Source organism: Gymnoscopelus braueri (genome assembly GCF_963280865.1).
Source record: "Gymnoscopelus braueri genome assembly, chromosome: 19".
NCBI lineage: Eukaryota > Metazoa > Chordata > Actinopteri > Myctophiformes > Myctophidae > Gymnoscopelus > Gymnoscopelus braueri.
The window spans coordinates 26,619,141-26,691,129 of record NC_137621.1 but is presented as its reverse complement, the minus strand read 5'-3'; the positions used below and the strand labels follow the sequence as shown (position 1 = coordinate 26,691,129).

At 41.6% G+C, this 71,989-nt stretch overlaps 2 protein-coding genes and 1 pseudogene across 3 annotated transcripts; 1 reads left to right on the top strand and 2 right to left on the bottom strand.

Moving 5' to 3' along the window:
• Positions 1–38,072: 38,072 nt before the first annotated feature.
• Positions 38,073–47,018, bottom strand: LOC308074737 (serine/threonine-protein phosphatase 2A regulatory subunit B'' subunit alpha-like; annotated as a pseudogene). Its single transcript has 6 exons — positions 46,965–47,018; positions 45,073–45,304; positions 44,566–44,614; positions 40,931–41,106; positions 38,602–38,720; positions 38,073–38,183 (listed from the first exon to the last, which is right to left on the bottom strand). The product of its transcript is annotated as a serine/threonine-protein phosphatase 2A regulatory subunit B'' subunit alpha-like (transcript).
• On the top strand, positions 46,722–51,403 carry ypel5 (yippee-like 5). The gene is made up of 3 exons (XM_080414844.1): positions 46,722–46,888; positions 47,844–48,014; positions 49,550–51,403. Exons 2-3 carry the CDS (start codon positions 47,874–47,876, stop codon positions 49,772–49,774), a joined length of 366 nt encoding a protein of 121 aa, XP_080270970.1. The 5' UTR covers positions 46,722–46,888; positions 47,844–47,873; the 3' UTR covers positions 49,775–51,403.
• Positions 51,404–55,383: 3,980 nt separating this feature from the next.
• Positions 55,384–71,097, bottom strand: lclat1 (lysocardiolipin acyltransferase 1). The gene is made up of 6 exons (XM_080414994.1): positions 70,755–71,097; positions 62,139–62,308; positions 61,410–61,608; positions 59,886–60,032; positions 57,837–57,953; positions 55,384–56,697 (listed from the first exon to the last, which is right to left on the bottom strand). The coding sequence occupies exons 2-6, from the start codon at positions 62,304–62,306 to the stop codon at positions 56,171–56,173; spliced, it is 1,158 nt and encodes a 385-aa protein (XP_080271120.1). The 5' UTR covers positions 62,307–62,308; positions 70,755–71,097; the 3' UTR covers positions 55,384–56,170.
• Between the last annotated feature and the right edge of the window lie 892 nt (positions 71,098–71,989).

The window sequence follows — 71,989 nt, the reverse complement described above, 5'->3', positions numbered from 1 at the left end:
TTTTTTGTCAACAGATAACTAATAGATAGCTGCTATTTTTCACTGTAGGGAGAAAATGAAAAACATTATGGGGTGGGGAAAAGAAAAGGCAAATAAATACATACAGTAGGCTACATAAGAGGGAAAAGGTCATCTAGAGCAGTGGTTCTCAACCTGCGGGTCGGTACCCCCAGGGGGGTCCCCACATGATTTTTGGGGGTTCCCCAGATGACAGTGAAGTGTCCATTTATGGACTTTTATGGCCCTTTTAATACAAAAAAAAGAAAGAAAAAAAAGTAGACCATTACAATCAACAAACTACTAGAAAAACAGTGTCAGATATTGGCCAAATAGTCAAATAATATAAGAAAGAGGCAAAAATTGTTCAGATCAGAGCAGATCTACAAGCTCACAACGCTTCGCATTGTGTGGCATTGTGAGCTTGTAGATCTGCTATTTTCACAATTTGTATCTGTGGAACCAAGTCAAACTAAATAATGCCTCAACTCCTACATTCCAAGTGCTTGTGCTTGTCAAATATGATTATTTTGGGGGGTCCCCAGTTCAAATTTAATTATTTTGGGGGTCCCCAGTTCAAATATGATTATTTTGGGGGGTCCCCAGTTCAAATTTGATTATTTTGGGGGTCCCCAGTTCAAATATGATTATTTTGGGGGGTCTCCAGTTCAAATTTGATTATTTTGGGGGGTCACGGCCTGAAAAAGTTGAGAACAACTGATCTAGAGTAGTGTTGATAATTCATATCTTTTATATATATTTATTTGGATTTAAATACAGTCTAAATTGATCAATTGATTTTACTTACAAAATGAGGAATATATAGGAATATTATTTGAAAATGTCAGTTTTGTTTGACATCACACATTATACATTATAATAAACAATCAAACTGAGCATTTTTTGCCTGCCTATTTGTTTGGTGGAAAGTTGTTCTTGACCATGAAGTTGATTAAAAAAGTAATAAAAAAAAGTAGTGTCGATGTAGCTAGCTACTTTTGCCATGTAGCTTGTAGTGTAGCTCACTACATTTCTCTGACGATAGCTTCCGTTGTAGTTGAGCTACATTTAATCGAGAGTAACTGGTAGTGTAGCTTGCTACATTTTCCAAGTAGCTTGTACATCACTGCTTACAATGTTATCTTCACTACTTATTATATTATTTTGGGATCGCTAAGGCGATTACAGTAATGTTATCCTCACTATTTGTGGGATCGCTAAGGCGATCACACTAATATTATCTTCACCACTTATTATTATCTATATTCGCCCGTTTTTGACCCCTGTTCCAACTCTACAATATTCGGCCTACTTGTCGGCTACCATTAGAATTTTTGAAATAATTAGTACTTTTAGAGATATTTAACTCTTAATTGCTAAAAAGAAATCTCATTCATTTGAATAATCAATATATTAGTCCATAGCAACCACCTATTAGACCCTAGCAACCGACGTTTTACCCTAGCAACCACCTGTTTTACTCTAGCAACTGCATATTAGACCATAGAAACTGCATATTAGACCTTAACAACCACAGTTTTTACCATAGCAACTACCCATTAGACCAGGGGTGCTCTTTTAAGCCACCCACGCATATTGAACATAATTCCTAATTAAATCGTTTATGAACAGAGCTAAATCAGTTTGTGTGCCTCAGCTTCTGGGCTTGTGTCTGTGTGTAGTCTTGTTGCTGCTTGAATGTTCTCGGTCGGTGTTGGAGGCGGAGCTGTGTGTGTGTGTATGAGGAGTCAAGCCAATTGTTTGTTTGGTCACGACGACCTCACTTCTTTTTTTCTTTTCTTTTTTTTGTACAGTTTCTTGATTTAAAAAAAAGAAGACTTATTTTTTGGTTGTCACTGCGCCACCCCAACGGCACCTTTCTGCGACCCCACTTTAGGTCGTGACCCACAGTTTGAGAACCGATGCATTAGACCATAGCAACCTCCTTTTAAACCTTAGCAACCGCCTGTTAGACCCTAGCAACCGCCTATTAGACCCTAGCAACCACTGTTTTACCCTAGCAACGGCCTATTAGACCCTAGCAACCGCCTATTATACCCTATAGAAACTGCCTGTTAGACCCTTGCAACCACTGTTTTACCCTAAAAAAACTACGTTTAACACTACTCAACACTGTCAACACTATTAATCCTTTTTTTTTTCTTTACATTTTTATCCCACGATTTTTGTAACCCATTTTTTCACCCAGTGCCAATTGCCTATGTAATCCTGGGCGCTACACTCCCTCCCTCTGCCAGCCTAGGGACAGCCTAGAGCCGAGCTCATGCCTCCTTCAATGCATGAGAGCTAGAAAGCCGCTTCTTTTCACTGGTTTTCCCTGGTTAGACGTAGCGCGTGGAAGGAACACGTTATTCCAACCAGTTCCTTTCCCCTCCATCAGGCGCCCCGGCTGACCAGGGGGAGGCAGTATAGAGACCAGGATTACTGCATGTTTTTGTGAGGGTACCTACCCTAGAGAACATGCAAACTCCACACAGAGTAGGCCCTTTCGCCAACCTCACCTAGCGTATGGGCACTGATGACGCGGAGGAGAGAATACGCCCCCAGCGCCCACAGCGTCCCCGTCGGGAATCGAACCCAGGACCTTCTAGCTGTGAGGCGACCGCCGTACCGACTGCGCCACCGTGCCCCTCACTATTAATACTTTAACACGTTTAAAACCTTTAACACCTTTTAAACCTTTAAAACCTTTAACACCTTCAACACCTTCAACACCTTCAACGCATTTAACACCTTTAAAACTTTTTTTTAAACCTTAGAACCATAAACCTTTAAAACCTTTAACACTACTAATACTTTAACACCTTTAAGTACTTTAACAGGTTTAACACTATTAATACTTTAACTCTTTTAAAACCATTAACACTACTAATACTTTAACACCTTTAAGTACTTTAACAGGTTTAACACTATTAATACTTTAACTCTTTTAAAACCATTAACACTACTAATACTTTAAAACCTTTAACACTACTAATACTTTCATACCTTTAACACTTATAAAACTATTTTGTTTTATTATGCACTTTATTCTGAATAGCTAACGCTAGTGTTTAGGCTAACTGGTATTACCGAAGGTAGGCTCACCTTCTTATAATTAATAATCAGCTGACACAGCTGAATGACACAGCTGTAGCCTACTGCACAGTGCGTGTTTGATGCACTGTTTACATAACGTTATCGTTGGACGCACACTGTGGACATAACGTTATCGTGTGGACGCCACATACAGTAATGAATTATCGTGTTATAGTTATAGTTTATCGTGCTCGGTGTAAATGGCGCTTTTATGCAAGACAATTCCAGCTGTCTCGCCATTATAGTTGAAACTTTCTCTGCCTTTCACTCTCCCTAAAATCTAACGGTGACTTTTATCTTTATCTTTTTTTCCCCTGGCCGGATACTGGTGGTTTTAAAAACATTTAGAAGATTAATGAAAAGGATGACAGGAAAATCTCTTCTGTGGGCCTGCTGGAGTACACAAACATGCATGGCTCGGGCTATAGTCCTACCTTGGTGCCGAAATCCATTGCGACCACGTGGGAGGTGAAGTTATAATCAACGTTGATCCTGTCAAACCTAGGCATGTACAGTAAATCAGAAATTAACTTTCTTGACATAAAGTTAGAGGGATGATAATGGCAATGTACACAAATCTATCTATACAAAAAGTAGTGACCGCAACAATATCCTGTGTTGGCTGCAAGCATGCCATGGCTGCAAGCATGGAAGCTGTCTTCCTGATGGAAGACAGCTTCCATCCCTCCAGTCTCATCTCCAACATACCCTTTGGACAGTTTCCGAGATTGAGGAGACTTTGTGACTCTGATGATGGCCAACAAGCCATTAATATGCACCAAAAGTTTACATATAGGGATACAGAAATCCCACATTGCAGCAAATTCTCAGGAAAGGAGAAGTTTCTTCCAGAAAAGTGCACGTGTTTCCAACCCTGAACAGATTTACTTTACCACTCAGTACAGTACATTCTTGCGATCTAGCGCAAGTCCCATAGGCTCAGGTTTTTAGCTGCGGTTGGCTCGCATGGAATTATGATTTTTTTTCTACTGTACCACTCGTCCTAGGATATCATAACATCATAGAAAAGGTAAGAAAACCGTCGGCCGAAATTCCCCTTTAAGGACGTAATAAAATATAATTGGTGCATTGTAGAGAGAGAGACCCTGATTTAAAGTCTGTGTTTCCTCACCCTCCATCTTTCTCTTTCAGACGTGCCCCCACCTTAAAAGATAAACTTGTGAGGAGCTATTTACTTGCGCAGACTCAGAGACAGATTGGCTGAACACAAGTATGCTATACGGACTGGGAATCTCAACTATCGCATGGCGGAACACTACAAAAAGGGTGGTCACCCCAATCCGAACTCAAACGGCTGCTCCAAAGAGAGCAACTGGATAGCAACACTTAAAGCCACAACCTTCGATATAGACTTTTCTCCTTTTCTCTAGGACTCCTCAGGTTATTTCACTTTTTTCTCTTTCACCCACTCTTATGGTATACGTGTCAAAATATAAAGTGTGCTATGGGCAACAATGCCCATTGCCCATTTTATGAGGATTGTATATTGTAGTTATCTACTCCTGTTCCTATATTTTTTATTGTCATCTGACATAATAGCTATTTCTCATATACAGTGCACCACACAGTGGGACAAGTAGTGTGGACATGTGTGTATACATTTGTATTGTGACATTGATTGTTTGTAATTAGGGGTGTAACGATACTTTAACAGCGATACGATACGCATCACGATACATGGTTTACGATACGATACATGGATGATAGGGGTGTGCCGATACACTAATTTCACCAAACGATACGATACGATATTTGGCTCACAACTTCGATACGATTTCGATACGATACGATACGCACTTTTTTTATTATGAAAAATATATGGGGGAGAAAAAAAGCAAATGCAAACAAATAATTCTGTTTTTGCATTATTCAGATATGCGAACTTGTAGCTTTTCAGCTACAATAGCCGTTTTGAATCAAAATAGGGCAATAGTGTGATACCTGACCCGAAAAAAAAACATGTTGTCACCCTTTTCACCTCGGGGCTGTTTGCATGCCTGATTATTATTATTATTTGAAAACGATATTTTTTTTTTCTCAAAACGATACATATCGTCACGAAAACGTATCGCGATATATCGCGGGACGATATATCGGCACACCCCTAATGGATGATATTGGTTCATTCATGGCGATACGATACGATTCAATGATATAAAATCAATAGAGTAACTATTTAGCAAAAATAAATAATCTGTGTGAAATGTGTGGAGAGTGCACGTTTTTTAAGGGAAAATGTACTATTATGGATATAAATAAGTAAATGCAGTGATTCTCTGGCAAATACATGGACATAATTGTATTTGAACACATATGGACAAACCCGCACCTTGACATGAACATAGAAATTACACCCATTTATCGATAAACCAAATGTAGCAATATGTCATGGAAAAGTAATTAAACCCCTCTCTCTTTTTTCTTCTTAAAATTGCTAAATACAACGCACAAGCACTTAGTATCGATAAAATCGATTCTTTGCATTGTAAAACGATTCGGTATGATACAAAGTCAAGCGATACGATATTTTGTTGATTGCATATCGACATAGTAGATCGTTGAAAATTAAAAACTGCATCGATGCAGTTACTGTATCGTTACACCTCTATTTTTAATGATGATTGACAGTCTGTGGTCGCTATATAATGACGAGTGTGTGCATATCATAACTATTGGACCCTGATGAAGGCCCCTGAGCCGAAACACGCTGGTCACCGGCGTTTTTAACTTTGCCAAGCAAGCCATGACAAAATAAAGGCTTTTTAAAAAACTCAACTGAACGGAGTGCCTTGGATCTTTCTTACCAGTGCGGTTCAGGTGGGCCTCCCCAAGCCATAGCTGTATACACGACCCTCGGGAATGTTATGGTGATACTGTCCACGGTCGTGAGCTCTGGACGCTGTTCGTCAAGGTTGAAAAAATGGTCCATTCTCGACCAAGGCAATCCTGATCCCAACATGTCGGGAGCTTGATCCAGGACGATGTCCCCATCCCCGGCTCCCACGAAGCTCCATCTTACACTGTAGCGGGCAGAAAGACCATGAGCAGGACAGACAGAGAGATTCACTGACAATAAACAACCAGGGCTTCCAGGTCTTCTGTCTGGCGGTGTGTGTGTGTGTGTGTGTGTGTGTGTGTGTGTGTGTGTGTGTGTGTGTGTGTGTGTGTGTGTGTGTGTGTGTGTGTGACTGTGTGTGCGTGCGTGTGCGTGCGTGTGTGCTTGTGCGTGTGTGCATGTGCATGTGCATGTGTAAGACTCTTATTTCCCTCACATTTCAAAGATTTATGCCTTAATTAATCCTATGAAATAAAATTCTTGTTTACAGCAGTGTCTTCTTGCCTGTAGATATGCAGCCATGGAGTCTTCAATACGCAAGAGTCACACAACATTCAGAGGTCCCCCACATTCCTAATTCTCAACATATCTCTGTGATTCTAATTTTCCAAGATTCCCTTTTGAATTTGCCTTTGGGGGCACCGCCTAATTCCCTGTGTAGAGACCGGATGTCGGCCCATTCACTCTCCTTCAGCCCCCCCTCTTCCGGTGGTGCTCCTTTGTATCCATTCCTAATAACAACAGTTCTACGGTGTTTTCAGTGAATAAACATCACTTGCGATGAATGGGCGGCACAGTAGAACACTACACTGCGTTGGTGAAGGCTCCAAGATGTGGACAGAACGGCTGGCTAAAGAAGTTACTGCATGTTGTGAATGAGGAGCTACCGTTTGGACTGGTTCAGTGTTGTAGTGCTAATTTTGGAAGTGGGGGAGCGCACCTCTTTGACACATGCACGCGCACGCAGCGTGCGTGCATGCGTCAAAAATTTTCGGGTCTTGCGCGGATTGGAGGTCTTTTTTTGTTACTTTATTTCGGTTTTAGGGTTAACCTCTGATCCACCCTTAGCTCTTGAGTCTGACTCTTGCCAAGTCTGCTTATTTGGCCTGTGGACCACCCCACAGGGTTTTCTAAATCTCACCTGCACAACCCAATATTATGCTGTTGTTACAAATTTGTTGCTTTTAAATGTGCAAATGATTTTTTTTAAATGATTTTTAAAATAATGTATCGATAGCTTTAAAGCACAGCTCAAGACCTATTTCTTCACTCTTGCTTTCAGCAGATTTTTTGGTTGATTTTTAAAACTCTGTGTTGTTACCCATGTCCTCACTGTATTGCCTGATTCACTGCCTTTTGCTATTATTTTAATGTTGTTTTATGCTTTTGCTTTTTTTTATTTTATTCATTGTTAAATTGGTTGTAACTGTAATTGTATTCTTGCTCTGTAAAGCACTTTGAGCTGCATTTCATGTCATGAAAGGTGCTATACAAATAAAGTTTATTATTATTATTATTATTATTATTATTATTATTGTAGGCTATAAGAATGCAAGTGTCGAGCAAAAATATTAGTTGGTGGTGAGTCATCGTATCATCACAAAGAAAGTTATGCCAGTTAACAAGCACCACTTTTACCACAAAGGAGATGGTAAAGTCCTCCCTAAAGAAGAAAAGCAGTTTAAGGTGGATCGGCTACAGAAGTCTTCAGTTTGGAAGAAAGTAAAGGCCACAGCAAGGCACAAAAGTCAAGCAAAGCAAGCAAAAGGCATGAAAACAAGATCCAAGGAAGCTGAAGAAAGAAAAGATGCTGCAATCCATGTAGTTCAACAAGAAGTGTTAAGTAAAAAAAAGTAAAGAAAAGGTCTGAAGACTTGTTTACAACTGTTTGCTTCAATGTGCTAAGTTTATTGAGTTTATTGTCACACAAAGAGTGACTTGGGAGTGTAACTTCTGTCATCAAGTCATTGTTTTATTTTGTGTATTTGTCCTTTTAGTGACTAACTCATGTCTCTTGGGGGCGCTCTAAGTGTGTTCTATGTAAGTTTCAATTATGTGTCATTTGTTACCTGTGTTTTTGTAATTCAAACAAACTTTTGTAAAACGTTTGTTTGATAAAGGCTGTGGGCAGAGTGCCTCTATCTGCTTTAGTTTTTGAGTTGGTTGATCCCCATCAAGGAACTGGCAAATGTTTTAGTATTGTGTAGATTAATTGTTTATGAACATCAAATGTTTCAAGTTGCGCCAGAATAATAAAACTTAGATATAATATCACTGACTAAACATTACCTATTTTCAAAAACCTGGCAAACCCGATGCCAAGTACAAATCAATCAAAGCTCACCTACTGTATTGTGCAATTCAGTTGGCCAATCACGTTCTTCGTACCACTTGCAAGAGCAGAACCCGGAAATTGAGCTCAGACTGACGGAATATTGTAAACAAGAAAACAACAGAGGTAATATTTGTTTTTTGATGATCGTTGTTGGACTTATTCTTATGAAAATGTATACAATGGATGCAGACAATAGAATGAGCCCTGCTGATTACGGCACATTATATTAAGCATCAATATTATATCATTATAAGGTTAGTGTTGCCTACAGGCAACAGGATGGTTTGCAGATGCAAATTTTGCGTTTTAATAACAGCTGCAAATGCTTAAGATACTATTAAGCAGTGACAAATCAACATGTACCCCTTTATAAATGTCTCGCTATCATTAATTGGCTCTGCTACACGTTGCCTTGTTATTTTATTGATTCTCATCTCGTATAATTTCTGTTCAGATCTCCAGTCACTGTGCCTCCGTTGCCAAAGTTGGTGTTTAGATTGTTTAGTTATGGTTGGTGCTTTGTTCTTTCTCTCTTGACAAGTTCTAAGCTAAAGTTACCAGTTGTTAATGACTTTAGTTAGGCGAGTTGGGTTAAATTACGTTTGTCTGTCAAGTAAGTGTGTGTGCACTAGCATGCTGCATTCATTATTTTGTACAGTACTGTTCAGAGCCCGTTTATATCTTTTGGTTAAATGCACAGTGTTAAAATACTCATTTGTAAGGTTTATTGTATGGTTTAAATGGTGTTTGTTATCTCTATCTTATGTTTGTGTGAAATCACCACAAACAGAAGCAAATCCTGCTTCATACCATTTCATAAGACCTTCAAAACAGTAGACAAAAAATATACATAATCAGATGCTATTTAATGAATCAACACCAGTGTTATGACCCTGAGGTCATAATGTATTTAACTAGAAGTTCTGCCCGCTACGCGGGCAGAATTCTAGTACCCCCCCCCCTACCCCCCCCCAAAGAAAATGTCGTTTGGGGGTACAAAATCATGGGATAAAAAAAATAAATAAATAAACCCAGAGGGTCTCCCCCCCCCCCCTTAGGGGTCCCTGGAGACCCTGGGGTCTCCAGGCCGTGACCTACAGACACTGCGAAGGAAAACTGTGAAGCCACAGCCACGCATGCAAGATGTTGCACATGAATTCTGCAGCCGCACTGAGGCGCTCCAACACAAACACTCTGACATTAAGCTTCACACAACAAACATCAGCAGCACACACAAACATTCACCACAATGACAAACAAATTACGTCCGCGCAAAAATGAGCAAGGGCTCGCTTATTTTGGGGTTCAAAAATCGTGGGCTAAAAATTTCCCCCAAAAAAGTTTTTAAATTTTTAACAGCGCATCGCCTCCTGCCGTCCTTTCTCTCTCTCCATCTCCGTGTCTCTCTCTCTCTCTCTCCCCTCTGGCCCTCTCTCTCTCCCTGTCTTCCTCTCTCTCCCTCCCTCGTTCCCTCTCTCTCTCTTTCCCTCCCTCCCTCTTCCTCTCTCTCTCTCTCCCTCTATGTCTCTCTGTCTCTCTCTGTCCGTCAGCGAATAAATGAAGGCACTCGCACCCTGACTCGCACAAAACAATGGCTGCCGTTCGTTTTTTGTCGGCTGCACTCGGAGCCATTCGGGCTCACTCGAACTCGCCACCTGATTGGCCAGCTTTTGCTGTCAATCACAGAACGATGAGCGACGTTGCCATGTCCAGGTTTTGTAAGCGTGAAGTGGGTGTAAATTGGTTAGAGAAAGTGCGTCGACGCATGCGCAGTGGGCAGCTTTGTGTGTTAGGTTGCTTGTTGCTCGCTTAGGTTGCTTGTTGCTCGCGCACGATCTGGCAACAGCGGGTTTTTTGGTCGTGTATGACCCTGAGGTCATAATGTATTTAACTAGAAGTTCTGCCCGCTACGCGGGCAGAATTCTAGTACCCCCCCCCCTACCCCCCCCAAAGAAAATGTCGTTTGGGGGTACAAAATCATGGGATAAAAAAAAAAAAAAAAAAAACCCAGAGGGTCTCCCCCCCCCCCTTAGGGGTCCCTGGAGACCCTGGGGTCTCCAGGCCGTGACCTACAGACACTGCGAAGGAAAACTGTGAAGCCACAGCCACGCATGCAAGATGTTGCACATGAATTCTGCAGCCGCACTGAGGCGCTCCAACACAAACACTCTGACATTAAGCTTCACACAACAAACATCAGCAGCACACACAAACATTCACCACAATGACAAACAAATTACGTCCGCGCAAAAATGAGCAAGGGCTCGCTTATTTTGGGGTTCAAAAATCGTGGGCTAAAAATTTCCCCCAAAAAAGTTTTTTAATTTTTAACAGCGCATCGCCTCCTGCCGTCCTTTCTCTCTCTCCATCTCCGTGTCTCTCTCTCTCTCTCTCCCCTCTGGCCCTCTCTCTCTCCCTGTCTTCCTCTCTCTCCCTCCCTCGTTCCCTCTCTCTCTCTTTCCCTCTATGTCTCTCTGTCTCTCTCTGTCCGTCAGCGAATAAATGAAGGCACTCGCACCCTGACTCGCACAAAACAATGGCTGCCGTTCGTTTTTTGTCGGCTGCACTCGGAGCCATTCGGGCTCACTCGAACTCGCCACCTGATTGGCCAGCTTTTGCTGTCAATCACAGAACGATGAGCGACGTTGCCATGTCCAGGTTTTGTAAGCGTGAAGTGGGTGTAAATTGGTTAGAGAAAGTGCGTCGACGCATGCGCAGTGGGCAGCTTTGTGTGTTAGGTTGCTTGTTGCTCGCTTAGGTTGCTTGTTGCTCGCGCACGATCTGGCAACAGCGGGTTTTTTGGTCGTGGCTTTCAGCCAACAATCGGATTGTAAGGTAGATGCCTATATGTTTTAATCTTCTGTGTATAGGTTTGTGTATGCCTGATTAAAACATATAGGCATTAAATACATTATGACCTCAGGGTCATAACAAACAAAATCACTTGAATAATATGAATCAGTGTTGTGAAGCTACATTTAGGCAGAATTATGCTCATCAGAGAATCTGACTGGTTCTTCTAAACATGTTAATGGGACACAATGTATTCATACAGTTCAGATTTTAATCTAGATAACACAGTTTTGATTTAAAATAATCTACACAGCCCAAGTATGTGTACAGAACAGCTGAGATGAAATTCTATAAACCTAATTAGAATAGATGTATTCTAATTCTAATAGGTGATGTAATGTTTCCTCTTTAGTGACCTTTGATGTTTGTGTGTTGCAGGCTCTATGGAGTGGCTCAATTGCAGAGGTGCAGGAGGTGACAAACAACTGGATCTGGAAAATTATTGTGACATGTTTGAAGAAGAGTGGATTGTGTGTCACGTAATGCAGTCTATGAGAGATGGGTCGACATGATTATGAAGATCTATGTTTTAATGCTTGTGCCCTTTTTTAAATTATTGGTTAAGGAAACTAAAGTTATAGTGTGCACATCGAAAAACAAGAGATCACAAAGCATGTGATGTGTTATTTGCGTGACAGCTGAAGGTAGAAATTATAAAAATATATATAATATATAAGCTGATAGAAACTGAAGTCGATGAGCTTCAATGCATTCCAGTGAACTTCAGGTGCCAGTTTTCTTTGCAGTGCGTCTATGACACATGCTATGTTATAGAACATCTGTCCTAGTGGTTATAGGGGAAGTTCAAGGCTGATCTGACATCAACGGAACCATGTCCTCATCCCTCCCGGTGAGCTGCGGGGTTCCTCAAGGCAGCATTCTAGGGCCGTTACTGTTCCTTCTATACATTAACGACATGAATGCTGCCTGTAACTGCAAACTGTTCCTGTTCGCTGATGACTCGGCACTCCTGATCTCGGGTGAGGACAAGTTGCAAGTTGAGGAAGCTCTCAGCTCTGAACTCTCAAAAATCCGTACCTGGCTTACCGATAACAAACTGTCACTACACCTTGGGAAAACTGAATCCATTCTCTTTGGGACCAAACATTCCCTCAGTAAAATGAAGGTAAATGACTTCAAGGTCAAAGTCGATGACACAATCATCACTAGCAAAGAAGAGATTACCTATTTGGGATGTATTCTTGACAAATACCTGACAGGTGAAAGCATGGCAACAAAGGTGGTCAAAAGAGTAAACCAGAGGCACGGTGGCGCAGTCGGTAGCGCTGTCGCCTCACAGCTAGAAGGTCCTGGGTTCGATTCCCGCCGGGGACGCTGTGGGTGCTGGGGGCGTGTCTTCTCCTCCGCGTCATCAGCGCCCATACCCTAGGTGGGGTTGGCGAAAGGGCCTACTCTGTGTGGAGTTTGCATGTTCTCCCCGTGTCTCCTAGGGTAGTTAATACCCTCACAAAAACATGTAGTAATCCTGGTCACTATACCGCCTCCCCCATGACAGCCGGGGCGCCTGATGGAGGGGAAGGGAACTGGTTGGAATAACGTGTTCCTTCCACGCGCTACGTCCTACCAGGGAAACTCCCCCCTATCAGGTGACAAGAAGGTCAGTTGGCTCTCATGCAATGAAGGAAGCATGAGCTCGGCCCTGGCCTCCCTACTGTGGGGGACTGGTGTAGCGCTGGTGTAGGGCTGGTGTAAATTTAAAGTAAAAATAGTAAACCAGAGAACCAGATTTAAGGGCAGAGTTTCCTCTTTTGTCAACCCCCAGGCCCTCAGGACCCTCTCAGGGGCCCTGATTCAGCCCCTTTTTGACTATGCTTGCTCCTCTTGGTACTCCAACACCTCAGTGTTACTGAAGACTAAGCTTCAAACCTCCCAAAACAAACTGATTCGACTACTTCTCGGACTGGGGCCCATGACCCACCTCTCTCCCTAGGCTGGCTCAGGGTGGAAGACAGGGTTAAACAACAAAAAATGGCTGGTCTTCAAAATTGTAAATGCAGATTTGCCCGAAATGCCCCCTATACCCGCATATCTGTATACAATACATACCTCGAAAAAGTTAGTGACACCCACAGTCACGAAACTAGAGGGAGCGTAAACAACAATCTGGTACCACCCACCCATAAAACAAACATGGGCAAATTCTCCTTCTACAGCACAGCCACCAAGGTATGGAATTAGTCTTACCCCATCCCTCAAAAAATGCAGTTCGCTGGGCTCATTCAAAACAGCCCTAAAAACTCATCTTTCTGGAGGCCAAAAGAGGAGCTAGTACCAGTTTCCCTGTAGACAGACGACCCCCCGCCCCCTCCCCTTTTTTTGTATATATTTTTTATTTTTCATGCTTTTTTTGTACATAGTGGTATTTTTTCTCTGTATTTTTATGCTGATGAAATTAATTCAAGGACCCCAACGGAAAGTCCGCAAGGACTTTTTTGGTCGGACCTTATAGACAAAAGTATTATAAATGTAACTGTGATGTTTTACATTCTTTTGCCTAATAAAAATTTCAATCAATCAATCAAAAACTCAAATGCAGAACATTTACGTATGAAGTAATGTAGCTGGGCCACAGACAAGTACCCCATGGCATGTCATCCATCAATGCCACAGTTTGCTGCTGCAATGTGATACTATGTAATATTTTAACTTTGAATAAATCACTCTAAAAAAGTAACTTTTTGTACTACTTCTACTGGTTACCATACCCTACTGAATCTATGCTTTTTGATGCAGTTCAAGTGCCACTTTTTAGTTTTTTTTTCTAGTGTTCAGAATATATCCATGAAATTCACAATGTTGAATTCAGAGTTACTGGTAGTAGGTTTATTTAACCTCAGTGTAATAGACTGCATTTGATACAAACCATTTATTTGGCTACCTTTTCTAGTCTTATATGCTCTTGAAATTTGCTCTTTATTGGTCAAGAGAATGTAACTGTAATTCTCAATCTAAAATATTCCCATTGGTTAGCACATCTTGGTCTCAGTTTCATTTATTAAATGCAACTATTTGCGGTGTGGACACTGTCTGGACAGATGACAGGAAGAAGCTGAGAGGTCAGTTGCCACCATTGAAAAAGATGCAACAAAGAAACAAAATAGTATATTATGTTTTGGGGTTATTTAATTGAATTATGTACACGTCACCTATAGTATGTTGTGTAAAGTAACTAAGTACATTTACTCAAGTACTGTACTTAAGTACATACAGTTTTGAGGTATTTTTACTCTACTGGAGTATTTACAAGTTTTAGTTATTTTACTTCTACTCCACCATATCTCAGAGAAAAATATTGTACTTTTACTCCATTACAATTATTTGAGCATGATCAAATCACCACAATGGCAGTGAACGAGAGGCAAGGCAATGAATAAAGCGAAAATAATCGGATATACAAAAGCAGTCCAATACGGTTATGAATGAACTATTAGCCTATGGTATAGCTGTTGCAAGTTCGTTAGGAAAATCTATATTTTATGCTCATTTTAGGAATGTTCTTCCTGGTTGCCATGGAGATTCTTAGTAGCCCTGCATATTTGCCTGTTTAAAATTGCATTTAAAAAAATCCGTCTTTTTCATTCTGGCGCACGAATCGAAGCTGGAAACATTTGTTACAGTACTATAAGAATTTTATATATCTACCCTGAAAAAAGAATGCTGTTCCTGAGTGGGGATCAATGAAAGTCAGAATTAGAGAACTCGGCCTACGGCCTACTAAAGTAAAATAAAGAATGTAAAGACGAGAAAAGGAAACGTTTTGCAGAAAAGCATCCAAGTCGACCCCCCCCCCCCCCCCACACACACACACACACACACACATTCGTGTGCAAGCAGGCAAAGTGGTCAGTATTTGTTTGTGAGTCTTATTGTGAAAGTCATGAATATTAATGTAAATGTCAGAATATACAAGTTAATGTCTTTGTCTTTTCGGAATGTACTTTCAGTTCTACTGTGTTTTCAGTGAATAAACAGCTGTAAAAAGAATTCCAAGACTCACAATTTGGTGTGCATGTCTAGTGTGTTGCTCAGATATTTGGCAACGGCTGAATCGGTTGGCTCGACCACCTGTACCCACCCCACATGAATTTCACGTTGCACTTGGTTAGCTTGGATAGCTAAAGCTGCTGCATCTGTAGGGAAGGGACCAAAATGAAATTTGGTTATTATAATTGTATTAATAACGACTATTCCAATATTTGACCATGCCCCCCCCCACCTTATTTAAAAAAAGACAGAAAGGAAAAAAAAGGGGGGGGAAATACATATTTTTTTATATTACATTTTTATCCTAAAAAAAAGATGATTTGAATATTCGACAACGACTATTCTCACCATTGTGATAATGAAATGCGGCAGTTGCCTCGAAGCCAGGCAATGTGTAAGGATGCGTTGGATGTTGTACTTCAAAAGAGTATTGCTTCGTTCCTTGAATTGTCACTTTGTTAAGTATCCATTCTGGCGCGAGTTCTACATCCTTAATTTCCGAAAGTTGGATTCGACTTTGCACATACTGCTCCAAAGTCATCATGAAGAGAGTTCTGCAAAGAATATAAAACAATGGCTGCCGTTCGTTTTTTGTCGGCTGCACTCGGAGCCATTCGGGCTCACTCGAACTCGCCACCTGATTGGCCAGCTTTTGCTGTCAATCACAGAACGATGAGCGACGTTGCCATGTCCAGGTTTTGTAAGCGTGAAGTGGGTGTAAATTGGTTAGAGAAAGTGCGTCGACGCATGCGCAGTGGGCAGCTTTGTGTGTTAGGTTGCTTGTTGCTCGCTTAGGTTGCTTGTTGCTCGCGCACGATCTGGCAACAGCGGGTTTTTTGGTCGTGTATGACCCTGAGGTCATAATGTATTTAACTAGAAGTTCTGCCCGCTACGCGGGCAGAATTCTAGTACCCCCCCCCCTACCCCCCCCAAAGAAAATGTCGTTTGGGGGTACAAAATCATGGGATAAAAAAAAAAAAAAAAAAAACCCAGAGGGTCTCCCCCCCCCCCTTAGGGGTCCCTGGAGACCCTGGGGTCTCCAGGCCGTGACCTACAGACACTGCGAAGGAAAACTGTGAAGCCACAGCCACGCATGCAAGATGTTGCACATGAATTCTGCAGCCGCACTGAGGCGCTCCAACACAAACACTCTGACATTAAGCTTCACACAACAAACATCAGCAGCACACACAAACATTCACCACAATGACAAACAAATTACGTCCGCGCAAAAATGAGCAAGGGCTCGCTTATTTTGGGGTTCAAAAATCGTGGGCTAAAAATTTCCCCCAAAAAAGTTTTTTAATTTTTAACAGCGCATCGCCTCCTGCCGTCCTTTCTCTCTCTCCATCTCCGTGTCTCTCTCTCTCTCTCTCCCCTCTGGCCCTCTCTCTCTCCCTGTCTTCCTCTCTCTCCCTCCCTCGTTCCCTCTCTCTCTCTTTCCCTCTATGTCTCTCTGTCTCTCTCTGTCCGTCAGCGAATAAATGAAGGCACTCGCACCCTGACTCGCACAAAACAATGGCTGCCGTTCGTTTTTTGTCGGCTGCACTCGGAGCCATTCGGGCTCACTCGAACTCGCCACCTGATTGGCCAGCTTTTGCTGTCAATCACAGAACGATGAGCGACGTTGCCATGTCCAGGTTTTGTAAGCGTGAAGTGGGTGTAAATTGGTTAGAGAAAGTGCGTCGACGCATGCGCAGTGGGCAGCTTTGTGTGTTAGGTTGCTTGTTGCTCGCTTAGGTTGCTTGTTGCTCGCGCACGATCTGGCAACAGCGGGTTTTTTGGTCGTGGCTTTCAGCCAACAATCGGATTGTAAGGTAGATGCCTATATGTTTTAATCTTCTGTGTATAGGTTTGTGTATGCCTGATTAAAACATATAGGCATTAAATACATTATGACCTCAGGGTCATAACAAACAAAATCACTTGAATAATATGAATCAGTGTTGTGAAGCTACATTTAGGCAGAATTATGCTCATCAGAGAATCTGACTGGTTCTTCTAAACATGTTAATGGGACACAATGTATTCATACAGTTCAGATTTTAATCTAGATAACACAGTTTTGATTTAAAATAATCTACACAGCCCAAGTATGTGTACAGAACAGCTGAGATGAAATTCTATAAACCTAATTAGAATAGATGTATTCTAATTCTAATAGGTGATGTAATGTTTCCTCTTTAGTGACCTTTGATGTTTGTGTGTTGCAGGCTCTATGGAGTGGCTCAATTGCAGAGGTGCAGGAGGTGACAAACAACTGGATCTGGAAAATTATTGTGACATGTTTGAAGAAGAGTGGATTGTGTGTCACGTAATGCAGTCTATGAGAGATGGGTCGACATGATTATGAAGATCTATGTTTTAATGCTTGTGCCCTTTTTTAAATTATTGGTTAAGGAAACTAAAGTTATAGTGTGCACATCGAAAAACAAGAGATCACAAAGCATGTGATGTGTTATTTGCGTGACAGCTGAAGGTAGAAATTATAAAAATATATATAATATATAAGCTGATAGAAACTGAAGTCGATGAGCTTCAATGCATTCCAGTGAACTTCAGGTGCCAGTTTTCTTTGCAGTGCGTCTATGACACATGCTATGTTATAGAACATCTGTCCTAGTGGTTATAGGGGAAGTTCAAGGCTGATCTGACATCAACGGAACCATGTCCTCATCCCTCCCGGTGAGCTGCGGGGTTCCTCAAGGCAGCATTCTAGGGCCGTTACTGTTCCTTCTATACATTAACGACATGAATGCTGCCTGTAACTGCAAACTGTTCCTGTTCGCTGATGACTCGGCACTCCTGATCTCGGGTGAGGACAAGTTGCAAGTTGAGGAAGCTCTCAGCTCTGAACTCTCAAAAATCCGTACCTGGCTTACCGATAACAAACTGTCACTACACCTTGGGAAAACTGAATCCATTCTCTTTGGGACCAAACATTCCCTCAGTAAAATGAAGGTAAATGACTTCAAGGTCAAAGTCGATGACACAATCATCACTAGCAAAGAAGAGATTACCTATTTGGGATGTATTCTTGACAAATACCTGACAGGTGAAAGCATGGCAACAAAGGTGGTCAAAAGAGTAAACCAGAGGCACGGTGGCGCAGTCGGTAGCGCTGTCGCCTCACAGCTAGAAGGTCCTGGGTTCGATTCCCGCCGGGGACGCTGTGGGTGCTGGGGGCGTGTCTTCTCCTCCGCGTCATCAGCGCCCATACCCTAGGTGGGGTTGGCGAAAGGGCCTACTCTGTGTGGAGTTTGCATGTTCTCCCCGTGTCTCCTAGGGTAGTTAATACCCTCACAAAAACATGTAGTAATCCTGGTCACTATACCGCCTCCCCCATGACAGCCGGGGCGCCTGATGGAGGGGAAGGGAACTGGTTGGAATAACGTGTTCCTTCCACGCGCTACGTCCTACCAGGGAAACTCCCCCCTATCAGGTGACAAGAAGGTCAGTTGGCTCTCATGCAATGAAGGAAGCATGAGCTCGGCCCTGGCCTCCCTACTGTGGGGGACTGGTGTAGCGCTGGTGTAGGGCTGGTGTAAATTTAAAGTAAAAATAGTAAACCAGAGAACCAGATTTAAGGGCAGAGTTTCCTCTTTTGTCAACCCCCAGGCCCTCAGGACCCTCTCAGGGGCCCTGATTCAGCCCCTTTTTGACTATGCTTGCTCCTCTTGGTACTCCAACACCTCAGTGTTACTGAAGACTAAGCTTCAAACCTCCCAAAACAAACTGATTCGACTACTTCTCGGACTGGGGCCCATGACCCACCTCTCTCCCTAGGCTGGCTCAGGGTGGAAGACAGGGTTAAACAACAAAAAATGGCTGGTCTTCAAAATTGTAAATGCAGATTTGCCCGAAATGCCCCCTATACCCGCATATCTGTATACAATACATACCTCGAAAAAGTTAGTGACACCCACAGTCACGAAACTAGAGGGAGCGTAAACAACAATCTGGTACCACCCACCCATAAAACAAACATGGGCAAATTCTCCTTCTACAGCACAGCCACCAAGGTATGGAATTAGTCTTACCCCATCCCTCAAAAAATGCAGTTCGCTGGGCTCATTCAAAACAGCCCTAAAAACTCATCTTTCTGGAGGCCAAAAGAGGAGCTAGTACCAGTTTCCCTGTAGACAGACGACCCCCCGCCCCCTCCCCTTTTTTTGTATATATTTTTTATTTTTCATGCTTTTTTTGTACATAGTGGTATTTTTTCTCTGTATTTTTATGCTGATGAAATTAATTCAAGGACCCCAACGGAAAGTCCGCAAGGACTTTTTTGGTCGGACCTTATAGACAAAAGTATTATAAATGTAACTGTGATGTTTTACATTCTTTTGCCTAATAAAAATTTCAATCAATCAATCAAAAACTCAAATGCAGAACATTTACGTATGAAGTAATGTAGCTGGGCCACAGACAAGTACCCCATGGCATGTCATCCATCAATGCCACAGTTTGCTGCTGCAATGTGATACTATGTAATATTTTAACTTTGAATAAATCACTCTAAAAAAGTAACTTTTTGTACTACTTCTACTGGTTACCATACCCTACTGAATCTATGCTTTTTGATGCAGTTCAAGTGCCACTTTTTAGTTTTTTTTTCTAGTGTTCAGAATATATCCATGAAATTCACAATGTTGAATTCAGAGTTACTGGTAGTAGGTTTATTTAACCTCAGTGTAATAGACTGCATTTGATACAAACCATTTATTTGGCTACCTTTTCTAGTCTTATATGCTCTTGAAATTTGCTCTTTATTGGTCAAGAGAATGTAACTGTAATTCTCAATCTAAAATATTCCCATTGGTTAGCACATCTTGGTCTCAGTTTCATTTATTAAATGCAACTATTTGCGGTGTGGACACTGTCTGGACAGATGACAGGAAGAAGCTGAGAGGTCAGTTGCCACCATTGAAAAAGATGCAACAAAGAAACAAAATAGTATATTATGTTTTGGGGTTATTTAATTGAATTATGTACACGTCACCTATAGTATGTTGTGTAAAGTAACTAAGTACATTTACTCAAGTACTGTACTTAAGTACATACAGTTTTGAGGTATTTTTACTCTACTGGAGTATTTACAAGTTTTAGTTATTTTACTTCTACTCCACCATATCTCAGAGAAAAATATTGTACTTTTACTCCATTACAATTATTTGAGCATGATCAAATCACCACAATGGCAGTGAACGAGAGGCAAGGCAATGAATAAAGCGAAAATAATCGGATATACAAAAGCAGTCCAATACGGTTATGAATGAACTATTAGCCTATGGTATAGCTGTTGCAAGTTCGTTAGGAAAATCTATATTTTATGCTCATTTTAGGAATGTTCTTCCTGGTTGCCATGGAGATTCTTAGTAGCCCTGCATATTTGCCTGTTTAAAATTGCATTTAAAAAAATCCGTCTTTTTCATTCTGGCGCACGAATCGAAGCTGGAAACATTTGTTACAGTACTATAAGAATTTTATATATCTACCCTGAAAAAAGAATGCTGTTCCTGAGTGGGGATCAATGAAAGTCAGAATTAGAGAACTCGGCCTACGGCCTACTAAAGTAAAATAAAGAATGTAAAGACGAGAAAAGGAAACGTTTTGCAGAAAAGCATCCAAGTCGACCCCCCCCCCCCCCCACACACACACACACACACACACACATTCGTGTGCAAGCAGGCAAAGTGGTCAGTATTTGTTTGTGAGTCTTATTGTGAAAGTCATGAATATTAATGTAAATGTCAGAATATACAAGTTAATGTCTTTGTCTTTTCGGAATGTACTTTCAGTTCTACTGTGTTTTCAGTGAATAAACAGCTGTAAAAAGAATTCCAAGACTCACAATTTGGTGTGCATGTCTAGTGTGTTGCTCAGATATTTGGCAACGGCTGAATCGGTTGGCTCGACCACCTGTACCCACCCCACATGAATTTCACGTTGCACTTGGTTAGCTTGGATAGCTAAAGCTGCTGCATCTGTAGGGAAGGGACCAAAATGAAATTTGGTTATTATAATTGTATTAATAACGACTATTCCAATATTTGACCATGCCCCCCCCCACCTTATTTAAAAAAAGACAGAAAGGAAAAAAAAGGGGGGGGAAATACATATTTTTTTATATTACATTTTTATCCTAAAAAAAAGATGATTTGAATATTCGACAACGACTATTCTCACCATTGTGATAATGAAATGCGGCAGTTGCCTCGAAGCCAGGCAATGTGTAAGGATGCGTTGGATGTTGTACTTCAAAAGAGTATTGCTTCGTTCCTTGAATTGTCACTTTGTTAAGTATCCATTCTGGCGCGAGTTCTACATCCTTAATTTCCGAAAGTTGGATTCGACTTTGCACATACTGCTCCAAAGTCATCATGAAGAGAGTTCTGCAAAGAATATAAAAGAGGTAGGCACTTAAGACTTCTGGTGATTAGTAGTTTTGGATAAAACATTACTATTGGTCTGTAATTATCTGAGCTATTCAATTTCCCAGATTTGTCTTTAATAATAATAATTTTATATAATAATATATTCTGGCTATTTGAAAATTGCAGATCTACAAGTTCAATGTGAGCTTGTAGATCTGCCATTTTCCAAAGGTTTTTATACGTTTTGAAAACTTGAAATGGGACATTCTGCATAATGAGTACTTTTACTTCTGTACTTTAAGTATATTTCGATACCAATACTTTTGTACTTCTACTCAAGTACATTTTGAATTCCGGACTTTTACTTGTAACAGTACTTCTACAACATTGCAGTATTGATACTTTTACTTAAGTAAAACATTTGAGCACTTTAAGTGAGTTTTTTCTCCACCACTGATGCTAACATGGCAGCCATTACATATCGTCTTACTCAAATAAAGCCAGAGCTACATTAAGTTGACACACAAACGTTTCTTTTCAAATGTCGTCCCTGTTATTCCCAATTTCCCACACGTGACATTTATCGTTAAATTACTTTTACACATTAACTTTAACAAACTATGAATCCTAAATTCACCTTTTAATGTTCGGACAAGCCGGACATTTACGTTAATAATAGCCTACCTCCTCAATGATGGATGATTCAAATGGCCGCCTAGAATGTAACAACGGTGCCTCGCGAGACACAGGGTCACGTGTCAAAAGAACAAATCTTCAAGCTATCAAGACGGTGCCACACAGGACGTTTGTAGCTTGTAGATCTGTTCTGTGCTACGGAGCATCGATTAGGTCATAGTTCTTTGGTCTCGTAAAAAGAGTGTTCAAAATGTTACCTGAGTAAAAGTACAAAAGTATTGGCATCAAAATATACTTAAAGTATCAAAAGTAAAAGTATGAAAATGTTTGAAAATAGAAGATCCACAAGCTCACAACATGCATTGTGAGCTTGTAGATCGTCTATTTTCAAATAGCCTATGTATAAGATGGTGGCTGAAGTGGTTAATGTATGTACAATGTTTTCCTTTGAGATGTAGTGGAGCATGGTTAATGTATGTACAATGTTTTCCTTTGAGATGTAGTGGAGCATGAAAATACTCAAATAAAGTAAAAAATACCTTTAAAAAAAGTACAGTACTTGAGTAAATGTATATTTAACCACTGTTGTGCGGTTGATCATCGCCAGCACGGGGATTGAATCCGTGTATGCAGCGTTCAGTTGATATCCTATAAGTTGATGAAATTACTTTATTTATTTTTTGCTACACTCAACACTGGCCAGGCAAGGCAGAGGGACGACAGGTGCAACGTTACCCAGTGAGCCATAGTCGAATATTAGACGTCCGTTTTTTTTTTAGAATTAGCTGGTCTAGAATCGGTCTATAATGTAGACCGAATTTAGCCGACTGAATTTAAAGCATTATTCCATAAATCGATATGGAATAATATCATAAAAAATTACAAAATAAAAAGAAATTAAACAAAAATAAAAATAAAACGATTCACAGGAGTTAAAGTAGGTTAAAAAAACAACTGTAAGTTGCATAACTGATCTCCAATTATTGGACAAAAACAATTTGAATAGCCATTGATCATTATACAGTAGGGTCTCGTTTTAGTAGTTTAAATTTAGCCAAGATTTAAGGTCCTTACACACCGGCGAATGTGGCGAATATACGCAAAATTCGGACTCGTTCCGAATAATTAAAAGACGCTTTTTCGCTTCGCTTTTCCGCTTTTTCGCGCCATGTACGCTTGCATTGACTTTATAAGGTTTTTAAAAAAAGCGTATTATTCGCACGAAAAAATCGCCCCGGTGTGTAAGGACCTTTAGACGTTTAAATCAATACCATATATAAACGTCTAATTTAGACCAGTTTTAAACCATGACTTTTTTTTTTTTGACATGTTTTTGAAAAAGGGTTTTATTAGGACGCTAACAGTATGTTTAGAAGTGATAATATCTCACTATTATCGCTTAAATAATGGCAGTTTGCATTAATGGTGATAGGACAGTAATGCAAATAGTCCTTTAAAATAAATATTTCTATAATGTCAGTTCGCACTATTTGCGGTCGAGGACAGCCTAAATCAAAATAAACTGGACGTGATATACACACTGCATCATTTTATGAGGAAAAAGCTATAAACGGAAAATATAATTATGTGCAGTGCCCAACACCAGCAGTAAGGGGCAGCACCGTTGTCTCGGTCCAGCGTTGCCAGATGTTGCGAAACAAATACGCAGCCAGGTCTATTAAAACAAGCCCAAAGCAAGCGACTGTAGGCCACATGAGAGATATCTCATATCATATTTATTTATATATATATATATATATACGATCTACAAGCTCACAACGGGTCTTCATAGAAACCTCCTTTAAGCAACATAACATTCAGGGTTTTTTTTTGTTTTTTAAACAATATATTTATTGGCATTTTCAATTATATGACATACATAACAATATGACTTTTGTATTAAATGTCTATAAGTAATCAAATAAAAACAGAGCAAAAGACATCACATAGAAATCATACACATACATAATAACAACATGACAACCAAAAACAGAAAAATACATTACAAAAACATCAGAAAAACAAAAACAAACAAAAAAGTCTTTCTACCCACAGTACAAAGTAGCAGAATTATTTGCAGAAATATTTACACAGGTCCCAAAGGATTACCTTCCATAAACTGTATGAATTTCTTGAAAGATGGCAATTTCTTTTTAATGGCAAAGGTGAGCTTCTCAAGTGCAAGACAATTTGATAATTCTCTATACCATTGTCTGATGTCTGGTTTATCTGGGTTTTTCCAAAAGAGCGCAAATATGTTTAGCCTGGAGAAGAGAGTATATAATCATACTCTTTTTTTTACTGTTAATTTTGAGATTATCAGGAAATATGCCCAGAATGCACAGCTGTGGGCAGATAGGAATATTTTCTGAGACTATCTGGGATAGTATATCAAGTACCTCTTTCCAAAACTTCATGATCTCTGGGCATTGCCATAAACAGTGAAATAATGTACCCTTTTCCACATTGCACTTTACACATTCGTCTGGTGTATTAGGATCAAAATTATGAAGTACATCAGTTAGTAATGAGTTTTTTCATTTTAGTAAAGAATGAGGGGGGTGGACTCAGCGGTAATGATTGAAATAAATATAAAAATGTGGGTAGAATATTCATTTTAATTATGTTAATACGGCCAATTAATGACAAGGGAACATTAAGCAGGTTAAGCAGGTTGATAGTTATCAACCTGCTGGTTTCAAATCAGTGTTCTTACTAGTTTGAAACTACACTGTAGTGATTGTAGCCCACCAACCTACTGGTTTCAAACCAGTGTTTGAACTGGTTTGAAGCTACAGTGATGATTGTACCAACTATCTGTTTTGTTGAGGCATTTGTTGTATAATGGAATTGTTTGAAAATGATTGTATGCAAGCCAATGAAAACTTTGAGAAAGTTATTCAATACCAAAAATATAAAGGCCTACTAGTGCTTGTACCAACTGTTTTCAAACCAGTGTTGATTGATTTGAAGGGATATCAAAACACTCACCCCAAAACACAGTCGCCCCGGGACAAATCCGGCAGTATTCGGCGGACATAGGGCCCCAATGGAAACTTTTTTGGTGTTATCCTTTTTTTTTTTAGACCAAGTGTTTGACTGTACTGGACTGTACTGGTCTGTTTTGCATTTCTGTCTAATATTTTACACAGAGAGTGAAAGGGCACTATGCGTGCGTGCGTGCGTGCGTGCGTGCGATGCCATAGGTGTGTGTTGCATTCATAGGAGAAGGGCATCCAGAGATATGTAAGCCTATATATAAGCCCCAAAGCGTCGGGTAGAATGGCCCACATTCCCAACACAAACTCTTTAATCTACATCTCACAAACGGACTCAAACACATGTATATGATCTCTCTCTCCCCCTCTCTCCTCCTTTGCAGTTCTCCTCCGTCCTCCCACTTCTCCCACAAGCCTGAGGGTGAATCGTCACCTATCTGTTATCTTTACAGAGACAATGCATCAGGGAGGGTGTCACTTGATTCCCATAATTATGCTTCGGAATGATACAGTAACTTAAAACAGGATTGTAGCATAGAATCTGTATCCTCCGACTCGGACCTCCTTCTCGGACCTCGGACCTCCTTCTCAACGACCGGCTCCCTTTTAAGCCTTTGCTTGTAGGCCGGCAGCAGCTGGATGGAGCAGTGGTCAGAGCTTCCAAGCCGTGGGCGGTGGAGAGCTTTGTATCCGTCGGTTTCGGTTCTCTCCAGAGCCTAGATTGGAAAACTTATCCGAGAGTGATGATATTGAAAATGTTCTAATAACGTTCGAAAAAATTTGATCAGCATGTAGGTGGCCTAAATCTGATTGGGTTTGCGCCTAATTCCGCTGCTTACTGGTAAGGCGAGAAGTGCCTATGTACATATGGATGTTGATGAAAGTCATGATTATGAGAATGTTAAAAATGCCATTCTAAGAAAATATGACATTAATCCAGAGTCCTATAGGCAGAGATTTCGCTACACAGATATTGAACTGGGGGAAACCCCCAAGGAACTGTATGTAAGGTTAAAGGAGCTGTATCAGAAGTGGATCCGACCGAAAGACTGTTAATGATGTTGGTGAAATTATCATTTTGGAGCAATACTTACGCATGCTATCCCCTGAGCTACAGATATGGATCAAGGAACATGATCCTCCATCGGCAGCAAAGGCTGCGTCACTGGCTGATGTGTTTGTGGCCGCCAGGAGGAAAGGACAGCCATGGAGCTATAACAACTGGAGGGAAGCAAAAGAGAACCGCTGGCCCACCTCTCCTCAATACCACCAGGATGCAACACCAGGTGTGGGTAAGGCTCCCATCAGGGAGAACCAGCCAACAAATACACCAACGAAACGGTTTAATAGAGTACCCACTTGTTATATGTGTGGACAGGAAGGCTACATACAAAAAAAAATTGCCCAAATAACCACTCAAGCTCACTCAAAAGTGTGTGGTTGTTACGGCCCCAGCCGTATGGTTATGTTATGTGTGGTTATATTTTGGGTATATTTTTGTGCTATGTGTGGCTTGTATTATATTGTTGTGTTTCTGTGTTCCATATAAGGTCATGAGTGGTGGTGGAAGCTGTGAGTGTGAGTCTGGGTGTGGTGCTGGTATGAGTGAGTGAGTGATTGACCTCCAGCTGTCCAGCTTGACAGGTCCAGCCTCTGGCCCTGTTCCCCTGCTCCCATTCGTCGTCCCTTTGTCTCCGCCCAAGCCAGGGTTGGCTGTTCTCTGAAGCTCACCTACAAAAGCTCATTCTGCCCTGACTGTCATGGGGCCTGGTTGCTCTCATTTGAAAGAGCTAGCAGAGATTCAATCCCTCTGTCGCCCCGAACCCATGTACCCTGTTTTTTTCTCTTTTTGCTTTGGTCTGTTTGTTCATTTGTCCTTCAGTGACTTTTGATACGATCAGTTATTTTGTTTGCCCTTCAGTTGACTTATTTCAGTTTATTATTTTGAGTTAAGAGTTTTCTGTATATATTTGTCATTTCTATTAAGTATTGTATTTATCTGTTCACTCGCCTTGTAGGGGTGTTTGGTCTTTTTGTTTGGTTCAACCACTTCTTTATTTGTTTTTGTATATTCTTTAGTTAGGTAAGTGAGTTTAGTAAATGTATATTTTTCTTTGGTTAGGTTTAGGTTAGGGGGTAATTTTCTTTATTAGTTAGCCTTTTTACAAATGTAAACCGGCACCCTGAAGTTTCTGGCACTGGTGAAAAAAAGACAAAAAGAGTTTGAGATCTCTGCATAAAAAAAGGAAAATAAAATCAATTCATTTTTGAAAGCGACTTTGTCCTCCATTATTATGTCACCTCCCCTACCCTAGACAGGGGGTCGTAACAGTGGTGCCTCGTAAAAAATGATTTACAAACTAATAATGATCAGTACATGAAGATGGCAAAATTAATGGAAAGACTCTGAAGGCCCTAATTGACACTGGCAGTGATCAGACCCTGGTGCACCGGAAATTCGTGCCACCTAATGTTATTTGCACTTCAGAGACAATTCCCATTTGCTGTGTGCATGGAGATAAGAAGCCGTACCCCACAGCTGACATGTACATTGAAGTGCAAGGACAAACTTACCTGTTGAACATTGGAGTGGCAGACAATCTGCCCTTTTCAGCCGTGTTAGGTAGTGACCTGCCCGTCTTGTTTGATTTGTTACACAAACCTCACAGTTGTAATGTTGCAGTATTAACCAGAGCCCAAGCCAAGTTGGTAGATGAGCCATCAGTAACACTCAGTACCCTGCCTTTTTATGATGCAGACCTAGACCAACAGCCCGGGAAAGCCCGAAAACTACGCAGACAAAGGAGGCAGGAGAAGTTCCAGCATACTGTGGTGAAACCCTCAAAGGAGGTAGCTCCAGATCTGCCACTGGGTTTTAAGGTGCCCTCAAATATGGTGCAGATGCAACAGGATGACCCCAGTTTAGCCACATTGTTGCAAAATGCTAAAGAGGGGGGGAATGGGTTGCAGAACAGTTCTAGAGAGGAGTATTTCCTACAGAAGGGTATGCTCTACCTTCAACATGGACCAGTTAAGCAGCTAGTGGTTCCCAGGTTAGCCCGAGAGTCAGTACTTACCTTGGGCCACTCTGTTCCCTGGGCGGGCCACCTAGGGAAACACAAGACCATAGCGCGCATTAAACGACACTTTAACTGGCCTGGTTTACAGGCAGATGTTGACCAGTTTTGTAGGACTTGCCCTCAGTGCCAGAAGACATCAGCCAGAAGACCCTCGAGAGCTCCACTTCAGCCTCTCCCCATTATTGGCACCCCCTTTGAACGATTAGGTATGGACATTGTTGGTCCGGTTGAAAAAAGTAAAGCCGGGAACCGTTACATGCTGGTGATTACAGATTACGCTACTAATATCCAGAAGTGTTCCCTCTAAAATCCATCAAAGCAAAAGCTGTGGCATTCTCCTTGGTGCAGTTTTTCTCCAGGGTGGGTCTTCCACAGGGGATTTTAACGGACCAGGGCACTAATTTCATGTCCACCCTTCTGAAACAGGTTTACCAGCTGCTCAGCATCAAGGGTGTGCGAACGACCCCTTACCATCCGCAGACAGATGGACTAACGGAGAGGTTTAACCAGACCCTCAAGCAAATGCTCCGTAAGTTTGTCGATGAAACTGGATCTGATTGGGACCAATGGCTACCTTACCTTCTCTTTGCATATAGGGAAGTACCCCAAGCCTCAACTGGCTTCTCTCCATTTGAACTGTTGTATGGTCATGAGGTGAGGGGACCTCTGACTTTGCTGAGGGAGGCTTGGGAAGGGGACCAGGGGGGGAGGAGGCAGCTGTTGATGTAATAACCTATGTGGTTCAGATGAGAGAAAAGCTGCAGAAGATGACGGAACTCGCCCAGCAGCACATGGCCGAGGCCCAACGCTATCAGAAAACGTGGTATGATAAGTCAGCACGACAGAGGTCCTTTAGCCCAGGACAGAAGGTTCTGATCATGCTACCCACCAGCGACAGCAAGCTGCTGGCAAAGTGGCAAGGGCCATTTGAGGTGGAGAAACAACTTGGCCCTACCACCTACCAGGTTGCCACCCCAGGGCGGCCACGTTCCCGTAAGGTGTTGCATGTGAACCTCCTCAAAGAATGGTCTGAGAGACCAGAGAAGACGGCAGGGGTTATGCTGATCAGAGCGGTGGAGGAGGAAGAGGCAGTAGATGACCAATATCTGCCCTCACCTGCCCCCGCAGTGCTTGATCTAGGCCATCTGTCAAAGGATCAACAAAATCAGGTGAAAGCTTTATGTAATCCTCAAATATTTCAACAATATCCAGGACGCACAAATATTGTTGAACATGATATTGTCTTAAAAAAAGAGGCTGACGTAAAACGTATGAGTTACAGGATTCCAGAACGCCTCCAGGGCTCCTTGAAAAAAGAGGTGGACCTGATGCTGTCCCTGGGCACCATTGAGGAATCCAAAAGTGAGTGGTGTAACCCAGTTGTTTTAGTCCCAAAGAAAGATGGCACAATACGATTTTGTATTGATTTTAGATACCTGAACTCTGTGTCAAAATTTGATTCTTACCCAACACCACGTATTGATGACCTGATTGAGCGACTGGGCAAAGCAAAGTACCTGACCACCATTGACTTATGCAAGGGCTACTGGCAAGTGCCTCTTTCCAAGCGGTCTAGGGAGCTGACAGCCTTTCGCACTCCATGGGGGCTTTTCCAGTTCACAGTCCTGCCATTTGGGTTGCATGGGGCCCCGGCAACCTTTCAAAGACTGATGGATCAGGTATTGAGAGGATGTTATGACTATGGATGTGCATATCTTGATGATATTGTGATTTTTAGTGCCACTTGGGAGGAGCATCTCCAACATCTGGGGGAGGTTCTGGGGCGAATCCAATCTGCGGGCCTGACCATTAACCCTGCAAAGTGTTCGGGTCAGACCACTGTGAACAAAAAAGGGGGAAAAGACAAAGACTACCATAGAAACACACACTCAAAACCCCTGCCCCACCCCATGGTACAGAGGGACTGTGGTGCTGTCCAATTTCTCCAGATTAGCTGTAGATCTGGAGCAGCTGATCCCCATTGCTTTGGCCAGCCCATCATGTCCATATATGTCAGTCAGCCACCTCCCACAGCACTGGTAACTCAAAGAAAACTCAGTCAAATCAAATGCAAATAAACTCATAGAAAAACAACTAAACAATAAACTGTTATTCCAATTGGTTGTGTGTGGTTACATATATTAGATGGCATTTGTGTATAATGTACAACTGAAAATAAACCAACTAAATAGATAAACCAAAAGGAATCACCATACAATATCGGCTCAATGTGTGGCTGCTGAGTCAGCCATCACAGGCTCCCTTTTAAGCCTTTGCTTGTAGGCCGGCAGCAGCTGCGGATGGAGCAGTGGTCAGAGCTTCCAAGCCGTGGGCGGTGGAGAGCTTTGTATCCATCTTTGAAGGGTGTGTAGCAGTGGTCAAGAGTATTGTCACCGGCCCAGGCTGGCCTAGCAGTCCGGGCACCTAGGCTCCTAATGCAGCCTGACTAGGGATGCAAATGATCGTTTTTTTCATTAACGAAAACTTTCCTCCTTCATTTCTTTTTTCATTTCTTCTTTAAACGACAGCTCCGTATTTCCTGCTTGAAAGATTGTAGTTCTTTAGTTATATTGTCGAGTCCAGCACACAGTATTTCAGCTAAGCCCTCGTCCATTTTCTCATCCGAGTCTTCCTCACTATCCCTCCGTCGTCGTCGATGTTTTTGTTACTTTATTCTTCTGCTGTTTATCTCCGGGTGTTCCTACGGCTTCATCTGTGTCTCCTATTCGTTTCTTTTCATTATTTTTCCATTTTGGTTCTGTTTTTGTCGAGTTATTTTGACAGACTTTAGAGGGCTAACTCTTCGAGCTACTCCTCTCTCTGCCATCCTTTGAACGAGGAGAGTTCGTTCATTAAGCGATTAATCCCGAAATATTCGCAATAAAGAAATCTATTTCGCCGCACAAATCGAAGAACCATTTCTTTCAGTTTCGGTATTTCCATTTGTTTCAGTTTTGCCAGTTCCCACCTGATGTTGTGTGGGAGTTCTGACTGCTCCAGATTGTACTGAATAACTGTTAGCTTGCATAATGTCTTCAGACTAGGCCTCAAATCTAACATGAACAGTTTATCAGTGTGAACACTCGCTGAGGCCGTTCCGGCTGGGTTGAAGAAGCATCGTTTGCGTCCTCCAAAGATGATGATACGATCTCCCACCATGCAACATGACATTCTATACATTGAAAACGGGCCTTTTCCTTTGGGCTCCACCTTCTTCCAGGAGAAGGTCTCTGGATTGAATTTCCACAGATCCTTCAAGTCCTTGTTATTGCATTGGCCACCAAATATGTACAGCTCTCCATTGTAGGCAAAGGCTGAATGATCCTCGCGTCCTTGTGGACGACGCTGAAAGAGTGCAGGAGTGCTCAGCCAGCAGTTGGTCTCTGTGTCAAACACACTAATGTTGTTGTTAAGTTGTCTGCCCCCAAATACAAACATCCTTGTCCCGATGATGGTGGCAGAGGAACCCGACGAAGCAGTTGGTGGAGTACCTCTGGTGTTAATTAAAGACCATACCATTGTGTTGATGTCCAACTTGTAGATGACAGCCCTCATTCCATATATGGCCTTCCCCAAGACACAGGCTGAGTAGTAGTGGTCGTTCTCTGGAACAATCCCACAAACCTTGGGCTTGAACCATCTGTGGGTGTTGACATCAAATGCATAAAAACATCCAACCCCCAAAATGTAGATGGAATGTTCGATCAGCATAGCTGACTGGCTCCAGCGTATGGAGGGAACCTCAAGGGGACGTTCTCCTCTTCCAGCTGTCACAGGGGGCAACATCATCCAGCACAGAGACACTGTGTTGAAAACATGCACTTCAGTAATATTCAAGTGTCTTTCATAGAGTGAGGAGAGCTCTACTGCTTTGTGTCCAAAGCAGTATACCTCGTGTCCAACTACCACAGCATGATGGAAGTAATTATTTTCTCTTCCATTCAGATGTACCACCCAGTGAAACATTTCACTCACCAACACGAATCAGTACTAATTTGCAAGAGGAAGTTGTTAGACAGCTGGTTGATTTCAAATCAAATCACGTTTGTACCTTGGACAAGTCATTTTAAAGGACAGTTACATGGTTGTGATGATGATGTTGTGATGTCATTGCGTGATGACGTCATCAAAATAAGTAAATAATGCATTAGTACACAAACCAGTGATTTTTAAATTAGCGGATGACATTTTATTCCAATATCACACACACACACACACACACACACACACACACACACACACACACACACACACACACACACACACACACACACACACACACACACACACACACACACACACACACACACACACACACACACACACACACTTATGGTTAAGAGTAGAGTCACTTTAGAATTCAGCAGGTGGTCACAGAGAACGTTCTCGGTGACATAGATACTGGGACCATGACGAGTTAATGAGGTGAAGGTTGGCATATATTTCTATGGCAGGACATTACATTACATTACAGTCATTTAGCAGACGCTTTTATCCAAAGTGACTTACAATAAGTGCATTCAACATAGGTAGGCAAAGAAACTACTAATCACCAAGTGCATTCTCTTCTGAAACAAGCGACTAAGAGTATACCTAGCGCTAAGGTTAAAAGTGCAATATATCAGCTACCTACTTTCTTAAACAGATTAGACAAATAGGAAAATGAAATGAGCCAGAGCTAAAACAAAGGAGTGTATCAAATAAACAAGATCCAATAAAACAAGAGCTCGTACAACTAATTGACAACAAGTAGGCAAGGCTAAGAGGAAGGGGTCAGGGTAGTGTTTCCTGAAGAGGTGTGTTTTCAGCCTGCGGCGAAAGATGGGCAGTGGTTCTGCTGTCCTGACATCAGTGGGGAGTTCATTCCACCACTGTGGGGCCAGAACAGAGAAAAGCTGTGACCGTGTAGATCGGCCAGAGGGACCACTGAGTGACGAGGCAACCAGTCGCCCCGAGGCGGCAGACCAAAGTGGTCGGGCAGGGGTGTAAGCCTCGACCATAGCCTGGAGGTAAGAAGGAGCTGTTCCTTTCACTGCCCTATAGGCTAGCACCAGGGTCTTAAACTGGATGCGAGCCGCAACGGGGAGCCAGTGTAGAGAACGGAGGACAGTATGTAGGCCTAATGATGACAGGGAACCCAGGCAACTAAACAAACACATTAACATATGTGTGTGTGTACTTGTACTCTACTAGTGAGGGCCAAATGTCCCCACAAGTAGGCTATAGTAGAATTTGAGAAGTAGACATTGTTTGGACAATGGTCCTCACAAGGACTCAAAAAATATTTGATGGCTGATTTATACTTAATTGCACACCAGTGTCACGCACCAAAAATAGGTGATCTACAAGCTTACAATGCATCACACAGTGTAGATCACTTGTAGATCTGCTATTTTTGGTGTGTGACACCAACACCAGCGGCCATTAAGTATAACTTAGACTTCCAGGTTCGGGTTTAAAAATGGCCAAAAAGAAAGGTAAAAAATATAGATCCTAAAATATAGATATTCTCCCAAATATAGTAATAAAACCTGTGTGTGTGTGTGTGTGTGTGTGTGTGTGTGTGTGTGTGTGTGTGTGTGTGTGTGTGTGTGTGTGTGTGTGTGTGTGTGTGTGTGTGTGTGTGTGTGTGTGTGTGTGTGTGTGTGTGTGTGTGTGTGTGCGTGCGTGCGTGCGTGCGTGCGTGCGTGCGTGCGTGCGTGTGTGTGAGTGGGTCTGGTGCTGGTGACATGTAACCAAGAGATCAAGGTCTCCCAATGAGAATTGTCTTCCTGAAAACACTTTTATTTTCAACTCGGGTTCAAAGAAAAAAAAGTGGGAAAGAAGAGAAGCAAAAAAACAGATGGTAAATATAGAGAAAAGAAATGAAGAAATAAAAGAACAAAAGAGAGAAAGAAAGAAAGAAATTAAGAAATAATTAACGAATGAAAGAAAGAAGAAAACGCCATGCCAATACAATAACACATCTGAACCTACTGAAGTCTACCCTGCAAGGGGGAAGTACATCAAAGTAAAAGTCTTTCCCCCGTCACTGGAAATGTTTGCCTCCCTAGAGACAAAATGTTTCAAAATAAAAGTCCTCTAGTTGTCCAGAGTGCCTCTGGCTGGGGTCGACAACGTGCATACACGGCCGCGGAGGCGAGTGTTCTGTGTGTGCAACAGTGTAACGCTGTGGTGTGTGCAACAGTGTAACGCTGTGGGGCTGTAGATGCGACGCATGCGCACACACAGAGCCAGCGTGTGTGTCGCGGCTGGGGACGCATGCGCAGTTTGATCGGGGACACGACCCACCCAAGACGTGCACCCAAGACAGACAGAGGTTACTCAAATTATATGTAAGATATATGTAAGATTGCACACCAGTGTCACGCACCAAAAATAGGTGATCTACAAGCTTACAATGCATCACACAGTGTAGATCACTTGTAGATCTGCTATTTTTGGTGTGTGACACCAACACCAGCGGCCATTAAGTATAACTTAGACTTCCAGGTTCGGGTTTAAAAATGGCCAAAAAGAAAGGTAAAAATGGCATTTAGAAAATTGCCATCCTAAAATATAGATATATCCCAAATATAGTAATAAAACCTGTGTGTGTGTGTGTGTGTGTGTGTGTGTGTGTGTGTGTGTGTGTGTGTGTGTGTGTGTGTGTGTGCGTGCGTGCGTGCGTGCGTGCGTGCGTGCGTGCGTGCGTGTGTGTGTGAGAGAGAGGGTGAGTGGGTCTGGTGCTGGTGACATGTAACTAAGAGATCAAGGACTCCCAATGAGAATTGTCTTCCTGAAAACACTTTTATTTTCAACTCGGGTTCAAAGAAAAAAAAGTGGGAAAGAAGAGAAGCAAAAAACAGATGGTAAATATAGAGAAAAGAAATGAAGAAATAAAAGAACAAAAGAGAGAAAGAAAGAAAGAAATTAAGAAATAATTAACGAATGAAAGAAAGAAGAAAACGCCATGCCAATACAATAACACATCTGAACCTACTGAAGTCTACCCTGCAAGGGGGAAGTACATCAAAGTAAAAGTCACTGGAAATGTTTGCCTCCCTAGAGACAAAATGTTTCAAAATAAAAGTTCTCTAGTTGTCCAGAGTGCCTCTGGCTGGGGTCGACACCATCATGGCTTCTCTCCTCTCCCCAGTGCTGAGCGAGTCAACCCCAGGGCACATTGCATAGCCAGATAGAAGACGCGCCATCTTCTTCAAACGTTCAACTTTAGAAATGTCTGGATGGACTTGTCTCCATCAGAGTGTGTGCGTGTGCATGCGCGTGCGCGTGTCAACAGCAGCAAATAAGAGATGCCTCTCAAAATCATATGATTGTCAGTTGGCTGGCCGCAGATCAGTCCTCCAGAGGATTGCGCTCCGCACTGCTGATAATGTCATCATTGTGTTTAAAATACACACATATGCACACACACTCTTGTGATAATTTAAACCTTTCACCCAGACACAGCGCAAAACGTTATTTACTGGCTACTACCATCTACTAAATGAATTGCTCACAATTACTAGTGTTCACCATGAAGCCCGATTTATTCTTCTGTCATACAACGGAGCCAGAAATGGCCGAAGATCGGCTAATTCCGGGGTGCGACACCATCGTAGATGGAGCATAAATTAGGCATGAAAAGTGTTAGCATAGCAGTGTTGCTGTGTTTAATGGATGGAAACCGGGTTCTGTATGTATGGTATAATTAAAGCTTAATTCATACTCCATCGCACGACTGTGTCGCTTGCGATGGAGTATGAATTAAGAACTAATTCACAAGCCAACACCACCAGTAAGCTGTATGTGAACATCCGCGCGTCACATGGAAATGTTTGTGTGGACACAACTCTGCCAGAGAGTTTGATATGTATCATAATGAGCCTATATACACAGAGCCTATATACACCCCCTCCTCTCACTGTACCGGAGAGAGCAGACCACATCGACATGAATGGACGGAACATTCTGGTTCCCCTGAAACATTCTGGTTCCCCTGAAACATTCTTCCAAATAATGACATCACAAAGGGATTCCAGAAGGGTGGCACTGATAACATCGTTCTAAGAATAGAACGGCCCGGGCAGTTCTCTGAACTGAAACTCCCTCAGGGAAAAGGTTACCCAGCCATTATGTGTCACAGGTCAGTGTGTTGACACTGAAGTGGTGTGGGGGTGGCCACAGGAGTGCGCTGATCTATGAGGGAGTAAGTAACAACTTCCTCAATGAGTTAAAGCAGTAATACATGTATGCTGTTCAGCAGTAGATTGCAGGTTTCCATCGGTTGCTTCTGCCTGTGTCTGTCTATTTCATCCGTCTCTCTTTATTGTTATTACGGGGCCGTGGACTGCAGGTTTCCGATGGCAGTCTGTAGCCTTATTTACACTTTGTTGTACGACCATGTCACTCAAGCGAATCAACAATTAGATTTATGTCTGTCTGTCTGTCTGTCTGTCTGTCTGTCTGTCTGTCTGTCTGTCTGTCTGTCTGTCTGTCTTTTTATTTGGAGCAGGGGCCACAAGTCTGTCTCTCTCTGTCTATCCACAGTAAACGTATACAAATACAGGACACATGATTGTCTTTGGCATGATTGTCAGTAGAGAACTCACAATGGCAGCTATGCATTTTTTTTTGTTCTTTCTTTCGCTTTTTGAGTTCTCAATGTGTCAGAGCTTATGCGACCAATTCCCCCCTCCACGCAGTAAAATAAATGTAACTCCCAGAGGGTATAAATGTAACCAAATGGACCCAGAAGGGACCATTTGGTTACATTTGTAACCTCTCGAGAGTTAAATGAACACTGAGGATTTTACTGTGCACGCTTCACCTCTTTCTGCTTTCAGGTAGGGGTGAGGAGCTGTACGTGTGTATAGATTGGAAACTCAAGTCTTTATTTTTGTTTCAGTGTTGTCACGAGACAGACGGACGCAAGCACCGTTTTGCTGTAGCTGTCTCTGTATCAACCTTGTTTCTCCTCCCCTCCATATCCAGTCGGATCAATCGAGACTCCTCTGTCCCTCCTTTTCCTGCCTGTGAGTCCAGGAGGGGACCAGGGGTGTCTGAAGATGAGGATCTCATGCCGACAGGTCGGAAATCACCAGTTTTCAATCTTATTCCCAATGTCTCCGGGGACCTGAAGCTCATCAGATTCATAGTCCTCATCGAAAGACATGTGGTTGATGGCATGTAAAAGAAAACTAGATTAGCATACAGTAAAGGTGTACTGTGTACTATATTCTGCACTGCTTATACTTTTGTTTTGGTGAATAATGAGCACTTAAGTCGTGGTTAAGTTACTTATTTTCTAATAATGTAAAAAAGAATGTTTTGCCGATCTACAAGCACACAACGTGTCGCATTGTTTTCAAAGACTTTTCATACACGTCCCAAAATAGGGATGCCAGGGTTATATGGTGTCTGGCAATTTCATTTATAATGTATTATGAAAACTGTTACATTTAAAAGACAAACAATCATTGCATTCAAGTTCATTGATTAACTGTTATCCTATAGTTTCAATGTACAGATTATCATTTTGATAGTATATTGTTTAGACTGATGCTAGGTTCTTGGTTTACCTGTGATCGTAGTTTCCTGAGGCACTACACTGTCTCTCTGCATTTGATGTATGTGTTTACCTTGCTTATTGTAAGAAGCTCTGAATAAGAGCGTCTGCTAAAATACCTAAATTGTAAATTCAAAGCTTGCAAATGAGTCTATGCGTGGAGAAGTATACTGTAGCTGTGTTATGTCTTGTATGCATGTGCGTTAGTACTGTATGATGTTGTTGTTGTTATGTATGTATGAGCACGCTTGCAGAAATATGTACTGCATGTGTGTGTATGCATTTTACCCCTCATGTAGCTGTTCATTAGCAGTCTCCTCCGCAACCAGTATCTCATACTCCTCTGAGGCGTATTTATCCCAGTCTGACGGCTCTGGACCCTCACTGTCAATGTCCTAAAACACAACACTCACCATTAACAACCCTAGTTGTTGACCGGGCCCTGGATCCCGCAGGGGGTCTATACTTTGTCCCCTCCTTTTTTCCCTCTACACCATGGTAGATCTACAAGCTTGAAACGCAATGCGTTGTGAGTTTGTAGATCATTATAGGGTTGCTAGGGTTCATGTGGTTAATATTTACAAGTTGAATACAAACACAAAAAAAAAAAAGGGCTTTAGCAGCAGATGTGGATTTCTTTCCAGAATCCCATTGCTAACATGTATTGACAAACACAAGAAGTATCACAAGCTAGTTATCTGCAGGTTATCATGCGTTATTTTACTGCCCTGATATGTAGTGCACACAGTACAGGACCGGTCAATATTGTGTTGGATTGGATGACACTGTAATGAATAGTGTATTAACTCTGATCTTTTGCACAGCAAAGGGGTCTCTCTGCTCATGATCCAGGTATTTCTCCAGGTTGAAGAAGGAGTCGAAGAAGATGTGAGCCATCCGACAGCGCTTTAGATCACTAAGGGTGATCTTACCTGCAGAAATAACATATGCAAAGTCAAACAGAGGAACAATAGTGCTAGAGAGACAGAAGGACGGACAGACAACCCACCAGACAGCCTGCCAGCCTGCCAGCCTGCCAGCCTGCCAGCCTGCCAGACAGACAGACAGACAGACAGACAGACAGACAGACAGACAGACAGACAGACAGACAGACACACACACACACACACACACACACACACACACACACACACACACACACACACACACACACACACACACACACAGAAGGCGAGGTTGAACCACATTCTTTACCTTCTGGTCCAACATCAGCATAAGCTAAAGGGCCGGTCACACCACGCACTATAATAACTCCAACTATAACGATAATTTTGTGAGTGTCCACATTGAATGATAACGTTGTGTAAACAGTGCCACCAAACTGGCGCAGTGCTGCGTCAGAGCGCACACACAGAGACAGAGAGCGACAGTGAGAGAGAGATCTCCACCTCTGTGGTGCTGAAAGACACATGCAATAGGATATAAGGATTATCTGACTGATTATTAATTATAAGGAGGCCAGATAATTAGTTGTAGGCTATACCTGAGGAAATGCCAGCTAGCCTACCGGCAGTGGTGTAAAGTAACTAAGTATATTTACTCAAGTATTGTACTTGAATTTTGAGGTACTTTTACTTTACTGGTGTATTTTCAATTTTCAATTTGACTTCTACTCCACTATATCTCAGAGGCAAATATTGTACTTTTACTCCACTACAATTATTTGAAAACTTTAGTTACTAGTAGTTACTTTACTTACCTCTTCGTCCCGGTTGGGGCATACAGTAAGGCCGCAATCATACATTGCCACTGAATCCACTGAGTCTCGTGCTTTGGCCTGCGCTTCGTCCCAGGAAAGGCCCATCTCCTTCAGCTCCATCATCACTGTCCTTCGCCAGGTGTTCTTTGGTCTGCCTCTCTTTCTCTTCCCAACTGAGGTCCATCTCAAGGCAACTTTGGTTACTTTGCAGATATAAATATTATTACATTATAAAACATGCATTAAGTACTTTAGCCCTATTTCATACCTAGGCTATTTGAAAATAGTCGATCTACAAGCTCTACAAGCTCACGTTGTGAGCTTGTAGAGCTTGGTGAGCTTGTAGATCTGCTATTTTCAAACATTTTAGTACTTTTACTTTTGGTACATTTTGATACCAATACTTTTGGTAAATTTTGAATTCCGGACTTTTACTTGTGAGTACTTCTACATTGCAGTATTGATACTTTTACTTAAGTAAAACATTTGAGTACTTTTTCCACCACTGCCAACCGGCTAGCATTAGCTATTCATAATCGTCTCCTCAACTCCATTCATAATACAACTCACTGAATGTGATTCCGAACTAATCTCCATGAAATGAATGTATAGAGTGGGGATCAAGCACGCATGATTGTGACGGATTGTGGCAGAAGCTTTCTACTCTCTCGACAGCCTGATCATTGATGACTAAGGGCTGAAGGGCAGAAGGCCTTGGTTTTGGTCCAAAACCAAGGCCTTCTGCAAAAACAAACATTATCAACTTTAAAAAAAAAAAAACATTATCAACTTAACCCTAAAGATCTCCAAAACTCTCTTTTTTGAAAAAGATCTTTAGGGTTAAGTTGATAATTACACCAGAGGAGAATTCTGCTCAGTAATCGGTTTCATCGTGACAGGAGATCAGACCTGGCTGTTGCTATGGTGGTGTCATCCGTAAATGTACAGTATGCAATACAGGAGTTGACAGAATGTAACCCTGGGGAGAAGCAGTGCTAATGTGAACTGACTTTGATCATTTGTTGTTGATTGACTACTTTGTCATGCTAAAATCAATAAACACACAGGCAAAGTGCGTGAGTAGCACTGGCCTCTAGGTGCTGTAGGATGAAGTGAATGCAAAGGGTTACAGCAACCTCTATAGACCTATTTTCCCTGTTTCCAAATTGAAACGGTTCAAGCATCACACTGGATCGATAATTTGATACAATTCTCAAATACCTTCATAATAACAATTATGTTATTGTAAAACATAAGTCAATGCCACAAGTCTATAATCGTTTAGACAGCTGATATTTGTCTTTTTAGGTAATGATAGGCATAAACAGAGAGACAGACAGACAGTGAGAGAGAATGAAAGAAAGATAGATAAGAGAGTTGGTCAGGTGGAGAGTGACAGTCAGAGATGAGTTTGAATCTGACCTGGGGCCTCTGGTTTGACCAGGTCGAGCATCTGGCAGAGCAGGTCCTGGAAGGGCAGGGGTTTGATGCCCATACCCTCCATCCTCTCACACTGCTCTTCATAGAAATACTCCAACTCAAACATGGACAATACCCCGTCTCCATCCACATCCATACAGCGGAACCAGTACTCTATACTGGAGACAGGTACAAGATAGTCAGACACATACAGTATACTGTATAAAGCACATGTCTATCTCTCTCTCTCTCTCTCTCTCTCTCTCACTCACACACACACACACACACACACACACACACACACACACACACACACACACACACACACACACACACACACACACACACACACACACACACACACAATTCAATTCAATTCAATTCAAAGGGCTTTATTGGCATGAGAAAACATACGTTTACATTGCCAAAGCAGAAAGCACAATACAACAATACAGCAATACAATCAAAACAAAAAATATGTACATTTGAAAGTCAGAATCTTCAATAGATCAATTTCTATGTACCAAGATCACTGGGTGCAGGTATAGTGCCGGAATATACACAATGATTAGTCTTTAGGGTGGTTGCGTTCCGTTTGATATCCTTTTCCTATCACAGCAACTCACGAATCTTGCTGCTGTGTTTGCACATTGTTGTACTTCGCCCAGCAGATATGGGAGTTTTTTGTCATTGGTCATGTTTTCAAAATCTCCGTGTGTGGTTGTAATCTGTGGGAAGTATGTGTCTCTGATGTCTCGGTACAATGGACAGACGGTTAGGAAGTGTAGCTCGGTTTCCACTTCATTTTGTGTGCAGTGGGTGCATAGTCTGTCTTCTCTCGGGATACTGGTCTGCCTGTGACGACCTTTCTCGATCGCAAGACTGTGCTCACTGAGTCTGTACCTAGTTAAGATTTTTCTTTGTTTTGGATCAGTCACGGTGCTCAGGTATTCTGCCACTGCGTATTCTCTGTTTAGGGCCAGATAGCATTCTAGTTTACTCTGCTTTTGTGTTGCTTCTTTCCAGTGTGTCAGGTAGTTTTCCTTTTGCTGTTTTATAATTTGGTTTAGTCCAATGGGTTTTCTATCTCGTGGCTCTGTTTGTGTTTGTGCCCGGACACACACACACACACACACACACACACACACACACACACACACACACACACACACACACACACACACACACACACACACACACACACACCCACACACACACACACACACCCCCCCACACACACACACACACACACACACACACACACACACACACACACACACACACACACACACACACACACACACACACACACACACACACACACACACAGGACACTGTAGGACAACAGGACACTGTTGTCCTTGACAACCATACTTGGTGAACTAATACTTAGTTGACTGGGGTCGGCTCTGTACTTGGAGATCAGCTAATTTCAGCAATATTCCCCCAGAATATGGATGCTAGGGTTTGTGTGTGTGTGTGTGTGTGTGTGTGTGTGTGTGTGTGTGTGTGTGTGTGTGTGTGTGTGTGTGTGTGTGTGTGTGTGTGTGTGTGTGTGTGTGTGTGTGTGTGTGTGTGTGTGTGTGTGTGTGTGTGTGTGTGTGTGTGTGTGTGTGTTTGTTTGTTTGATTGATTGATTGATGTAGTTTATTTAGTAAGACATGAGAATAGTACATGACAGTACATAACAGTACATGGAAGTACAAATTCACAATACAAGGTCTACTAAACTGGAACTCTCATTAAGCACTAAGCTTGTTTAAGATGAGAACCCCATGCACACAAATCATGATGAAATATAAGAGGCAGACAGATATACACACTACTATACAGAATGTCATACAATCAGCTTTCAGGTTATACTGGTATGAAGAGAGAAAAATATATATATATATATACAAAAGAGGAAAATGAGGGAGGGGGGGTAGGGGGGGTAGGTTAAGACTAAGACAGGGGCCACTTTCGAATTGCAGCCTCCTGAAGGTGTATCTTTAGGGCAGTTTTGAAAGTGAGTAGGGTTTTACTCCTTTACTCCTTTTGGTAGGGCATTCCACATTTTTGATGAATAGCATGAGAACGAGTTCATTCCATTAGTTGAGCCAAATCTGGGTTGAACATGATTTGTGGAGCTGCCTCTGGTGTTATGATCATGGACTTCATTAACATTTTGGAAGTATTTTGACAAATACAGGGGGATCCCAATGTTGTGGTGTATCTTGAAGACCAGGCCCATAGCAAGTTGCTGTACTCTGTCCTCAACCCTAAGCCATCCAATCCTAGCAAAATGAGCAGGGGTTAGATGGGTTTTGTGATTGAGGCCAAGAAGTAGCCTTACAAGTTTGTTTTGGGATGTTTGGAGCCTTGTTTTTAAGGCCTTGGAGGTGTTGTGATACCATGAAGTGCATGCATAATCATAATGACCTTGAATGAGGGCCCCTGCAAGAATCTTCAGAGTATTCTTACTGACTAGACGATCAATCCTCCACAAATAGCGTGTTGTTTGGTTGACATTTTTGATCACTTTTTCTGCGTTTTTGTTACCAGAGAGGTTTGCCTCCAAGATGGAGCCCAGGTAGGTAATTTCATCCTTTCTTTTGATGACATCATCACCCACTTTGATTGTGAAACTCTCTGCCTTGCTAAGGTTAGGACTGGACCCAAAGAGGATGGATTCAGTTTTACCCAGGTGTAATGAAAGTTTGTTGTCAGAGAGCCAGATGCAGATCTTGTTGAGTTCGGAGCTGAGAGTTTTCTCAACCTGCAGCCTGTCCCTGTCTGAGACTAGCAGGGCCGAGTCATCTGCGAACAGGAACAGTTTGCAGTCGCAGGCTGATGACATGTCATTCACATATATCAGGAACAGTAAAGGTCCTAGTATACTTCCTTGTGGGACACCACAAGTCACAGGGAGGGGGGGGGACTGGGTGCCGTTTACTTCCACCACTTGCTCCCTCCCTTCCAGGTAGGATCTCATCCAGTTCACTGACGTATCATCAAAACCTATTGCTTTGAGCTTATTGATCATAATTGGGTGATTAACGGTGTCAAAGGCCTTCTGGAGGTCCAGCATGACCATGCCGCAATATTTGCCCTTGTCGACATCTTGTTTGATAGAGTCGTTCAAATAGAGAAGGCATGTGTCAGTGGAGTGGTTTGTTCTGAAACCAGATTGGAATTTGTAGATTAGATTTTTTTCGGCAAGATACTTATCGACCTGTTCATAGACTATTTTTTCCATGACTTTCGAGATGGAGCTAAGAATAGAAATAGGGCGGTAGTTGCCAGGGTCTAATTTGTTTCCTTTTTTGTACAGAGGGGTCACCCTTGCTTTTTTGAAATCGTTAGGGACCCGTCCCTGTATGATGGAGAGGTTTATTATGTGGGTAATGATTGGAGCAATGGAGGCGGCTGAGTCTTTTAGAAATTTGGCGGGGATATTGTCGAGGCCTGTGGCTTTGTGTTGATGAAGAGCACTCAATTTTTTAAACACCTCTTCTGTTTTCACAGGGGAGAGTTGTGTGTGTGTGTGTGTGTGTGTGTGTGTGTGTGTGTGTGTGTGTGTGTGTGTGTGTGTGTGTGTGTGTGTGTGTGTGTGTGTGTGTGTGTGTGTGTGTGTGTGTGTGTGTGTGTTTGCTTACTGTGTGACGGCCCCTTAGAACATTCTCTCGATAATTCTGTTTGAGGATGCTGTCACAGATGGGAAATGAGAAGAATGTGACTTTAAACCCACACACAATACAATCACATGCTTTTTTAGGCAACTGAATACACAAAGGCACGGTGATTGTGACCAGATGTTGGTGTTATATGCACTGTGATTTGAATGTTTGCAAGAGTGACAAATGATTTAATGCTAGCACAAACATGGCATATACCGTATGAAGCAATTGACTGCTGGGTCTTTATTGGCTCTTTGCTTTCATTACAAGTGGCAAATCACTAATCACTATGCGCATGTATTTTTATACTCCAATTGGGCAACAATTGTATCTACATAAATCCCTCGCAATCCCAAAGATGTTTTTTTCCTAGTTTAAAACACTTTGTTGCTAAGACATAAATCAGGCTTTTATGTGTAGCTCAACATCTCACTAGGGTCAATTAAATTGATTAGTTCAATTAACTGTTGCAGCCCTAGATCTTACCATGGTCATTGTATCTGGCCAGATCCTTGGGGTCTATGTAGAGGTCGTGGTCAGTGTCCAGCTCCCAGAACTTGCAGTAGATGATGTAGAAGTGCTCGTAGGAGAAGTAGTCAGTGATCTGGTTGATGTCATCCTCCTCCTCCAGCAGGGCCAGCGTCTGCAGGAAGTTGCTTCTCCGCAGCTCCATCATGGTGATTCGTCCCGTCCAGGAGCGGTTCACCACGTGGATCACCTTGGATGACAAAGCAAAAAAACAAACATCAATTCATAAATCGTTGCTGTCGGGCAGAAGAAACCTTGTGTCTCCCATATTTCAACTTTTTAATGGTTTTGTTTCGAAATACTTTTTGAAACATTTTGAAAATATATTTTATTTTATTATGTATATTGAAAACTTTAGAATAATGTAAAAATGTATTCTTCTCCTGTGGGTGTGCCTCGCACAAAATATTTTCAAACGTGGATCCACGGGCAACACATTTCAATTTATTTGGGGGTCCTTGACAATTGACATGAACACTGTCCTACAGTAGTGGTGAGGTGAGGTCAGTTGGGCCCGGCTGAATAGAGACACACGGGGACTACAAATTTCACGCCCACTTTTGAGACAGCGCCGCTACTCGAGGTCCGTTAGAACGATGAACTGCAGCTGCCAATGCATTCCCTATGAGAGGATATGAGAATTAGCCTACTTTTAAAATTATCCTGCATTAACTGAAGACGATATTGATTTAAATAAAAATATGTTTCCAAATGTATGGAGTGTCTTTGTCAACATATCTTCTTGTTTTCTTAATAGTTGATGTGTTTCACATTTAATTTGCCACTTTAACGAGTTACCCATAATGCTAACACAGCAGAGGGTAGACAGCAGACGGGCATTTCAGTGACATCACTGTCTTTACGAGTGCCGAGCGCCGACCAGTGGCGTTCCCACTGTAGAGGCAGGAGAGGCGGTCGCCTGCCCAACTAAGACCTCACCCCTCCTTAAAAAATAAATAACCCGAAAATGTGTCATTGCGTGCTTAATGTCCTCAAAGTCACGCATCCAACAAGCTTTGAACTGAGCAGATTGGACCTTCTGTTCCAGAGATAATGACCAAAACCTATTGAAAACGGCCACTTTCGCCAGTTTTCTGGGTATTGAAAACCTCAAGGGATGCGTCCGTGACGTATATACCATGCGATCACTTAAACTCTAGATCTCCGATGCTAGCGATTTTGACATACTGATGGAGTATATTATAGTATATTGTGGGTAGTATATCGAGATGAAAGATATGGGACATTAAAAAGGACAAATTAAACAAATGGGACAGATTATTAGAACACAAAAAAAAATCGCTACAGCCTCAGTAGTTAACCAGTGAAATGACGGTATTTTACAATGCCTCTCATAGAGATTGCATTGAGAGCTGCAGTTCATCGTTCTAACGGACCCCGAGTGTCAAAAGTGGGCGTGGATTTGTAGGCCTTCCGCTTCCGGCCGTGTGTCTCATGAGACAGAAGGCCGTGCTTAGACCCGGACGGGGCGGGGTTTCGCTTGTAGTCTTCTTGAGTGACACAGAACCAAGCCTCCAAGTTCAAGTAAGCACATGCAGCAGCAGCTACGTCATCCATAACCGGATGTTGATAGTGGCTCTGAGCACAGAGAGAGAGAGAAGGAGGAAAAGAACAGCTGAAAAGGAACAACAAAGCCTCGACGAGCGACGACGATCCGTACAAACAACAGATGTTCAAGTGAAAACACACGGATATCATCGGTGACATCGTTACAGTCGAGAAGATTTATTTGCCAAAAAACTCATTCTAAAAGGTAGGAAACCGTTTCACGGACGTAAAGCGGTATAAGTTCGTGGTGTTGTTATTCTCCTCGCCACTAGCCTGTTAACGTTAGCCTTGTTAGCTGAGAAGCTAACTGGACCGTAGCTCCTCCTGTGACCCATTGGCCGTTTTGTATAAACATCACCAGAACTAACTGGACACACGTGTCTAAATTCCAAGGAAAGCTCAGAAACTGTGGTCAATAAACTGTCCTTAAGGAAGGAGTAGTTTTGTTGGCATTGTGACTTATTATTGACATTGTTGAGCACTGTTAAAAAACCTCAGCTGCCATCTTTTGTCGAAAGATTCTCATGACAAGACCATGTATGAGTAACTTGCAGTGGTGGGGAAAAGCACTCGCATGTTTTACTTAAGTAAAAGTATCAATATTGCGATGTAGAAATACTCTGTTACCAAGCTAAAGTCCAGAATTAAATTATTAGAAAGTACTCATTAGGCAGAATGTCCCATTTCACAAGTTTTCAAATGTATAAGATGTATAAAAATCTTAAGAAAATAGCAGATCTACAAGCGACGCATTGTAAGCTTGTAGATCGGCTATTTTCAAATGGCCTCACTTCAACCGAGGGTTGAAGTGAGGGTTTTGTAATAATAATCAAAATCTACAAAGTAACTTAAGTTTTCAGGTGATTCGTAGTGGAGTAAAAGTATAATATTTGCCTCTGAGACGTAGTGGGGTAGAAGTAAATGTACTCAAATTTGGAAATAGTCCAGTAAAGTAAAAAATACCTCAAAATGTTACTTAAGTACAGTACTTGAGTACATGCACTTAGTTACTTAACACCACTGGTAACTTGATTGTTAGATTCGGTGGAACATTGGAGTGGTTGTTACTTGTTACTATACTATTCATGGAATGTATTTGATCAATTTCCCCGAATGTTATTAAGTTAGTCTGTGCTTTATCCTCCTTTTCCCTGCCTCAGATAATTACGTGCCAAAGGAGCCATTGAACAATGGGGCGCATCTTCCTGGACCATATTGGTGGAACACGTCTTTTCTCATGTGCCAACTGTGACACTATCCTTACCAACCGGTCGGAGCTCATCTCCACACGCTTCACTGGAGCCACAGGAAGAGCCTTTCTTTTCAATAAGGTATGTATGGCATTCACCAACAAGCCATCAGTGGTGGAAAAAGTACTCAAATGTTTTACTTGAGTAAAAGTATCAATACTGCAATGTACAAATACTCTTGTTACAAGTAAACGTCCGGAATAAAAAATTGACTCCAGTAAAAGTACCAAAGTATAAGTATCAAAATGTACTTAAAGTACCAGAAGTAGAAAGTACGATTATGCAGACTGTCCCGTTTCACAAGTTTTCAAATAAATATATAAAAATCTTTTGAAAATAGACAATCTACAAGCTCACAATGCGACACATTGTGAGCTTGTAGATCGGCTATTTTCAAATGGCCGAAATGTAATGGGCTGTAGTGGTTAATGTATGACTTGTAATATTTGGGCGTCTGTGGCTCAGGATGTAGAGGGGGTCGTCCAATGATCCGTGGGTCGGCGGTTCGAATACCGGCTCCTCCTGTCCACATGTCGAAGTGTCCTTGGGCAAGACACCGAACCCTACGTTGCCGCCAATGAGTTGGTCGGCGTTAGCTTGCCACCATTGGTGTGTGACTGTGGGAAGTGAGGACGCTGGCGTCGACTGTTCGGCGCTTCTCCTACCAATGTATGAATGAATGAACCATTGTGAAGCGCTTTGAGTACTTGGGTAGAAAAGTGCTATTGAAATGCAATTCATTATTATTAATAATAATAAAACTAAAGTAAGTAACTCAAGTTTTCAAATAATTGTAGTGGAATAAAAGTACAATATTTGCCTCTGAGATGTAGTGGAGTAAAAATATCTCAAAATTGTACTTAAGTACAGTACTTGAGTAAATTAGTACTTAGTTACTTTCCACCACTGCCAGCAAGCCATTGTCAATAGCATTTTTATTCTCATAATAACATCATTATTTACTGTTACCTTGTAAGTGTAGCAAGCAATCTTTGCTCTTTCATATGTGTTCTTGAACTTATAATATGTGTTCAATAGTGTTGCCAGCTCTCGTGAGAGAAATAAGCCAACCCACCTCCAAAAAACAGCCAAATCTTGCGAGAGAAATAAGCCAAATCTTACCTTGAAAAACAAGCCCAATAATAAGTTCATATGTTCCTAATAGAAAAAATGTTAGATGCGTATATCATTATAATTATGATGTAGGTCTATAATAATTTATTTTTATTAAATTAAAATAGTTTTGGTTATTTATTATAACATTACACACATACTTGATCCAGGGCTTATTAAGTAGAGACACCAGAACGATTCTCACTCCACCCCCTTACCCCTCACTCAATGTGATTCACACTCCTCCCCAAACCTATGGGTAATTGTAGTGTATATACATCAAAAACATGTTGGCTTGTTTAGATTTGCCAAAGAAGCCACCGCGTTTTTAAATCAAGCCTAACATTTTTTTCTTGCTGAAAAAAAAGGGGCAAAAGTCACTGTAAATAAGCTGACTCTTCCAGGCTTTATATTCTGAGACTAAGATAAAACTGGGAATTAAGTTATGATCAGTATCATTCAATGTCCAGTTTCTTAAAACTCTTTGTCACTACTTTTACTAGGTGGTGAATCTTCAGTACAGTGAGGTGCAGGATAGAGTGATGCTCACTGGCAGACACATGGTGAGAGATGTGAGCTGCAAGAACTGTAACAGCAAACTGGGCTGGATCTATGAATTTGCTACCGAGGACAGCCAGCGGTACAAGGAGGGACGTGTCATCCTGGAGAGGGCATTGGTCAGGGAGAGTGAGGGCTTCGAAGAACACGTGCCCTCAGACAACTCGTGAGACCGCCCTTAGTATACTCACTCCCATGCCCTCTTTCCCTCTTCCTTATCCCCTTGCGTCTTCGCTGCACACCACCATCTGCAGAGCTGGTGGTCATTGACGTCTCTGCTCTGCCAATTGGAGGATCGATTGGTTGGATCTATTCTTACTGTGTAGGCTTTGCCCCCTGTATACATCCTGATTTATCCCTCACAGGGAACCCCCCTGAAAAGCTGAGGACATAGATAAGGAGTCAAATTTCACTTGTTCAAATGTCTCTACACGCTCACACAGAATCTTCAACACGGCTGCACAAGGCATGCACCACGTTCTTCATATGCACTTCAATGCTTGCATGTTAGCAGACATTGTCAATTACATTTGAAATCGTATCACCATTGTTAGATAAATGGAGGAGGCATTAGTATGGGAAAAAGTGTTTTCATCAAGATTGCAGACATGAGAAAAGCAACTAGTCCACACTACACAACACAGCTCACAAAATACACCCAGATGACATACATATGGCTTTTTGGTGTGTTGTTTTGTCCTAGTGAGTATTTTCCATTGGCGAACATTGAATGCTATTATAATGCTGCCACTTCTGTTAGGCAGTTTTTTCTTGTGTGGTAGTGATAAGGAGCGTAAGTTTATTTAAGATTATTTCACTTTCACATGATGCCACTCAGAATGCACAGATTGTCAAATTCAAGTTGTATTTGGTCATCTTTGGGTTTTTCTTTTTCAGTTCTCATCTGCTTTTGATTGACATGACTTCTTTTTTTATGTTCACAGAATAGCTTTATTATAACATTTCTGTTTAAATACAGGCTTTGGAAGTATTATGCTCCCACATGCCACATTTGTTTTCTGTTCTATGGTTTCCCCATCCTTCTGCATGGATGCTATGCCTGACTGACTGTGTGTAGTAGTGTGCAGAGTGACATCTTTACTTGTCAGGATCATGTGTCGCTGGTCTTTCTGTGTAAGGGGGCGGGGGGGTGTGTATGTCTCAGCCTGATGTGGAGATGTGCCCATTCTCTAGCTGCCTGCTGGCTTGTGGCACATTAGCTTTTGGCCCTGTCCTGACTGTTCCTCAATGAATTCCATTCAATGGATGGATGAATGAAGACGGTCTGTCTCTATTATGAATAAATCATAATCCCCATTTTATTAAGTTTCCTGCAAATAAGTAAGTAATAAACCAAATTCAAAATCTCAAATGTCAACATTTCAGGAATGGAAACAACAGACTGTCATTTTGACATTCTACAATGATGTATGTATTTTAACAGTTTCTTTCGCTTTTATGTGGTTAATGACACATATTTTACATGAGCAGGAGAATGTGTGTTACACAGAAACAAAGTAAAACACTAGAGATGGATGGTTTGTGAAGTAGATAACATCCCGATGCCCAAGTCAGCGTGCAATAGATGGATGTGACAATATATTTTCATTTCGTTTTATTTTATTGATAGGCTGATTGTTATCATTGTATTACTCTACTCTATGTAGGAATATTTTATTGACTTATTTGGTTATCATATTATATGACATGTTTATTGCTGAGTATTAAAGTGAAAGGGTGGTTTATTTTGTTTCCTTTATGACTATTTCAGAATAAAGGTGTAGTCTTGCTGAATATAATCTTGGTGTAGTTTGTGTTTTGTTGTGAGTGACTGATATTGTCCTGTATTAGATTATGTCAGTGTCACAGTGTGCTATTCATTGTATTCAGTCTACATTCCCATATGAGGCACAACAGGATCTGTAAGGTTTGTGTTGCACTGCTTTGTTTGGGCTGAGGTTTTACACGATAATGTAGCAGGGATCTCCAACCTTGTTAAGAGTGGGGATAGAAAATACACACACAAAGATTTAGGTATTTGCCATTCTCTTGATTATAACGCTACAAACCTAAATTAAAACAATCTTACCAAATTATGCACTGCTGTAAACGAAACATCGGTTGTAGTTTGGGAGTTATGGTCTTGTAATTAATGCAGGTCTTGGATTCTAGCCCGACTTTGTCATTTGTCTGTCTACGTTAGCATCTGCCATGACTGAACATGAACAATGTATCATTCTTCGTTTGATTTGACTTGTGTTGACCAGAACAAGGGCACAGTCAACTAGTCAATCAAAAAAAGCTGTAGTTTTTATAGTATGCAAAAGATAAAGCGCCTCTTTAGAAAAGGTTCTGATGGTGTAATGTGTAACTAGTGCCACTAGGTGGCAGTAGAACGTCACCTTTAGGATTTCCCAAGAATGTGAAGGATGGGCGGTGATGGGAGGCATTATACCTAGTCCTTTGCCTGTCTGATGGTTACTCTCTTGAGATGGTATTTCTTTTCTGCTTCACTGCAGTCTGGAAATCCATGTCAGGGAGGATGCTATTTTCAGCACTAGACAGAATGACCGCAATGAATATCAATAGGATTTCAATAATATAGGTCAGCATGAATGACAGTCTTTTCTCCATCATTGAGAGGAAAAGCAAGTATTGCAGCTGTGACAGAAGAGATGGCTTTTGTAACAACTGCCATCTTACTTTGGCTCATTCAGTCTTTGCTGTAAATTACCCATCATGTTTGATAACTGCAGGAAAGTGGCTTATTAGACTGACTGAGAATTCCTAATCCACCAACTAATATTTCTGTGCCAGTCATATAGATATTAATAGCTCTGAAGTTGGAAGGATTTCTTTGTTGTTACTGTATGTCTGGCAATGTATGTGTCACCAATGTGGAATCAACAAGAGGTTTAGTGTGATACTCACTCTTGAAGATGCACCACACCAGTGTAGCTGACAACCTTGTTAAGCATAGTTGAAAAAGAAAGGGGGAAAAAAACAGTGTTGATTTCTCCATTTGTCTTTCATGGTCTCACAAGCTAAAACTGGTGTTGAGCATGAATGTTCATCTTTTATTAGCATACTGTATGATGACAAGACATACTGCCGTTTTTATTGAAAAGGCTTCCGACCAAATAAGGTTAATTACACTGCCGTGCTCATCCTATTAACCTGCCCTGCACCTAACAGGATAAAAGTAGTCATACATGGGACAGATCTAGATGTAAGGAACTGTGGGCATGCACACGCCATTATAGCCATCTTTTCATTCGCCTTAAGAAGGTTCTGCATTGCTCCCATCAGTGCAGAGGCTGGAAGAGGACACTAACTTCTAGTGCCAATGACTCCCTGTGAGGATCATCCCATCCATTCACTTATGAGACCAAATGAATGTCACAATGTTGAAAAAGAGTGCCAGGTTAGTGATGTATGCACGCTGCGTGTTGTACAGAATTATGGAATCTAGCATTATGGAATGTATGTACATCATAAGCATTCCACCCACTGTCAAAATTTGTCATGGTGAATTTCAAGTTCTATTCAGATATGGGGGATGCTTAAAAAGCCATGAAAAGAACTGGCAACATAATTGGCCAATGATTCATAGTCCCTGGGAAGCTATTTTTAAAGTGCTTCCATCAACCTCAAGTTTATCCAAGCTTGCCCTTCTTTTTTTCTGCATCACACCCCCTCTCTATCCAGTCAGGATTAATTTGTGATGTAAAAAAAAACAGAAGAAACTATAGCATAGAGAAATGGATGTCTCTCTTTCCACTACTCACATACACACAAAGGAATGACATCATTCTGTCAAGAGATAGAAAATAGCATGCTTTCCATTGACATCACTCCACATCCCGTTGCTAGGCAACGGGAGAGTCAACATTTGTTGCTACGGCAACCCGACTTCACCTTCAAATCTCTCGACCTCTGTGTGTCTGCTGTGTACTGGAAAGGGTGTGTATGTCTGAGCCAAATGGAGAGCGAGCACACAATGGCTTGATGTTGTGTAACATGAGTATTCAGGGTCGTGTTGACTCATTCACTGGTGTTACTATATATGCCCACTCTACCTTAAGGGGCAATCCGGGCAATAGTAAAGAGCCCAGCAAATAATTTCTCCCTCACTGGACTGTTTGACAGAGTACAATTCAAGTGAATGGCAGTCGACAAACATTTCAAACTCATGCAAAAAAGCAACGCGTCAGGGGCAATTGAATTGTGATGGCATTTTATTTATTTCGATATATTCACTCCTTTAAAAGACTGATAACAATGACGGTGTATTTACCTGAGGACAGTGACGGCAAACAAGTCCAGCATCAGCAAACGATTGGCAACAAAAGTGGCAAAAAGAGCATGTATATGTACGTATGTGCCCATAAAGAGCTCAAGGTTCTATTAAGGAAAGAGAGAGCAGTGGTATATTTGGTAAACTATTGACATGCTGATGAGAGATTTGTTAACAGCTCATCACAGTGACTTAAACCAGTCCCGTTACACTTTAACCATAGGGCCTTCAGGTTCACATAAAGAAAGATGCCTCAGTCAGCTTTTTATGATGTGGCTGACTGGGAAGATAACAATTTTTAAGACTCTTTCCTTCTACAAAACAATATTACCTGACCTGCAGCAATTGAGGTGGGTCAGTTAAATTAGACATTGCACCGTGTCATAAAAACATTTGCAGATTGTCCAGGAGACAAATCTTTCAAAACTCACTGAATATAGCCAGATTAGGCCTGTCACAATTATTACATCATCGTCTAATCGCAATTATTTGAGATAATCACAATTATTTTGCATAATTGTAAACATTAAAAAAAAGCAGTCTACATGCTTACAACGCATCACTTTGTGACGCGTTGTAAGCTTGTAGATAAGCTATTTCCGCTGTTTAATAGTTCTTTTTCAAAGTCTAAAATTATCAAATATGTCAGTAATTTCTTATATTTCAATTATTTGTCATATACATTTTGATTACGAAGCCTAAAAGGCAAACAGAAATAACATTTTGATTCATATGTTCCAATGTGCAATGCCAAAAGCACAATTAAAATCGTTAATCGCAATTATTTAATTAATCGTCAACTTAAATTGTATAATCATGACAGCCCTAAGCCAGGTTTGAGGTGGTACTATAGCAATGGCAAAGAAAGGACGGTGTCTGAAAGAGTGTATCAAGCCTGCTCCAATCTAATGCTTACATTTCTATCCTTTTTTGGCACAATTGGAGTAGCTTTCTCAGCTGTCATTTGCTAATTGAGTTTAGCAGGCGCATCGATGCCAGTTCCCTAGACAGAGATGGACACAGAGAGAGGTGGGCATTACAGGGCTTTTTGGATTAGGTTGAGTTCAGGGACAGTTTTCCACTCCAAGTCTGGTCCTCAGTGCCACCCTGTACACCGAGGGTTATGTTGTCCCAACAGGACATTCTTCCACCCCAGTACCACCCACCTCCTGCCTCTACAAGGCATCTCTCGGTTCCTGGAAAGGGCAGAAAAGCTCAGCTGCTTCTATGGATACCTAGACATTAGATCTCAGTCACATCTTTGATTATCAGACTTGTCCTCATCTGGCCTGATTATCTTTGACTATCTGCCCTGTCCTGCTCATACTACATTCTGTCATCTTTTGTTTTTTCACATCTGGTTCTCTCACCTTTGGCTTTTATGTGCAAAAGCTACTTGAGCGAGCATGCATAAAAACAGCTTTTCTGTTTTCATGCTAAATAACATGAAAACACCATAATGTAAAAAGGACTAAACATAAATTATACTGTCAAGGGGTGTTTAAAATGAATGTAAACAGTTACACAGTCTGTGTTATCTTCTTGATTATTCTTTTGGACTAGGAACTCTTCAAGGATGACATTTACTTGGCCTAAAATTGCTAATGGCAACAGTGATTAATTTGGCTAGACTAGTCAAGGTTGGCTAAATACACTATTAGAATATTGGATACAAATATTCAAGTGATCATATGGTATGTGCTCTGCACTATGGCTGTGTGTTCCCTCCCTTCAAACACATGGATAAAAAACAAAGGGAAATAACATAAAACAAAACCAATTTAAAAAACATAAGCAAGCTAATGTGTACTGTAACTGAGCTAAAAACGAAGTGTAATTTCGTGAGACATTCGTTGACACTTAAGTTCTGGGCAAACAACCACAGATAAAACTACTGCAGTCCGCATGAACAGATAAACAGCATTACTTATCTACTGACAGCAAGGGATATACAGTGACTGTGCACAATAGAGGGACACATAACAGTGGGGGACCTAACACAACGTAATCACTGATGAATCACTTCAACCCTGCACAGCTTTTATGCTGATAATAGAGCATAGCTTCTTAGACCCCTTCCACAGTAAGGTAAGCTGACCTCACTGATGCATATAATGCACTCTTTCTTCCCTAAAGGCAGAGGATGATATGGCCCCAAAAGAGGAACCTTCAGTCCTCTAGGCTGAGCCCAGCCAAGAAAAGTCTGTCCTCAGCATCCCTGCTGAGTGCACATGGACACTTACAGGCTGTCACTTTGTTCTTCTTTTTCTCATTGCACCTTCGCATCCAGCACTTTATTGTTCTTGTCCACACTGGCATGCACAGATTTCCAATACTGGTGGCAGGCCATCTCCATAATCTCCAGCCCTCCAAAAAGCTTCAGCTGGCCAAAGTACACAATGACCATCACCAGGCAATAGAGTCTGACTGAGGACCACAGCCACAGGCCAACAAAGCACAGCGCAATGAAGCTGCTCCAGTAGAGCAGCGAGGCAGCTTTGATCAGAGCCACACGCAGCTCTGTTTTGCAAGGTGGCACGTGGGCTGCGCCCTCCCTATCGAAGGCCCTGGGCTGCCCAGAGTAGAAGTCCCGGAGTCGGACCTCCTTCTCGGCCCAGCGCTCCTGGCACCATGCCTGCATGTCAAATGGGGAGGTAGGCAGGGAGGCGGCGGGATAGCGGCGAACATGGAAGTGGATCTCACGGGGGAAATGCCCCAAGATGAGGTGCCGCTCTGTCTGGGGAATGTTTTGGGGGTACGCCACTGTGATGTCATGGACGGCATCTAAGTTGTCTCCTGGGAAATGAATTGAAGCAGAGATTGCATTAGCAACAAATAATAAATGGATGAATAGAGGCTGATTAAATAGTGAAGCAGGCTGACAAAATCAAGCAAACAGTGACAGACAAATCGATCAACTAATGGCTGCCAAAAAAAAAAGATCATTACAAAATAAGTACAAATCAAGGTCTGATTTACAGTATAATCTGCAATATGATGACAGATACAGTATAATATTACATGTAGTCATACAGTAACTATCCCTTTTCCATAACCAAACTGGTCATTGGAAGTGTGTAATACACTATTCAAAATCTCAGCTCGTAGCTCCATTACACATGTACATCTGATTGAACCAGAGACTTAGTGTTGCATGAATCATCCCTTCCTTCTAAACCACCCTGAGCCTCACATCATCATCATCATCGCAGGCCTGCCTTACATAAACGCCTGACATCCCGGCATTGCTGTGCATAATAGAAGCCGAGTGTGAGATCAAGCTGGTAGGATGACACCTGCCAGCTACCACTTCTATAGAGCTCAACTCTGCTCTGCTATAAATAGAGCAGAGAAGGGCAGGGCATATGGAGACAAAGACCACCTGCAATGCCTGTCAGTCAGCAACGGCAAGGGCCAGGGAACAGAGAACTAGCTAAGTCCGCTGACATCACTCTGATTCACAGCACCTGCTGGGAGAGTTAGTGCCATGCTCAGCACTCAAATGGGTGGGGGAATCAGGGGAAGCAGGGCCAGAGGTGGTATTTAAGACCTCTGGAGGGCTGCCACAATTAGCTCACAGGGAAACATGAGAAGCCACCGGGTGTTGTAATGGCTGGCAGCAGGATGAAGCGGTGGTCTGGGACTGTGAAGAATAACAGGTATGATCCCCCGCAAATAAAGCCATCCCTGGAACAACTAAGAGTCTAAAATTCTAAAATTAAGAAAACACTCAGAAAACCACAAAAACTGAGCACATTTCGATCAAACCTCAGCGGAGGAGCGGCACCATTCAGTAGTCGGCTAGCCAAGCACATCTCTTTGAGCAATCAAGGGTTTGATTGCAGACTAACTCCTAACAATGGTCCATATGAATCATTATTCTAACAAGTGAATAATCTTCCTGTTTAAAAACAGACATTCAGTGAATTTCTGACCTTTCCGTAGTTTGTTCACAATGAATGTGAATCCAGTGGTGCGGGGATGCAGCACATACTCAAATTGAGGCAGGCCATTCTTGGCAGCAAACTCATCGCTCCTTGCTCTGGTGTTTTCTGCAAGACATATAAATACAGTAAGAAAATGGCAGCTACACATCCATTGTAACCAGTAATCTGGGTAAAGCAATTAACATTTCCCTATATAAAATGGAATACGAAAACCATGAGAATCGATACAGTATCACAAAACATAATGTCACGATACTCAAGTGTATCGATATTTTCTCACACCCCTACCTTACAGTAGAAAGGTTTTATACTTATGAAATACACCTAGCATGTGATGCGCTCTTCCTCTGAAATATCTGCAGGATATAAACACAAAACAGATGCGCCAAAACATTCTTCAGGGCCTGATGTTGTAAGAACACTACATAATAATTCAAGTCATATTATACAACAAGCTGTTTGTTCAGGCAGACTTAAGATAAGTCCTCCATCAATTTATCCTTGGAGATTTGCTGCATCAAGGTGGACAAAGCTCTGACCCGTAACCCTCACACAATCCTCCATTTACTTCATACCAATTTGTAAGATCAAAAAGGTGTCATGGAAATCCTTAGAGGGGCTCAAGTTGCACCCTGGTCTAAACCCTACAAATGGAGGCATGTGCATGCGTGTGTATGAGAACGAATGGGTGGATGCCAGGAGGGGGCATTAGTGCCAGGAAGGAGAGAAAAGCGCAACTACCATATAAGAAGTTATAAGATAACTGGTATTATGTTCCCTTGCCTGGCCAGTCTAAGCCCTGAGGTTTAAGAGGATTGCACGCACGCACGCACGCACGCACGCACACACACACACACACACACACACACACACACACACACACACACACACACACACACACACACACACACACACACACACACACACACACACACACACACACACACACACACACACACACACACACACACACACACACACACACACACACACACACACACACACACACACACACACACACACTAAAGGTGATGTCCTACTATGTGACATAACATCACTGGAGCTCTGCCTGGCCACGTCTGGCGTCATACAATTTAAGTGGAATTAAGACATCGTTGCAAGACCACACAGAGAGATTAGCTTATTTGTGATCTCAGAGGGCTTTAAATGTCGTATCCGTCTTGCTCAAATTGGAACATCCATACATTCTTGTATAACATGATGGGTGAGATTCTTTGAAGGACTGTCTATGCCTCATCACTTTGAAGTTGTGTTTGCACCAACAGGGTGCAAAGGCATAAAATTAGGTGAAGATGAGCATCCCCTAGGCCTAGCCCTAGACCAAAGGCTTTGAGTTACAAACATATCCTGACTTTCAGAGAATAACAATTTTTCAGTAGAGTGTATTTTTATTGCATAATGTACGTGTCTCTCTCTAAGTCTAAGGAATATGAGCGACACCCGGGCCTTGCCTCCAGAAAGAGCTGCGATGCTCCGGGTGGCTCAATGCCAGGCTGTGCCCGGCAGGAGAGCTTACATGCAGGGGGAGGAGAAGTATACTTGATGCCCGTCTCTGGTAGCTCGTTTGTAAATGAACTATACATTTTAGGCAAGAAATAGGCTGTGTAGTTGCTCAATCGTGATTAATTTCAAATCTAATTTCAAATCTACAACTACTTGTTTCAAACTTTGTTAACAAAACAAAATACCACCGGTTGAATTCAGCGTCAGACGTGTTCCACTCTTCTGAAAAAGCAGCTCAGTGTATTTTTACGGTGTGCCTCTGCAGGAGGCTAGATGTCCATAGACCAGATCAGAATGTTTGAATGTTTGTAAACAAACAGGTTCCGGGTAAAAAGTCTATTTCGTATGAACAATGCAGGTACACCCAAAAAGTATATATTAAAAATACATTGACTCCAAATACAAATTTGGAGTCATGCATCATAGGTATGTCATTGATGACTGACATCACAGGCTGGCCAAATGGGAGCCATGCTGTTCCCCATCCACATGATTCGATTTTTTACTTCTTACCAGTGAGGTCAGTGCCCTCTGGGAAGAGCAGTAACTGCAGCGGCTCCCTGATGTCACAGAAGTAATCCAACATGTTCTCCATGTGACTCTTGTCCTCCTCCCAGCGACGGTGAATGAATACAAAGCAAGCCACCTGCATCGCCCAACCTGGAACATACATGCAACACAAGACTTTACATGTATACTTCACTGCTTCATTTAACATCTGGCTTTCCTCCGGGTCTGACATCTGGCTGTACTAAAGGAGCATGGCCTCATATCATCTGAACCTGAACAAAAATGCAAGTGGGCTTGCACTTAGTCTCTTCCCATAAGGGCATTTAGACTTTGGGATAACCTGTATGAGGAAATCAAGTTAACCACATCAACAACTTCTTCTGGAAAAAAAAACAAGATGGCTCAGCACATTTTATCTTGTACTTTTGTTTTAATTTCAGGCTTCTGAATTTTATTCAGGTTATAAGTGTGGTTTGCCATTTATCCAATTTCCACCTGGCTTCCCTATTTTGGGTACTTCATAGATGAAAATGTTCAAAAGCGTGAAAAAATATTTTCACTGCGCGTACGACTAAGTATATAGGGCTTAAGTGGTTAAGTGATCGGGGCCTAACCCAACCACTTTTTCCAATGTATGCGGATGTCCTTCTCTGCCACTTCTTCATTTGTAAAAAATAAACTATTATTGATTTATTTATTTCTATGTTGAGACGTCTTGGATTGGTGTTTGTTTTTATCTACAGTCTACCAACCCTGCGGTCACCATATAGCATTTCACTCTGGTTAAATTTCCACCTGGCAGGGAAGCCAGGGAATATTTTAACAAAGTCTGGTGCTCTATTTTGAGCTGCAAAGCTGACTCTACAGTCCAATAATGCCAAAAAAGAGAAAACTACATATTAGGTCATATTTTCAACCCCATGTCAGTGATGAATCAATATGTTTAAGGTTATCATTGTAACTAGTGTTAATTATCTAGTAGCTACAATATGATTCCAGTGGTAATATCTACCTTTGAGTTAGATAATCAGTAGATGTAATGTTGGCCATTTAAAACATTGCCTTTACTGCATTTTCCTTTTAACAAACCTAAATACAGGATGAAGGGAGAGGCCTGTAAAGATGTGATGACACAGAAATGCTTGAAGTTAAAATAACATCCCTGGTTTTCCAAATACAATGAGAAAAGTTATATTCACTACTTTCTAAATATGTTGAAGTAGATGAAACAGGTGCCATCCTTTCTTGTGAAATATGCATATTGTGTATATTATGAATATTATCTCTTGTTGTGCAAACAAAAAATGTAAAACAAAATCTAAATCAATCATAGAACATTAATGCCTACATTTCAAAGCTGTATTCTAACATATCCAAACTGAAGGAGGATCAGTCTCAGATGCAGTGACTGCAGTCCAAAAAGTGTTTTATAAATAAAATGTTCAGGGGCTTTATTTTGCTTTCTGGTATAAATACATGTGTGTCTATATGAATGTACATGTATTACAGAATATACTGTGCACCCACCAAAGCCAGGCACAGCCTTGAGTGCAGCCTTGAGGCAGATCTTCTCCATTCGCAGATAGCTGTACCTGAGCAGACAGCACCACAAGAACATCCAGTCTAGACGAGTACGATGGTTCATGATGATCACACTGCGCTCTCCTGGAATGAAGCCATCACCTGTGATAACCACTTTAACGCCAAACACCAGCTCCAGCAAGGCCTGGGCAAAGAGGTAGGAGGAAAAGAGGGGGAGGAATGGAATGGACATGTGGAGTAGGCGTGTGTGTGTGTGTGTGTGCGTGTGTGCGTGTGTGTGTGTGCGTGTGTGCGTGTGTGCGTGTGTGCGTGTGTGTGTGTGTGTGCGTGTGTGTGTGTGTTTGGGAGGGTCGCAAGAACGTGGAAGGGGAGAACATTGAGTGGGAGAACAGATACGTTTCAGATTCAGGGAAGAGAAAGAGTGAGATAAAGGGGAGACAAAAGAATCAATGTCATGAGTTCATTTGGTCATTGTATACAAGATTTGCATGTCTGTGCCCAAAGGGAATTTGAATAACCAAATTGTACTTCCAATGAAAATAAGACTCTGCTAACTAAACAAGCAAGGCACAAACAAAGTAGTAGTAGGAGATAACGTGAAGCATCACATTATGATAGGATCAAACTACGTAAGCCAGAAATGTAACTCAAATAAACGTGTACAAACTTAAGTAGGCTACCTACGTAGCTTGATCACACAGCCACTGTACCTACCACAGGAAGTGTCAGCCAGGTAGCAACAATGCGGTCAGTGATCCATCGGTACCAGGCTGGAGCAAGCAGCATGAGGGGCAGAAATGGACCCAGCATGAAGATGCTGCCAAAGAAACTCCCCAAAAACAGGGTCACCACAAAGTACAGGCCCCTCACTGACACAGCCATATCTGTGGGAGGAACAGCAGGGAGAGTTATACATTTAATTGGTTGTACAAAGGCATGATATAAAAGGCAACACTGAAGGGGCTGATGTGGAATTCATTATTGATTAGGGATGGCCAAATGGAGACATTTTATTAACCGGTTACCGTTAGGCGTTACCGATTAATTAATTTACCGATTAATCGATTTAATTTTTTTAAGGGACAAAATACATTTTATTTCAAAGGGCCAAGTCTACACGGTTTGTTTTGTGTCTCCAGCAGAGTTTCTAGTGTCTCTATCTCTCTCTGGAAGAGGTTGCACATGAACTCTGCAGCCGCACTGAGGCACTCCAACACAAACAATACCAATACAAAGATGAGGAATAAGAAGAATAAAGTGGAAGTTACGCGTGGATGCAGGTGTAGACTTGGCCAAAAAACGATTTAAAAAAACATTTTTGGCAATTTTTTTAACGATTAATCGTTAGTATTAATCGGTGGCCAATTTCTTAACGGTTAACGGTTACCGGTTGGCCATCCCTATTATTGATATGATCCCCTCTTTGCTGTGAATTGGAATGACCATGTAACACATGACAAGTGGAATTCATTCTTAATGTGGTCCCCTCTTTGCTGTGAAGTGTAATGACCATGTAACACATGACAAATGGAATTATCAAAGGTCTCATCAATAGCAAAGCCTGCTGTTCTGTTGTACTTCCGAAACACTTTCCCACAAACAGTGGAAAATCCGAGGCAGACATTCCTAGTGCGGAATGTAAATAGGGGAACATTTCTGACTGCTGGCAATACATTGTGGGTGCACAGTCACTGAATCAACAGTTCAAGGAGAAAGTGGCTTAATTTGGATTTCCAAAAGGCCTAGCCCGTATTGTGTAGCGTTCTGTGACTCATGCTGTGACATTCTCACAAGAATAAAGACAAAATAAACAGTATGTTTGACTATCTACCTCATATACACTATCTGGTAAATCAATTTGAAGGTCGTTTTCTCTATATTCTATACAGTTACGGAAAAGATAAAAATGTTACACACACACACACACACACACACACACACACACACACACACTTTTATCCAAAGCGACTTACAATAAGTGCATTCAACATAGGTAGGGAACGAAACTACTAATCACCAGAAGTCTTAAGTGCATTTCCTGCAAAAACAAGCAACCAAGAGTATACCTAGCGCTAAGGTAAAAGTGCAATATATCAGCTGCTACCTACTTTCTTAAACAGATGAGACAAAATAGCAAAATCAAATGAGCACGAGCTAAAACAAATAAGTGTATCGACTAAACAAGATCCAATAAAACAATACAAAAATAAAACAAGAGTTCGTACAACTAGTTAACAACAAGTAGGCCAGGCAAAGAGGAAGGGTAGTGTTTCCTGAAGAGGTGGGTTTTCAGCCTGCGGTGAAAGATGGGCAGTGACTCTGCTGTCCTGACATCAGTGACACACACACACACACACACACACACACACACACACACACACACACACACACACACACACACACACACACACACACACACACACACACACACACACACACACACACACACACACACACACACACACACACACACACACACACACACACACACACACACACACACACACACACACACACACACACACCACCCCCCCCCCCCCCCCAACAAGCTGAAAAAACTAAGAAACATGCTAAATCAATTCATGGACAAATAAAAAGAATACTATGTTTTTTCAATGTGACATTGTACAGTAAATGACTAGGACACACCAGTCTGGGTCTAGGCACATCGTCATTTAAAGTACAGTACTAGCATGTCCCATGAATTGTATACAATTAGGGAAATTGCAAATTTGATTAAGCCAAGAGTTGTGCTGACGAAGGGAATCTGATTAGAATCCACAGGCAGCAGTCTCATCCAGCAGGTGTTTTCTTCCCTTGTGTGAACTATGGTTCACACCTTTCCACCTCCATATACTGCAGTCATTGCACAAGCCTTTAGTTCCGGCCTCTTAAAGTCTCTAGACTCCTAACCACCACCCTTCTTCCACTGTCTTGCCATCAGTGACACGCTTGGCAAACCCAGCAACATGACGCAGCAGGTCTTGCTGTATCATGCATGCAACATGACTGAGGGTGCATTTAAATCTGTGTTGGTGTGTGTGTGTGTGTGTGTGTGCACGTGTATGCAAGCAATATGGGTTTAAGGGTTGTTGCTGGTTTTAACAACGGAAAATGTGAGGCATGAGAGGTGAAGAACAAGATGGCTCAGCACAATTGTCACAATTATGCCCCAGTGCGCACACACACCCCTGGGTGTCCACTGAACAAGCGAATGAGCCCTCTCTCACACATGTGGCAAACGGGCGTGAGCACACCTAGAGACTGAAAGCTGAAATGTAAATGGAATTATGAACTTAACATAATACGAAGTTAACACAACATGTTTTTCTTCCTTCCATCCAGGAGAGCAGGGAGGTCTGTCTACTGTACTGTACTTAGACTGCTGTTGTTGCCTACTTTTGTTTTTCCATACCCTGGGCCAGTAACATTTGTGAATTTGATTTAGTCTCACCATCTGAGTTGATTAAACATTTATTCAATCAACATAGTACTCATCACAAAAGCACTTCCCTAAACAATGTCCACATGCAATGCACAGCACGCTGCTCCTAAATCCAAGCCTGAATTCTCTGGCAATCATCCTGCATTCCTTCCTTTAAGTGCCAAGAGCAGACACCCCTGAATAAAGAGGTGACCCTGGTCTAGGCTAAACATTCAGCTTAAGCTGTGTGTGTGCGTGTGCGTGTGCGTGTGCGTGTGCGTGCGTGCGTGCGTGCGTGCGTGCGTGCGTGCGTGCGTGCGTGCGTGCGTGCGTGCGTGCGTGCAAGATGCAAATTAGATTTATAAAACATGTTTATTTTAATGATCAATCAATCAATTGATTGTGTTTCGGCTTGGATCAATGGAACTAACTTTAAGTTCCTATGTAATGGTATCACGGTGAAAACAGATTTTTCAGTTTTTCAAAAAAAGTACCATACATGGCTGGTCTACACACTCAGGCTAACATTGGGGATTGGCAACGACAGGGATTAAAGTAGTTATACATGGCATGTACTAAATTACAAAAAAAACGAAAGAAGAAAAAAGAAGAATATCCTGAGAAAATAAATCTATTTGTAATTATTTTACATCGCCTGCATCACTATGCTACTGGGCAATGCTACCAGGAAGAGCTGCACCTCATCTACAATAAAGGAGATGAGTGATGTGACAATAAAGTTGATTCTGATCTAAAGAATGATATTTGTTTTGTGTCGGGATGGTTACAATGGAGTTTTGTGTCATACAGGTCTAAATACTGCCTCTAACCCACCAAGAAAAACACTGGAGTTTGATAAATGCCAATACACCCTCAGCACTCAAGCTGTCTCTCAGTCCAATCAATGTTACCAGGAAAGAATAGACATGCTGCAAATTACAGAAAAATAGAGCCACAACTGACAGTGTTTTCAAGCAGTTACTGGTCGTATAAAAGGAAGGAACTGGACATGACTTTGTAGATCAGTGGACACACAGAGGACTGGGTTGGACTGAGAAGCTAATTAGTCTCAATGGTTCCTTAGGCTGGAGTGGAAAACTAAATCTCTCTAATGAGTTTTTGCCATCAGATGACCTTTACGATTTGACAACATTACAAGCTGTCCAAACGTCAGGAAATAAGAGGCCCTAAACTAATAATATTTCAAGCACCAATACAGTCAAAGTATAAATTATGTCTCAATGACAAAGATTTTTATTTCAACTGGAAAACCATTAAGTCAGCACACTGGCTTTAATTTCCTTTACAAAAGGTTCAAATGTACTGCCATGAGTCCTACATGAACAGGATAATTACTTTAGATGTTTCCAAATCCATCAGTCCACATTTTAGCTTGGCACTTCATCGCGTTAGACAATAATTTTTAAGCCCACATAAATAACTGTCATACATCAGCCTGTTTGAATTGACCTCAACTGAATGCGAATGAGAGTGGAATTTGTTGGACCTGTTCAATTTGCTAATGGATATTTCCACTGGAGAGATTTGTGTTTGTGGCAGAACACAGAGGGCATCTGCCTAGGTTTATTAATCAGCTCTGGGTAATCCCTATGAATAAGTGACATTAAGAAGTATCAGTATAAAAAGGCTTGTTGTAGCACTCAAATCACCGGATGACAAGCAGGACATACAGTATTAATATTTGATCATGTAAAAGGTCGGGCAGGACTTAAGTGGAAACTTAACTCATTGAGTGCCAGAATATTTTTTTTTAAACGTTTTGTTTATTCGTTTTTGTTATTTTACATACTCATAGGTAGTACAATTGAGTGCCAGAATTGCCAGAATTATTTCTATAATTATTATGTTGTCCCAGTGCCAGAGTTTTTTTCAAAGTAAAAAAAAGTGCTTAGGAAGCGATATACAGCCTTTTTCAGTTATACGTTAAACAAGGAGTGGATGTGCAAATCTTCAGATAATGATATCTTGGGTTCTGAACATGTTTAAAAAAAAAAAAAAAAAAAAAAAAAAACACCTCATTGGCACGTTGCGCCATAGCGGTAAAACACGTTAAACACGTTAATTGCACTCAATGAGTTAAAAATGGGTTAAAGAAAACACAAAAGTAAAACTGTTACAATAATACCCTTTTTGATTAAATACAAATTCACAAAAGCAGTCTGAAACACAACATATCCCAATGCAAGTTTTGAACCAACATATTGTCATATACGTTACAGGTAGTGTAAGTGATATTTGTTGGTTAAAACAAAAAGCTTTTGTTAAAAAGTTAAAGCTCTACCAGTATACAGTCTCTCCATCACTTAATTCTTTAATAAACAGAAAATATTTGTTTAGGTGGGTTGCCAATTTCAGCCAATCCATTTATCAGTTTAACTGTTATAGTTTCACTTCCAATTTTTACTTGTTTATACTGTATCAGATTGAATTGGTATCCCGACCTGAAAATGCATTTTGTTTACTAAAAAGCTGGAGAGACAGGGACTCAGGGAGACCTCTGTCACTGAACAAACACTCTATACAGCAATGATTGCTATCAGAGTATAGAGCCATATAACACTTATTTTAACAACAAAAATATCACTTAATGTACCTAAGTTACCTTACTTTCACTGATTACACTCCTAAACAAATTGACAGAACAGTCTAGATACAGACGGGTGTCAAATTAAAGGAAAACCTGAGTAACTGGATGGAGAAACATATTTAATGTATCTGCATCCAGACAGGTTGTCTGCAATGATACAAATGAGCAATTAACATACTACTGTGGCATGTATAAAAATAGGCCCATATTACCTTGATTTCGGATCAAGATGACAAGCAAAAAGATCAAATAAAGTGTCTAATGAAAGAGGAGGGCTCATTATTGGGGCACGGAGAGCAGGAGCTTTAGTCACATTCACAAAAAGACTGCTCAACAGACTAGTGTTTTAATAGACCAATTATTTGTTTACCAACATTGAGACTGGATGCACAGGTAATTGTTTCATGCAATCAATTCTCAACCTGTTGTTTCGGGGCACCCCAACCCCCTCTTGTGTGTTGGCTAGTGCTGCGCGCCCTAGCGAGACTTGACAGAATGGGTGTCATTTGTAACCAGTATGACACTTGCAACCAGTGTGACGTCGTCTGTTAAGGGGTCTATAGGAACAGTGACTAAAGTGACATCTGCATTTCGATCTATGCCTGGGAAAGACATCAGTAATAAGTAAGCAAGTAAGTACTATGCAAGTAATTAATTACTATGTAAGTACTTAGTAAGTAAGTAATTCAGTAAATGATGTTGGAAATTGTGGTGGAAAGTGCACATTCAATGACCGTGATGCTTGTGCACTAGTGTAAAATAAAGGAAAAAACAGAAGAGCAACTCTTCCTCGGGTGAGCGATGTGATGTGGCAAGACTGAGCCAGCAAGTCTGTCAACAACTACTAGAAGGCAGAGGACCTCTAGCAGGGATGCTGTGCATGCCATGAACCAATTCTTCAGTGGTGGAAAAAGTACTACATTTTACTAAAGTATCAATACGGCAATGTAGAAGTCCAGAATTCAAAATTGAATTGAGTAAAATGTATCCAATTTTACGAGTTATTTTCAAATGGCCAAAATGTATATAGGGCCGAAGTGGTTAATGTATGTTTTGTAATAATAATCAAAATCTACAAAGTAACTAAAGTTGACAAATAATTGTAGTGGAGTAAAAGTACAACATTTGCCTCTGAGATGTAGTAGAGTAGAAGTTAAGAAGTAGTATAGAAAATTTGGAAATACTCCAGCAAAGTAAAAGTACCTCAACATTGTACTTAAGTACAGTAGTTGAGTACATGTTACTTTCCACCACTGCAATTATTACAAGGACAAGGGGTGTCACTGAAGGTTTGATTTAGTCATTATGCTAGGTCAGTTCGCAGTCACTAGTCTAGAACTCACCTAGATGGTACATTTTGGACCGGCGTTTAAGACAATATTTGTCTCAGTCTGAGATGTAGTGCAGTAGAAGTAAAAGTATTGAAATTTGTAAATACTGAAGAAAGTAAAAATACCTCAAAATTGTACTTAGTTACTTTACACCACTGGTATGTGAAAAACTCAACATCATCATCACATACAACAGTGGTTCTCAAACTTTTTCATGTCAAGGACCCCCAAATTGACACTTATAGCCCGCAGACCCCCATTTCAAAAGATATGCCAGGGACCCCCATAAGAGAAGAATTTTTACGGCTCTAGCAGTGATTCTCAACCATTTTAATTTCAAGGACCCCCAGTTTGACATGCATTAGGCTACAGACCCCCATTTAATGGCATTTCTATCACTTGGACCGCAATTTATATTGTAAAATCTATGTCAATTTAACTCTGAGAGTGTACAAATGGAACCAAATGGACCCGTACACTCTCAGAGTTACAGACCCATAAGGGTCCATTTGGTGCCTAATCTATCATTTAGCTGGGGATCCCCTGGAACTCCCTCAAGGACCCCTGGGGGTTCCCGGACCCCACTTTGAGAACCAATGACATACAACACACATACTGCGCGCCTTTCTGAGTTTGACAATCTGCCCAGACAGACTTAACATTGGTGCAGTTTGAAGGTGCAATGCGCCACATTTCTGGACCACCGCCACAACAACACTATGTCACTGAACAAAATAACGGTTTTCAAGTGTAGAAGCGACTCTAACTGTAAATTCAAATGTTTTTAGCGAATCATTAGAAATCAACTCATACACAAGATAAACCCCAATCAACGTTAGCTTGGGAAGCTAATGTCTGTCACTTTAAACCAGTGTTGCCAGATGTTATGAGAGAAATAAGCAACCAGGTCTAGGAAAACAAGCCCAAAAGAAGCAGCGTTGTGAGCTCTGCTATTTTCAAAAACTCTTGCAATAAAATGTGGAATATTTGGAATATTTTTTTAAACATTCTAACAACACAAATGCTACCTGGGCAAAAAAAAACACTTTCATGAACATATTTGAGAACCACTGGTTTAAATTAGCTGTAGTATACAACCCTCGTAGACGCATTTATGATTCTGACGTTTTCAATCTACGAGAGCTGTAGGGTTCACGCCCCATGGAGACCTGGACTTTCTGCACTATGCCCCGCAAAGTACTCCAAACGTGTACAAATTGAAAATAAAGGTGCTTACCTCAAAGCCCCAAATGTTAACTACTTCTACGGAGTAGTAGTTTAATGTAATAATCCATATCTTTCAACAAAGAAGTGTTTTAATGCCGTCTGTGGCCGAACGCCATTTTTCACCCTCGTTTACTTCCTGTTTACATTTAGTGTAATTCCGGGTTTCACCGGATGCGCCCCCTCACTTCCCGTCACTACCGCCCATTGGGAACTTCCGACAGAATCGGCCACAGACGGCATTAAAACACTTCTTTATTGAAAGATATGGATTATTACATTAAACTACTACCCCGTAGAAGTAGTTAACATTTGGGGCTTTGAGGTAAGCACCTTTATTTTCAATTTGTACACGTTTGGAGTACTTTGCGGGGCATAGTGCAGAAAGTCCAGGTCTCCATGGGGCGTGAACCCTACAACTCTCGTAGATTGAAAACGTCAGAATCATAAATACGTCTACGAGGGTTGTATACTACAGCTAGGTTTAAATAATAATTAAAACATTTGGAAGCAAGCCCAAATAAGCAAGTACACTTTAGAAACAAGCCCAAAAAAAACGCAACTGTCAATTTTTACAAGCAACTACACAGGAAAAAACAGCCCAAAGTCGCTCATAATAAGCCGACATGGCAACACTGCTTTACACTGTCTTGCTCATTTTGGGTGAACTATCTTGTATAGATCTGTATATGCCCCCAGGCCCAGGACATAATGGCAAACAACAACAGCAGTACAGAACCCACCTTTATATCGTGTTGTCTGGGGTTTCTTCACAGTCAGTGACAGTTAGCTGATGATCCGAGAGGCGCGGCCAGAGAGCCAGACGACATCCGTGATTCCGTGTCAACAACTCGGTTGCGACATAATTAAGTACATAGCATGTTAGCATGTAGCTAAGCTATATCGGCAGATATAGACAAACACACCAATCCCATAAGACTATATGGGAACTATTCACAAGCGTCGTAGTTTAAAGCAAGGAACGTGTGTAAGCTAAACCTAACACAATTGCAATGGCACATAATATATTACTTTTGTTTTGACTGTCTGCAACAGGACCGTCGCCATGGCACTCCGACTCGACCTCTCAACTTCTAACTCTCACCCGTCCTTACGCCCTTGTGTCAACAGGGGGTGCTGTTTAATGTTTATGCGGTCATATTGAGAACACTCATTTGTCAGTAGTGTAGTGTACTGCAATGGTTCTCAAACTTAAGAAATGTCAAGGTCTCCCCTCAACTCTGAAATGGAACCATTTGGTTCCATTTATACATTGTCAGAGTTGCAGACTTGTAAGGGTCAATTTAGACCCCTATAGAAGCCCAGAGAGTCCCTGGAACCCACTTTGAGAACCACTGGACTGTACTGTATGTAAGACTTAACAACAGTGACAACATTTTTTTATCTTCTAAGTCGAGTGACGTTCATTGACTTATTTTTAACAAAGTGTTCCACACCGTAGGTTACCACAGTCAGTGTGTTGATATGTCAGAATTCATTCTATTGCTAGTCAGAGTCCTTTAGCATACAACCTGTTAAAGCAGTGTAAATCCTTGTATGTGTCATTTGTTTCTTTTACCCACAGTTGAGCTATTCTAGTGTTACGAATTACATCAGTAGTCAGAGATGTGTGTGTGTGTGTGTGTGTGTGTGTGTGTGTGTGTGTGTGTGTGTGTGTGTGTGTGTGTGTGTGTGTGTGTGTGTGTGTGTGTGTGTGTGTGTGTGCTTGCATGTGTGTTCTGTGTGCATGTGTGGTGAATGAGGTACAGATAGAGAGTAAAAGAGAGTGCACTTAGTCAAACTCAAGACTTTTCCATGACTTGCTCCCTATGGCATGCACTCTATCTGAGAGGCTGAGTGTACTGTATAGCTTTATCTGTATAAACTTCCAGAGGGTCAACGCATCACTTCAGAGGGAGTATGAAAGCTTCGCTTTGAAACAAGCTCTCTGGGTTCCCCTTTAGTGCCACCTCACCTC

Excerpts from the sequence above, each read along its gene's own strand:
- lclat1 (XM_080414994.1), bottom strand. The coding sequence starts at position 62,306 with ATGGCTGTGTCAGTGAGGGGCCTGTACTTTGTGGTGACCCTGTTTTTG. Across the intron at positions 61,609-62,138 it reads CCTGGCTGACACTTCCTGTG|GCCTTGCTGGAGCTGGTGTT; the intron begins GTAGGTACAGTG and ends CTCTTTGCCCAG. Across the intron at positions 57,954-59,885 it reads AGAGGGCACTGACCTCACTG|AAAACACCAGAGCAAGGAGC; the intron begins GTAAGAAGTAAA and ends TATGTCTTGCAG.
- ypel5 (XM_080414844.1), top strand. The coding sequence starts at position 47,874 with ATGGGGCGCATCTTCCTGGACCATATTGGTGGAACACGTCTTTTCTCA. Across the intron at positions 48,015-49,549 it reads GAGCCTTTCTTTTCAATAAG|GTGGTGAATCTTCAGTACAG; the intron begins GTATGTATGGCA and ends TACTTTTACTAG.